The following is a 51,349-nucleotide window of genomic DNA, read 5'->3' on the forward strand; positions in this document are numbered from 1 at the left end:
AAAAAAAAACAAAATGAAAAAGCTTTATTTGCCACTGATATGCATCCTTTACTCAAAGAATAAAATCAAACACGTCTCAACAGAAATTGTTGAAAAAGGAATTATGCTAAATGTTGGAAAAAGGAATTATGCTTTAGTAAACATGAGTGGAATAGTAATGTGAACCCATATTTGAAATCTGCATTCAGAAATACAGATCTTTCCAGATTCATCCCAGAGCACATAAGATTTTCTAACAGCTTATGCAGTGTGGAAACTCGACTACAAAATTTTAATATGATTCTTTCAGACCCAGTTACTTTACAGATTTTTTTTCCGAATAAGGGTTTTCCTGATATTTTTTATCAGGCATCTTCATTAGATACAGTAAAAAATAAGTCCCTGCTACTAATCCTCTGAGGTGTTCATCACAGGGCATTAATGTGGTCTTTCCATCAGCTGTTTCAATTAATAACAGCTCCTGAATCTCTCTGCTATGTCAGAGATGTGTATTGCTGTTTGTCTGGGAACAGTGTACACAGCATTCCTGATGAAAAGTGAAACTCTGGGGAAAAGACTGAATGCACTGAACTGTTGATTTATTCCCAGACCTCTTCTTGGCCATCTCTTGGAAATTTAAGGCAGTTATTTGGATGAAAAGATTCATCCCAGTGGAACCCACAAACGCAACACCCAAAACCTATAGGACAGATTTTAGCTGTAAAGAAACCCAGCTCTGTTAAGAGCTGGAGAAAAGTGTTTTATCTGAAGTCAAGACTTAGCATTAAAAGCTTTATTACAGTCCAAAGCAATGGGGTGTTGGCCAGCCTCCAAGTACTAAAACCTACTGTGAGAAGAGAAGAGCTTTTAACGAAGAACCGGCCATATATCTGACCAAAGTGTTCCTAGGGAGCATGATCCTGACCTGAGCAATAGAAAAGTTGAAAAGCCAGAGAAATCCTTCCTCGATGTAACTGAAAATATGCAGGCTGACATGGCATGTTCCAGTATTTATTCAAAATATTATATGTGAAGAAGTATATTTTCTAGAAGTGTCTTAATCTCTTCTAGCCATAAGTAAAATAAAAAAGATGGAAATCAAAATATTAAATTACCGTTGAGAAAAAGTACAGGAATTGTTTCTTTTTTTGCCTGGAAGACACCTTTTTATTTCTACAGGTGCAGGATTGTAATAGCCCTATGTCTACTGTTTGTCTTTACACTGAGCTGAAATGAGAAAATGTTTTTATGACCATTGAGTCTCGGGGCTGGAAGAAACTCCATGGATATTTATTCTACCTCCTTGGCCTGAGGCAGAGCCAAAGATAGTTGCATCACGGCTAACAAGTGGCTATGCAGAACACCTGGTTATTTCTTCCCCTAGGGACATGGTGACCTGCCTGGTAATCTATCATATCACAATCCTCATTTTTTCTTAAATCCAATCCACATCTTGCTTATTGTAATTTGTCTATTATGCTTTGTTCTACATCCTTCCAACAGAGAAAAATCACTCTTCAAAGCAAGAAGAGTACTGTTAGAGGCCCACAACCTCCCTTCCAAGTCTTTGGTTTTTCAGATAAATGACTTCAGATCACTCATTCCTTCCTTGTAGGACAGGCTTTCTAAATCTCTGATCATTTTTACTGCTTTCCCCTGGAGACCTTCCAGCTGGTCCACATCTTTATTGAAATGGAAATCTCAAAGCCTGGGCTCTCCAGCTCAGTCTTTACCTGTGAAGGATGAAAGGATTTCTCATGTCTTATAAACTATACCTCAATTTATAAAACCCAATATAGAGTTTGAATGTTTCATCGCAGTGTGATGTTTAAAAGACAAGATGCTAACGAAGTCCTGGATCCTTTGCTACAGGATTCATGTCCTGACAGTCTTCTGTAAAGCACTATTTATTGCATTATTTGATTATCTCTACTGAGAATGCTTTGCAGTTGTCCCTGTTGAATTTACTGAATTACAATTCAGCAAAATGTCTTTTTTTTTTTTAGACAACTTTCAGCCTTAACCCCTCCCTGCACACAGTGTCATCTGAGAAAAATATATGAAAAAAAATGCTGCAAAAGAGTATTACATCCTCTGCTAACCATTGCTCTTCAAATGTTTTTCTAGGTACTTATAAAAGGATTCAGTAAGTCTTCTGGTATTCCTTTGGGATTTTGAAAGCAAACTAATGGTTTTATACCCTCTTGGCTTCCCTTGTTGACTTCAATGAAAATGAGCTTTCTGCTTGCACCTGGCAGTTTTTCCCTCTGCCTTTTCGTGCAGTGTATAAAAGAAACCCCAGTTAGCACTCATTTGATCAGCTAAGTCTGAGTGGTCTGGGATCAAAATCATAAGGGCCTGCAATGTCTAATATATTTAAGTGCTGCCTGGTCTGCTTCTTCATTTCAGGCTGAGGTCTCACTCTGCTGTTGCTGGTGTTAATCATGATAGCATTCTTCATATAGATGACCTTGCTGTGAAAACTTATGCCAGCCAAATTGTAGACACATTTTATATCTTCCTTCAAATGCATCTGTCATCTCAGCATTCCCTCTGTTCCTACAAAGCACATCTCTAAAATGGGATGTACATGCTTCTATGAAATTGACAAGTATTTTAAAATAACTTTCAGGAAATTTTGGCTATAGTATTTGACAATCATTACAATTTAAAAACAGCTCAGATGCAACTTACAGACTACAGATAAGATTCACCCCTGGCTTACTATTAAAACTGAGTTCATTTTTTGACTACAGTAGAGGAAACATAAATGTGCCTACACGAAACAACTTTCTACTGCAATTTTGTGCTTCCTTATTTCAGTTTCCTTTGTTTCTCTATTCATTTCAGAAGACATCCTATATCCTGTTTTCCATAACAAACAAACCAAACCAAGCCAGAACACAGATTATGGGGAAAAAGTCAATTAGATCCTTATTTGCAAATATCAATTTCCAAAATTAAATCTTCAAGCATGCCCAGAGGATACTGTTCTTTTAGCTTTTGCAGTGTCTCTTTTGTCCTATCCTAAAGAATTTTTTTTGTCATTGTATACTATTTTATATTGTGTTCAATGCAAAGATCTTGCTTTTCAGCTTTTTCTTTCTATCAAAGGAAATGATTAGACAAGCTTCTTTCTAAAGAATCCAAGAGCAGGCTTCTTATTTGTTCATAGAAATCATTACTGAAATTCCAGAAGCCGACATGCCTTTGGTTTCATGCTCTTGGAATACTTTAAGTATATGAGCTAACGTTTCTTGTTCAACAGATATACTTGCTTTTGAAAACTCTCACTTCTACATTTATCTTAGAAAATACCAATTAGAGGCAGAGCTTTCTCCTTGTCTTTCTCATAGGGAGTTAAATTCAGATAAAAATGTACTCTGGAAGAGGTCACAAGGTGTTTTTTTCTTTTTTGTCTTTCAGACACCAAATGTTTTGCACTGAGAAAAACTTATCACCTTGCCATTGTCCCAAATGGCAGAAAACATCTTAAACAAGCCTCTAAAAGTGAAGAAAAAGAAGCGATATTCTCAGGAATCACACGGCTTTACTGCTCACCTGAAAAACAGGTTAAAAGTAACTATGTGCCAGGGATCACAAGCCTTTGGCATTGTAAGACTAAACTTTGCTTCTGCAATGTCTGATCTGACCTCATCTGCAATATAAGAACCTCTGCAAGATGTCCAGAAGAGCTGACCTTTGTATGTACTGATGTAGCAGATACAATACCAGAATTTTTGTGCGCTGGAGTCTCAGAGCTTAGAGTTTCTTCAACTCATATCTTAAGATAACGCAATTGGAACGTAGGGCCATCTGCACAAATCATTTCATTCTGGCAAAAGGCAAAGGATCTTCGGTCTAAATCAAAAGAAAGATTGCCATCTCTAGGAATACCCATATAATTAAAGAAACAAAGCAAAACAGAAAATCCTTACAGGTGAAGGCAGTGCAGTTTTCCAAAGTTGTTGAACAAATGATCTGAATTAACAAATAGTAAGCTAAAGCTAAAATACTGAAGGGAAGTTTCTTTTAGACAAGTTGAGATCTGATTGCCACTTTTTAGTTATCATCTAAAAAGAAACCTATTGTGTACATTACAGCTAACAACAATCATAGACAAGCTTCAGAATACTGAAAGCAAAATGAGGATGACAAACCCACAGACAGGGCCAGGAAATAGTATGGGGAATTGACAGATGAATTACTATATGCAATTAGTCTCTGGCGTCTGGCTCCTGACTGAGCCAGCTACTTCCTTCAGATGTTCACAGACACTTTTAATATACTGCCTTCCTTTTTTTCAACTAGTGGAAACAAAAGAAAAATATTGAGAATCTTGAATATTTTTTAAATAGGCTGCAGACTTCTACTTCATTTGCTGCATCATTTGAATCTTTCAAGCTTCACCCAGCTTTCTAACTAACTTTACCACCATCTAAATCTCTGAAGCCTGCCTCAGAAGACTGTCTACCTGTATTTAGAATTACCACAAAAAAAAAAAAAAAAGACAAGAATACAAGAAAAGCAAATATCTACAGCTCTCCAACACATAAAAAATTAACTAAATACAATTTATTCTTTTAAAGATGTATTTAGTGGCACTGCAGTATTTTGCTGATGCATATTGTCTTTCAGTGAGTAGATTTCTTGAGAAAGATCTGGACATCTGAAAAACTATCAATGAGACAGAAATTGTTACGTAGATAGTTAACTGAGCAATAAAGGGTGAAATCTCTGCTCTGTAATTCCACCTGGTTAATTTGCACTTTTGGCTTTATACTCAAGAAAGGATGAAGCTGTGCAAAGAAACAGCCCTAAGGATTCTCAGACTATTCAGTTGCAAGTGACAGATGTCATGTCAGTGAACAGATTCCACAAAGGATGCTATAGCCTTAATGTATCCTCTGTTACATCTAGATGTCATATCAGGCTCAGAGCAATTGCTGTCATATAATTGTTTATTTATTAAAGTGATGAAAGATCAAGGATAATCTTTCTCTAAAACTCACCTGAGGAATTCAAACCAAAGAACATATAGGTGGTGAAAAAAGAAGCAAGGAAGCTGCCACTCCTTAGACAATTCTCACTCCTCCACTAAGAACACAGAAAAAAGATACTGGCCTTCTGTCTAGAGGACTTCTTTCCACACCCAGCCTAGAAGTTTAGCAAATGACATCATTCTCCTTCCTCATCTTTTGATTTATTGTGTATCTGGAAACAGTGATGAGATAATTAGCATTTTGTTGCACTGTCTGCTGGACCTCCTCCCTTTCTCATTTTGGCCTGATGAAAACAGTGATGGGAAACATAATGAAAGGGTTCTTCTCTTGCTCCCCTTTTAAATCTTACACAGTGCTGTAGAGTGCGGATGGAAACGATGAAAATATCTTCTGACCAAGAAATTCTTAATATAAAGGGGAAGAAAAACAAACACAGATAAGTTATAGTTACAAGAATGGCTGTAATTACATTACACTTGGTCAGAAGAAAATGTTTTGACTGGGAAAAGAAATTGACCAAGATTAACTGGGAATTTGTGTAATATTTGTCTTAGGTGAAAGAAAAGCCACAAGAAGTGCTTAGAGGTGGAGAAACAACCTTGGAAATACTAAAACTGACACAGAGAAAAAAACAATGGCATCAAGAAAACATCTCAAAGCTCAGATGTTAGTTTTCCATAAAAGCCAGAGACAAAAGATACTGCTAAGAACTTTCCAACAGTGTCCCAGCAGTCAGTAGGTAACTGAAAAATGCATTTAGTAATTTTCTTTGAAGGACTGCCACAAGTACAGAGACAGTCCCTTCCAACTCAGAATGTTCTATTATTCTATGATAAATCAAAGAGTATTTTTAAAATAGTCCATTACTGATATAACAGCTGAGAACAGAAATTAAGCACACCTTCTTTCTCTATGTGTAAAAGAAGTGAACAAAGAAAAGTAAGCACCATTCTTCTCCCTCAGCTTTCCTGTGTGAGATTACAGAGGTAAACCTGCCAGAACTATTCTAGGGGGAACCTCATAAATCATACAAACTCCTCTTAATTCTCACCAAAGGCTACATACAGAAGTAACTTTTAGCACAATAGAAGGATTGACAGTATCAGAGAAAATGAGGACACGCTGCTGCACTATGCCACTTGCTGACTAGAGCCAGAGCTGATAAAATTATCAATGTGAATGGATAGTAATATGAAATACCTAATTCAGAAAGCAGTACTGAAGATTCCGTGAATTGAAATGTCAACACATTAATTAACTCCAAGCATGGCTAAATGTGGTCTAACGTAACAACAATTTGATAACACCATCTTCTGCCATTTAATTGCAATTGTAACAACAGGCTTACTTTTTTCTCTAGTGAAGACAAAAGGAAACTAGCCAAAGCTGCTTCTTCCTCAAAGACGAGCTCTTTGGCATCCAAACCTACCTGCACATCCTTCTCTCTGCTGCTGTTTTTTTGCTCTATTGCAGCCACAGTTCATTAAAATGAATTGTATTCTATTGAAGCTGCCTCATCAGTAAGTATTGCTGAAGCAATTTAGTAATGATCTTAATGCTCAATGCTGGATTTTTATAGTCATCTCAATTGGCTATTAAAATACAGCACTGCACTTTGAAATTGCTACTGCACCACTTCAGAAATTGTTAACGTGATGGAGTTGCAGAAAGTACTGCTCATTTCAGTAGGAACTTCATTTGTTATGAATGACTTCTGGAAACTGATACTTAAAATCTACTATCAGATGAGGAGAGTGTTTTGCATATTAACCTAGAAGTCCCGGAGAAGTTTTAAAAATTGAATGGTTTTAAGGGAAAAACACAAGACAAATAGATATATATAAAATAGTTGCAAACGGAAAAATAGAAATGGAAAATTACTGCAAATGGAAAATGATGGTGAAACATAAAAAAACAGAAGTCAAAATTATCGTATCAGGATTTTCCAACCTGAGTAATTCTATGATTCTCTGATTCTATAAAAACAAAGAATGAGATCTTGAGTCAGAAATACAAACATGCTGGTATAACCTGCCATGATTTCTTTCATCAGGCATTAGCATTCATATATTAAAGTATTTCTGAGAAATAGCAAAACCTCTTATAGCACTCTTACAGAGCTCTTAATTTTATGAGCTTCAAGAGAATACCATATTCATGTGATAAACTACGCAGATACTCACATATTCTTATATTAGACAATCTTAGCCTACAGGGAAACTGTGTCTTTTAGTGATGTTAACTTATAAATGATTATTTTGAATCACTATCTTAAAATTGGATAATTATGTTTTAGTGTTTGACGGGGCACTTTCTGCTTATTGGATTAAATGCCAGGCCCTTCAAGCAAAGACATTTCACTAAGAAAATAGTATTTGAGTTTCAATTGTGGTGCCTTTTCTATTTATTCCTTTGGTAAGTGCATTACAGCAACATGAAATGAAGGACTTAGATTAGAGTCGAGAACTTATGTAGTTTCTTAAATCTAGAATTTGGAAAATTTGCCTGCTTTCTCATATTTCTACAGCTCTTTTTAAAGTTGTCCAATTTTACTCTATTTTAGATCAGGATCCATGAAAAAGCTAACAGCACGGATGGAAAACACTGAAAAATAGAAATGACTTCACAGCTGATGAATCCATAGGGCTAAATTTTTGAAGACCATAAGAAAATGTTTCTGGTTTGTGAAAAAAACAGTTTTTCTGTGAGAATACAAGAAAAACTGTTCAGAGCAGAAGCTGTGGAGCAAGATAAACAGCATGAGGAGCAAGGACACCTCTAGAAGAAGAAAGAACATTTCACAGCTCTGATTGGTTAAACACCTGTGTGAACAGTTGAAGAATGTTTTGTAGAATGCTCTGTTGACATGTAAAGGTGGATGGGAAAGTTGTAGGGCTGGATGGGAAAGCTAGAAAAAGAAAACTTGTGAAGGTATATAAGTGACGTGAGAACTTGTAATAAATGATTGGATCATTCTCATCTGAGTCTGTGCATCAGACTGCATTTTTCTGAAAATACTTTGGAATTATTAAAACATTTCTTAGAATGAAATTAAAAATGGTTTGAAAGTTTCAGGCTTTCACAAATTAATAAAACATCTGCCTAACTTTCCATACAACCCCTTTCTCCTCAAGTTGTAAGTTTTACTATGTAGTATTTAGTGTCCAGTAAATTAAAGAAAATAGGCCGGGATAAAAAATCAGAGAAAATAGGCCAGGATAAAACTGGACAGACAGCTATAATAACAAAAATATACACATCATCGCCTCTCTGAAGGAATCATTTGCAAACAGTTATCAGACAGCACAACTGGAAAGCTCTTGGTGCTCTCTGGAACTGGTAACCGAGGTTCTTCGTTTGCAAAAGCTCTCTGTTCCATTTCAAGAGCTGTAGCTATGACCTGCGATGAAAAGGTAACCTTTGGCTTTGCCTTCGTAGATAAAAATAATAGGATTTCTCCTTACTTATTGGGAAAAGCAATTGTAAACATTTTATAAAAGCTGCTCTTTTGCTGCCTTGAATTGAATACATTTTTTAAGAAGTGACACTTTTAACAAATTTCAAAAGCACACATAATTGTACCCAACTTTTTGGACTACTTCACTTGTCATTGCAAGATGGGATGCTATCAGAGCAACACAGCACAAGCTTTTCCCATTAAGGCCATCAATTCTAGCTAAAACATGTCAATTCCAATGACATAAGTATAAACTTTTGTGAAACTGTGTTAATGAAAAATGTTTCAGTAACAATTCGAGGTAACTTTGCAGTGAAACCACTGATGGTGAAAATGTCTGCATCTTTTCAAGAAAATTCCATGACTAAGCAAGGATTTGAAAAATATGCTATTTAAAGGGTAGTGATTCTTTTCCAAATACAGTAGGAAGCTTCGTTATTACCCAGTCACTTTAACTACTGTCATCAAGAATTAAACAGCTAGCTATGTGAAAAGCAAATCTCCCACGTTCTGCACACTCACTTCAGGCCACCACAGCAAAACAAGGAAATGGAAACTCTGGAATGGGTTATGCTGCATGACTTCATCTAATATTTAGATGAGTTTACATAACTTAAAAAATACATGCATGTTATGTCCTTAGCATTCATCCCATCTTATTTCTGAGTATTTTACTGAGATGCCACAGCTTAATATTTCCTCTTTAAGAAGTAAAATAAGATAGGAAAGATAGTTATCTGCAGAAACATATAGGACTGGGCTAACAGTGCTTAATAGAGGCATTAATTTCTAATGGAGAGTCTCAAAACATAACAACACCCTGAAGAGGTTAAATGAAAAATCCCCAAAAGGCCCTAATTCTGAAAGAAGGAAAGGACTAGAGGAATAAGTGCCCCCAGAGATTTTTTTTAAGGGCACAAAGTTGAGTGGGGTGAACGTGCTCAAAAATGTATCATTGGTTGAATTCGCCAGGAATGAAAAAAAGGCATACTTACAGCCAACAAAACAGAGATGTAGCTGTGGTTCAGTTCAGAGCTTTTTCATCTAAAATACAGTGAATAAAATGGCAGCTGTGGCCACTGCTGCAAGACTGCTGCAGTTAAAACACTGATGGTTACTATTGAATTACCATAGGGGTGAAGGAAATTAATCCTATTTCTGTATAATTCTGTTCTCAAGCCACTAGAAGATCCAGATGGTAGAATCAGCTGCACTTCATATTGTTTCTTTTTTAATGTTTTTAAGTCTGCCATTTTCCCACTCAAGCTTCCCGGTACTCAGCTGTTCTGCTTCATACATCCCGAGCTTCAGCTTCATTTCTGCAGCTGTGTTTTCTTTCATATGTTACATTTCCTATAGAATTGAAATCTGAAATTTATTATGTGATCCAGTACTGCTATAGTTACTGGAAACGGTGTTTTCAGCATTTTTTTTATTTTTTTTATTCCTCTATTATATAGTATCAGAGGTTAAATTATCAGTTAGATATTGGTACAGAAAGTATTACACAAACTGTGTGTATATGTAGTTTCTGACTACTAGTTTAACAATGGTACTTTTTCAAGTTGCGGGCTGATTCTTCAAAAATGAAAAAAAAAACAAACCCAAGTTTAATTTCTATAACTAATGTTATGGGAAGCACATTATTTAATACTTCTGATTTTAGTAAAAAGCAGATTTACAGTGTAATAGAACAGCATGGAATTCCTGAAAATTCCACTGACCACAGAGGCCAGTGGAACTCCTTTGGTTTGAGCTCTGCAGTTTGAGCTCTGCAGTCTCTGAATAGTGGCTGAAGTTCATAATTCACTGTTCAACATAGAACACATATAGGGTCTTATATGAGGGTAATCCACTATTTATGCTAAAAGCCAAATGCCACCAGTAAATTGCTTTGTTTAGAATGTCTGTCTGCTTGCTCCTGAGAAGCAAATCCTGTAGCACATAAAATCCATTATCATTATGTTAGTCTTGTTATGTTTCAGTACAGTGAAAGAAGAAAACAATATTTTAGGACGGTTTTCAACAGTGTGTAAATTCCATTGATTTTCAACAAGAAAGGTCCTTTACATATCCTTCCCCTTTACAAATATCAGCCACTGCAAAGCCATTGCATGCTACAATTTGTAGATGGTCCTGAGAATGACTGAAGTAAAACACCTACCATTTGCTAAATGCTATGCAAAGCTGTAGCAGTGAATCACTAAGACTGTATATCTGAATGAGGAGACACAGAAGAGGCATTCATAACACGATCTCCCAGGCAAATGAAAGACAGAACAATCCTGCAGTGATCAGAGTTAGAAATTACCTTCCAGACACTTAATATAGACACCAGTCAATAATATCAATCAGGTGTGGTGAACTAGTGAATGCACAGCTTTGAATATCTACATAGCTGCAGTTCTGTTTGGAACTTTGGTTTTCCTTTGTGCAACTCATTTGTGTCTTTTATTTAGTTCTTTTTCAAAAAAGGTAAGTGAATGAATTACAGTGCCTTTAATCATGCAAGATGCTAAGAAAGCTTTTTATAAAACATCAGGTGCAATTGCACTGAAACCTGAAATCAGAAGGGTCTAAAACATAGAATAGAATTGCAGAATCATTAAGGTTGGAAGAGGTCACTAAGATCATCTAGTCCAACCATCAACCTATCCATCACTGTGCTCACTAAACTTTTGTCCTTCATATTCTGCTTGCTAGCTAGAAAAGCCAACATGTATTAAATAATCCAACTTTTATGGACTCACATCTTGTAATGCCCTTGCTCTGAATGTCTCAGAGGAAATTAAAAGAATATTTAAATGAAATGCCTTGCAAATTTCCTTCTTTATCATTTTCGAGTGCTGAAATATATGATCTACTGTACATATCTAGGCAAGCTAGTGACCTCCATGTTTACATGGTTATAGAGAACCCAGTACTTCCCCTTTTCTGGTAAAATCTCAAACAGTGAGGAATTAATTCAATAATATATGAAGGAGACAAGCAGGAAAAGAAGCATCTGAAAAGATATTTACTACTCCAGATTCAGTGTGACACAACTGCCTTGTATAGAAGCACATTCATTTTCTTTACTCTTTGAATGAGCTTATGAGTAGGGAGACAGGAGTTGGTATGTATATTACTGCACTGTATAGTAAAGGTTTGAAAGAGCAGTTCTCAGATAAATTGCCTGAACTATGAGTAGATAAGCATCCTGCAGTTGACTAGTACTGAAACCTACAGTCAAAACTGACAGGATTATGCCATGAGTTTGCTTCCTCTCAACATCTTAGTTTTAATGGATAATATTGAAAAATTAAAACAAAACAAAATACAGAACTACTACAGCCATTACAATTAGCATTAATATGATTCTGATTTTTTCATGTGTGGAATATAGAAAGCAAGCAATTTATTACCCATATTAGAATGAGAAAAGAGAACAATTTTGCAAGCAACAATCTCATCAGCTTTTCTTATTTACCAAGTTTCCTGTTATATCACTTTGCTTATACTGAAATGAAAATTTTAAAAATATTCAGCTTAGCAATAAAATTCAATATTTCTAGCACCTACTTGTTGTAAAATTTTTATTCATAAAAATACACCTACAAAATTGAATATCTATAGCACTAAGCTGCAAAGCTTTTTTACCTTTTCATAAGAAATACATTATTGGCATCCACTCCATTTTATGGAAATAAATTTCAAAATATCTTGCCAAAAAAAGTTATTAATAAATGATTCCCTTTCCTGTCCATTTCCACAATGTGTCTATTATTCGGTCTGGTGAATAACTTTTTCTGTTTCATCACAATCTGAAAGGATATGTTTATTTTAAGTTCTTTACCTGTAGGTTACTCAAAATGACTGTCATATCACACACTTGGTTTAATTCCAATATTTTATAACTACTACTGCTCCCTGCACTACTATTCTGATTACACACACACAAAGTCTCAGCAGATACACTTTTCTGAAAGATAGTTTAGCAATCTAATTGGCCACTGGAATCCAGACTTTCAGGGGTTCAACCTCAGATGCATGTTTAAATTTATTGTAACGTTTGCCAAGAGCCCTTCTGCAGATTTAGTGCTCTTTCAGAGAACAGAAGAGACATAGTATAGAGGATATTAGAAACAGTGCACTTTATGAACTGTGGGTGGGTAATCTCAGCAATTCCACATGTATTAGAAACAAGAAGACTCCAATGCTGGTATCAAAAACTACTAGGAATATACTGTAATATTCACAAAATTTGAAAGATAAAAGACACCAATGAAAGAAACCTACAGATTATCCCATGTAAATGAAAAAAGTAGAATAATCTCTCGTGCATGCCATATATGACATGCAAATTTATTCATTTCATGCATATGCTACTAATTACAGTCTTTCTTATGAAACAATTGTTATGGAACAAATAAATATGTTCATTCTGTTCCCGTGTACTGTGTAAATAATCATTTTCTTTGACCAGAAATCAGATATAAAGAAAAATAGCTCATTATCTAACAGCTAGTAGCTAGAGGGAAATTTCAGTTAGGAAAAACAATACATTTAAATTTGTTAAAAAGTAATTTCTACAGTTAAATACTTTTTACAAAGTTAAGGTGATAACACACAGTTTTATATGGTTAAAATTTCACCTTAACAAATAATATTCTGCTTTCTGTTCGACACTAGAATTTGTACTGATGCTGTCAGTCTTTTTATCCACAGGTAGCCATAAAGTTCTCTTTGAAATGATAAAGGTATTTAGACTAGTGCTGGTCTTATCCTAGACATCCATGGAATTTTTTTGAAGGAAAAAATGAAATTATTCTATGTACCTTGGTAAGTTAGTGCTCCTGTCTCCTTGTTCTAAAGAGAATTGTAGGAAAAAGCATCAACATGAAAGTAGAAAGGAAAAGTTGGACATACATGAAACAATCTTTAAAAAAGGAAGAATTCAGAATCTCATTATGTTATAGCATCTTCAATGAACTCCAAGGATCTCAGTAGAGTAAGTTTAGAAGAAATGTATCTTCCGTCATTGAAAAGCATACAATTTCTGTATCTTGCATTTATTCTGGAGGTAAGAAGCCATCTCTACAAGAAACATTACATCACACAAATCACAATGTCTTGCATTTCTTTATATGTAATGAAAACACACGGAATCATGAATCCAGGTTCTGCCAGCCTAAATTCACTGTATTTCTGTAATTGACAGGTTAAGCAGTTAACCAGTCAACAAAGACAGGTCCTGTTTCATCTATGAGAGAGGTTAAACATCAAGCTTAAAATGGACGTGTATTCATTTTCATATTTACCTTTAGGGCCTTTGAACAACTTGATCTCTACCACGGTCTCCAGAATAGGTCTCCTTCGACGAACATACAATCGAACTATGGAGCCAGCCTCTTTTAGGGCCTCCACGGCTTTGCTGTGTGAGACTTCTGACACGTCCACCTCATTCACTCGCAAGATGCAGTCGTTGACCCTTCAAGAAAAAGAAAGAACCATGTTATTTTAGACTGAGCAGTGTTTTGTCAGTAAAACAATAACCACTTAATTGGGAAGTTTGCCAGATGCAATAGTGCAATATGCTATAATCAGCAGTGAGATGGAAACAGAATGCACAAATTCTCCAAAATACATACTGGATTCAAATTAAATCATGCCTACTCACACCTACCATCTTCCATCACAAACTGGGGTTGGAGCCACTAGGGTGATGGAAATAATAAACAACTTGTTTTTACAGACTTAGTTAAAAAAGTTTGTACTAAACAGTATAATCTAGTTACAATGCATGGTATGACTACTACCATTGCTCTTAAGGAAATCTATTGATTTAATTCAATACAGAGAGATTGTAAAATACTTTCTTAAATCTATCTTACTTCTTCAACACAGCCAAAAAATTCTAACTCATCAAAGTACAAAGTTAAGCTCTAAGTGTAGACTCCAAAATAAGCTGTTTGGTAACAACATATGTTTTTCATAGAATACTAGAAGAAATCCCTCATAATCTTATTTTGGATATTCACTATATTTTTATGGGCCTGAACTAATTTATTCACCCTCAAAATGACCTAATTAGATGTAGTATTTTCCCTATTTTGTATATTGCTGCAAAGTTGTGGCATATAAATGGAGAATGAGGTTTTCACAAAAGATTATCTGAACTCCAAGAACTTAGGATGGATTTTTTTTTTTTACTTTCTTGTGCTGCTGTTTTTGCTTAAAAAAACAAAAAACAAAAAACAATAAAATAAAGCCAAAACTTCAAATATTATTTGAAACCAAAGATTTTCTGTGTTATCAGTATTTTCAAAGAAACTTTACTAGGAGAAGAATTGATAATAGCCTTCAACTGACTATTGGTCTGTCTTAGGAAGGGCACAACATTGAAACTCCCATTCTGATAATAAATTCTGTATGGCAAATTTTGCAGTTTTTCCAGTAATTTGACTTCCTGGTTTCCATCAATGCCAGGAGTAATCATTTTTGAAATGCATAATTGTCTGGTTTGGCTGTCAAATTAATAAGTGGTCTAATATAAATTACTTTATTCTATTAAATAAATTATGAATGCATCCTGCTACTTCCTCTTGGATAGTAATTATGCCTATGTTGAGCTGTCCTTCTATTAAATGTTGCTGTATATCTGATTCTTGACACATTTCTGACTCTCATTGTCATACCCGAAATATAGATAATGAAAACCAAGGATTTTAGCTATTGATTGGTTATGAAAATGAAAAGGTGGGAAAAGATTATAAAACTACTAAAAAGAAGGGCTACATTTCTTTTGTTTTCATATATGCTGTGCTCTGCATTGATAAATATCAATACTACTAGGTAGTTCTATATATCTAAAAACCTCTCATTAAGGTTCTGCTGAAGCCTTCTGTCAAGGAAAAAAAGACAAATCTTATGGAGCAAGTCAATGAAGGACATGGAATTGTACTTAACGTGCTAAAATCAGTAAGCCATATATATCTATTTACTGAAAAAGCCTTTGGAAAATGATTTTTACACTCCAACAGGAATCTCACTTTACTATCTGAAATTTGGCCATTTAGAGTTATCTACTTTAAAATAGTAAAGGCATCTTTAATAAAACATACACAGATTAATACTAGCAGTGTGGGACTCGATGATCTTGAACGTCTTTTCCAACCTGACAAATTCTATGGTTGTATGAATGTGAGATAATAAAAAGCTGCTCCATAATGGAAGTACTTTAGTATTTTGTTTCTACACAAAATTTATCAGTGCAGAAACAAGACTGACAGCAATCATCCCATTCAGTCTACTATGATGAAAACACCTAGCGCTAGGACATATATTCTTTGGGAACCCCAGGTTTTTATTTCCCTCACAAACACAGAGATGAATTGTTTAGTTTATGTAACTTTCTAGTTAGAAATAAATAAAATATTGAAGAACATGCACAGATGGGAGCGTGCAGGTGCATGCATGTTTGTACCGATAGAATTCCTATGGCTTTATCATAAATTTGGTAGAAATGCAAATGCTATATCTATATCTATACTACTTAAAAAAAAAAAAAATTCCAAGTGGGAAGAAATGGTTCCAATGAGTCTTGTTTCCATAACAAGAGAATTTTTACTATTAAAGCATTTATTTAATAGCATCAGCACTATTACATTATTGCCACTCTGCTTGTAAAACTTGACACTATATACTTTAGTACAGTGTGTTCACAGTTACTTTTTAAGATACATACTGTAAAAAATTATAAAGCTTTCTAATGAGCAAGAAAGTAGGAAAGGAAGTTTTACTCTAAGCTGCGATGATTTTCATGACACTTAAGAAACTATTTCTCTAGTTCTAGATGAAAAGAATTCTTAAAAAGGAGTCTCAAAATGGAGAACCTGACTTGCTAAGACTTAATATAACCTCAACATCTGTTGATGTTATGAGTTCATAAAGTTCTTGAATAAATTTTCTCATGTATCTTTGAAAAGTAATATGTAATTGAAAGTACTTTGGAAACTGCTTGTACCAGGTTGGAAACAAAAAGAAAGAAAGGAGAAAAGGAAAGAGGAAAGAAAGAAAGAAAAAAAAGAAAGAAGAAAGACAATTAATTCCCAAAATATTTTAAAAGAACATAAGCCCAGAAACAATGTTCATGCTATTGTTTCCTTGAAATAGAGGGACTTCATATCTCAGTTCAGCACAGCGTATAAGTCTATAATTAAATTTTGAGGTAATCCAATTTCCATTTTAGCCAAAATACTCATGTAGATAAATTTATTCAAGTCAGTTGAATCGCCCATGCAGGTTACTGCTGAGTGAAAATTGACTGAGGCAACACTTCCCACGGCATGCTGGCTCACCTAAATACTGTAACAAAATGGATATATTATATTAGAATTTGTGGAATAATTGAGTTATGAAGAAATTTGGTTAAAAAAATACAGAATACAATACACCCTACTATTATGCCAGGATAGTTACCACTGATGAAATAAATATGAGAGAGATTTTGCCTTTTAGGAGGAAGGTCAGGAACGCAGAGATTTACCAGTAGCTATTGCTATCTTCAAAGCAAGTGAGTGGTTGGATTAATTAAGGAAAAATGCTATACTTTAAGGGCTTCTAACAACTTTGTTCTAAACTTGACTATCTTCATCTGAGTTTTCTGATCACTGATTTCAAGAAACAGTGCAGACATCCTTGAAAAGCTGATAATTGCTTCATTCAAGTTGTAAGCAGAACTCTGAGGCATTTGTTAGAAATACAGTAGGTGACAACTCGTAATGATTATTTATTTCTGACTGTTCTGTGCAATATGGTGCCCTGCAGAGAAACCCAAAGCAGCCTAGTACAGCAGCAAAGAGCCCCAGAAGTCCAAATGGTCCTGTCAGGGTGCATTAGCCCACTTGCAACTCCTGAAATAAACTACTTGGAATCAACCATGGTCTCAGCAACAAGGAACTGATCTGTGTTCCATGGGACAATCATGAAACTGAATTTGCAGTAATCTATGGGTCTTAGCTATCATCCAGACACTTCTAGACTCATTAGTAACCTATTAGTGTGGTAGCCCTGGTTACACAAATATAGTTATCATGTTTTCTACTGCAGAAAAGCTAACATTAGCAAATCTAATGTCTTTCTTACTATCTTCTCTACAAAGCTAAAATTGATATGAACTTTAGTCAAAGCTTAGAAATCAAGATACAAAAAATATTATTAAGGGAGAATCAACATAAAATTCCATAGGTATCTGCTAAAGGAAGCACTGAACTTCCACTATATTTCTTTGCTTCTACTTTTGTCCAGCCTTTTCTATAAAAGTCCCTTTCTATAAAAAGGGACTGATGCTTTTTGTTTTGTTTTGTTTTAGTTTCAGAAGTCACAAGAACACAACATTTTAAGCAGGAGCACAAGATTATAGGTGGCAAGTTGAAAGCACTGATTATTCTTCTTTCTTAATGATATCAGTGATTCATAATATAAATATAGTATCTGACCCCAGGAGAATCAGCCTAGTCCATTAGTTAGGGAAGACTTCCACCTACCCTTTTTTTTTCTAATTCTCACTCACACCCTTCCCATGCCATGATAAGTAAAACAGTAGAAAACCTGATTATTGGTACTGGCTCATATAATTTCTTTGCATTATTATAATGATTATTTTATTTAATTTTCAACCAAGAATGAAGAATAAAAGATCTCAAATCTAATAATGTAGTCTTCAAATCCGCCTTTCCAATTAAGAACACAGAGCTAAAACTAAATGCCAGTGATACACATGTTCCATGGGACATACTGTTTCTTTAGGTATAATGATCCTTAGATACGTGATCCAATTTCCTTAGCAAAATCATAAACACCCTCAGGCCTCCTTCTGCCATTGTAAACTACTATAATTATTGTTATGTTCAATTTAAAAATAAAGGAATAAAACAAAAGCAGAAGAAAATCTCAGATCTCATTTTCATATTATGGTTCTTTCTACAAACTGAAGTCATAGAATCATAGAACAGTGTGGGTTGGAAGGCACCCTGAAAACCATCCAGTTTCAACTCTTCACCAAAGGCAAGGACACCCCCCACCAGATCAGGCTGATCAGGACCCATTGAGCCTGGCCTTGAGCACCTTCAGGGATGGGGCACCCACAGCTTCTTTGGGCAGCCTGTGCCAGGGCCTCACTGCCCTCATAGTGAAGAATTTCTTCCTTATACCTAATTAATCTACCTTTTAGTTTAAAGCTGCTACCCCTTATGCTATTTCTACACACCCCGATAGAGTGTGACACCGTCTCCAAGTTTGCCATGGGACCCCTTTATGTGCTGGAAAGCTGCTTTGAGGTCTCCACAGAGCCTTCTTTTCTGCAGACTGATCAATCCTAACTCTTTCAGACTGTCTTCATAGGATAGGTGCTCCAGTCCTCTAATCATCCTCGTGACCTCCTGTGGACCTGCTCCAACAGCTCCATTCTCTTGTGCTGGTGGCCCCAGAGCTGAGCACAGCACTGCAGACGTGGTCTCATGAGAGTGCAGTAGAGGGAGCAGAGCTGTCTGTGGTCTTGAGAGAAGTAAGGACTGAAACCAAAGAGTTGCAGATCCAAGACAGAAGATAAACAGTTTTATTCTCTTAATTCTCTAGCATGTGGGAAATAGCAATTAAATAAATTGTGGAAAAAACACAATGTTTTTCCATTAAATTGCTGGTCCAGTGATATCCCAACCCTTTTTATGCAACTCTGAGCAGGTCGCTTAGCTTCTTTTCCATAACCTTCAGAGGATGACAAGCCCACCTACTTCCCAACTCCTTTGTCTTCTGCTTGAGGAAAGTCTGCACTTTCTTGCTCAGCTAAGGAAAAATGCCCAGTGCAACGCCTAGGTATACTGAGCATAAATAACAAATAATTAACAAAAACAGCTCTCTGCTTCCTTCTGGCTTCATTCAGCCAGCCTTAGAAATGAGAGATGAGGGCCAAGAACTCCCACCACTCACAGAGGCGTGTGTGTGCGTGTGTGTGTGAAGATGGGGAACTAAACTCATGCATACCATTTCTGTGAGTAAATACAGCCAGATGGAAGCTTCCTCCACCTGTACTGGCAAACCAGTTTCTGTATGTTGGTTGCATGGAGCAGGCTGAGCTGACAAGTCCTGTGAGAAGCAGGATGTGCTCAGTTCAATCTGCTCCTGCTGAGCCTGACAACTTACACCAGTAATCAGCCTGACTGTCAGCCAAAGATGGAAATCCAATCCTAGGAACATTTTTTTCATGTAAGTATATGTACAGATTTTTTCAGTATGTAATGAAAACCCAGTGTGTCCTGCAGCAGACCACCAGTCTTCAGCCCACACCTTCTGGCATAAGGTTTTGGAGAGTGACATAAAATTGTGTTAGTTGCCCCCATAGCTCACTGTGTTCTCCTTTGGATCTCTGCAGCAACCTTGACCTAGAAAGAGCAATTCATCTTTCCAAGAGAAAAGTAAAAATCTAGCTTGTTCCCTCCTAAATGATGAAGCAGAGAAGAAGCAGAGGAGCAGTAGAAAAAGCCTACGCACAGCAGACCCTGCTCATTCCCTCTATACAGGTGCAGTGTGTCAGATACTTTTCTGATTTCCTTGTCCAGGAGAAACTACCACTAAGCTCTTGCCTTCCAAAAGGCAACAGCCATGTAGGACTGCACCAGAAAGAATGGAGGAAATTCCTCATCACTATATGGAAGAATATAGAATCCACTGATGGTTTAGGAGGTAGAAATGCCTACTGTAATGCTGTCAAAAGCTTCATCCAAAGCTTCCCATCCATCAAGGCTTCCCATCCAACAAGGCTTAAGGTTACATCAACTTGACTAACAGAATTGTTACCAGAGGATTTTCATTTCACTTTTAACAAAAGCAAGTGTAAAGTCTTGCATCTGGGGAGGAATAATTGCATGCACCAATACAGGCTGGGGGATGAGCTGCTGGAGAGGAGCTCTGCAGAGAGGGACCTGGGCGTCCTGGTGGACGACAGGTTGGCCATGAGCCAGCAGTGTGCCCTCGTGGCCAAAAAGGCCAATGGCATTCTGGGGTGCATTAAAAAGAGTGTGTTCAGCAGGTCGAGGGAGGTGATCCTCGCCCTCTACTCTGCCCTGGTAAGGCCTCATCTGGAGTACTGTGTCCAGTTCTGGGCTCCCCAGTACAAAAAAGACAGGGATCTCTTGGAAAGAGTCCAGCGGAGGGCCACAAAGATGGTGAAGGGCCTGGAGCATCTCCCTATGGAGAAAGGCTGAGTGAACTGGGTCTGTTTAGCCTTGAGAAAAGAAGACTGAGAGAGGACCTGATCCAGGTCTATAAATATCTGAGGTGTGACAGCCATAGCAGTGAGGCCAGTCTCTTTTCAGTGGTACGTGGAGACAGGACGAGGGGAAACGGACATAAGCTGCAGCATAGGAAGTTTCGCACGAATGTGCGTAAGAACTTCTTCACGGTGAGGGTGACGGAGCACTGGAACAGGCTGCCCAGGGAGGTTGTGGAGTCTCCTTCTCCGGAGATATTCAAGACTCGCCTGGAAACCTACTTGTGTGACCTGCTGCAGGGAACCTGCTTTGGCAGGGGGGTTGGACTCAATGATCTCTGGAGGTCCCTTCCAACCCCTACAATTCTGTGATTCTGTGAGTTCATTTCTCGAAGACAAACTAAAAGCGAATTGTTGAACTTCAGAATAGGCACCTGCCTGAAATGATGTTGAATTTCCATAATCTGTTTATAATATGGCTGTACTGAGATTGGAGATGCAGCCAGCACAGCTACAGATCTATCAGAAGACACATGCAATTATTGTCCATTGTTATTGCATTAGTTACTTGTGGCTTTTTTAATGCAGCAGACATACTAAATGTCAATGTATTAAAAAGTCTGCATAGTAGTAACAGATTTGGAACTCAAGCCAATAACTGGTAACAATATCAGTAAAAAATATTAGCACAACAGATCCTTATCATGCACAGCATCTCTTCTCCCCTCTCACTAGGTTTCATCCATGACTGTAAGTTCTATTTTGGAAGTTGTAAGTCAGAAAAAGACAATTTATTGCACACTATATAATTAGGAGTGGAAAAATCCCTGCAGCCTTTAAACTGCTGGAAAAAAATATATTTAGAACATTGAATATGTTCCTATTCACACAATTTCAATGGAGGATACATCAGCATTTGCTTTTTTTCTTTTATCTCTTTTAAAAAATACATTTTAAAGGTCTTAAGCTCAGCTGTAAGACTTCACTCCAGGCAAAACCTTGGCTAAAAAGCAGTTTATCTGTTGTTTAAGATACTTTGGATCATTTCTGCGTTTTATCCTAGTTCTGAGAACTTCCTGAGTGAGGATGGGACTCTCCTCCAGTTAACCCTTTTCCACCACAATGAGCAGATTCTTTTATCCTTTTAGGCAGTGTGGCTTTATTATGAGGTATCTATTTCTTTGGAGGTGCTTATATACACCTCTTCATTAAAAATATCTACCAAGGTAATATGTAGAATCCAAGAGAGTCTGAACCCAAAGATTATTCATGTTATATCAAACTGGTACGGTGAAATCCAAAGTAGGGTGACACACGCCAGCAAATACACTGACAGCAGTAGATCTAGCATGGAAAGCCATCTGAAACAATGTTTACCATATGTCTACAGCCAATTATAATGGGTAAAATGCCACATTATACCACTCTGGAACTCAGAGTTCGTTTGGAGGTACCTTGAGCTCCTGCACAATCCAACTGATTTCAAGAGAGGGCCCATTAATGGCTACTAGGAGAAATAAAATTAGGAAAAAGACAGTTGTAGCTCCAAAGTGCAAAAACCTCTCTTACAGCTCCCTGACCAACCACATCCCCCCAGGGGAAAGGAATCCACCTAGTCCTTTGCCCAATGGGAACACTTCTGCCCCTTGATGATTGTGCTTCAGGGGAGATCAGAGCTAAGGTGTGTGGGTTAAGGTGCTTCCATGGCTGCAAAGATAAAAGCCACATGAAGCCATAAACCAGGCCAAAGGTCCATTGGGCCTGCTGTTTCTTTCCAAAAAAATGGTATAGGAAAAGCCTAACACAGTATTTACCCAGAACACATTTTCAGATGCTGATGACTTGGGGTTTCCTGAATCACTCCTTTAAATTTAACAGCCTGGGATAGGTTCCACGGATTCATTTAATTGTTTTCAAAACCCACCTAAATTTAACATCCAGTTAAATAAATAAATATCTTTATTTGTTGTCCCCAAATCCTGTCATTAGAACAGAGAGCAAACATTCATCCCTAGTCATTCTCAATATTCTGCTTCTCTTCTGTGGTTAGGAAATGGGACATAATCTCTTGTCTTTGATAACTGATTTTTCATTATAGGAAGAAAGGCCCTGGTAGACAAACTCTTCAAACCAAAAGCATGCAGCTGATCTAGTGGTCACAGTACTTACCAGGAGTGATAACATTTTGGAGATGGACCCCCCCTCCCCTCCATCTTTCTATTTAACTGAATTCCTCTCAGCTGTACCTACAGACTTAGATATAGCTGAACTCTGAAAAAAATGCAGTTCACGTCAAACCTGTTTTTACTGTGCTTAGTTTCTTAGAAATGACATTGTTTTACAGTGAAAAAAAAAATTCCAGTCAAGTTAAAACAAGTCTTTTCATTCTAATATACTTGGAATTATAATAATATAAAAAAAGAATAAAATAAATAAAAGGTTAGATGATAGTTAGGGAAACAAAAATCAAAACAACCGTCTGCTGCCTCATTATCCACAATTGCCTCCTAGAAAAATGATTCCATCACTGAAGCTATTCCACTTTGTATAATGTATTGCTCTCCTTAAATGGCAGACAAAATCTCCCCATTATTGAGGAAAGCATCCTCAATACAAGACTAAAAATAATTTTTGCCTCTTTCTTTGACTTTAGACGTATTATAGAAATTGTACCAACACCTGAAAGTAATGTAGGTTCCCCTGATCTTTCCTCATGATATTCAGAGAGTGGACTCTGGCTCACAACTGTACCTGACTCTCTAAACAGCACACTCACTGCAAAACCTTTCTGACTCAGCTTATATTTCTTGTCTTTCAGGAAGCAAAACAATTTTGGAAGGAAAGAATAAAGGACATCTTGTTCACTGTCCTTCCAGTTTATTGATCTGATAACTTCTCTGAAAGCTGTGGGCTCATATTCTACAGAGAGAGAAGGATGGAGAATGCACGTTTCCCTTCAGAGGTGAGCTGAAACTGATGTAACCACTACTTTTGTGAATGAAGGCAGCTTTGAATTATTCTTTTCCCTTTGTCACTGAAAGAAATTTGGATCTCCTTTTGTATCAAGAAGTGTTTGCTCAGCTGTAGTATAATATGCTGAAGTCTTTTCAGAGGACAGCAATATTTTATGAGGTTAGGCAGCCAGCTCCCCATTTAAAAATGCTTGCAAAGATACTAGACTTAAAAAACAGCTTATTTAATCAATTACAAGTCACATAAATAAATGGTTGAATAAATGTATGATTTAAACAATTCCCCACAACTGAAAACTTTAAAAAAATCTTCTACTGCCTAATGCACTAAGGGTTTATGTTTTAAATTGCTCATTTCCAAAATAAATTTGGTAAGCAGTTAACCCGAGTCAATTCTTAGCCATAAGAGTGAATGTGTTCATAAAATTTTAAAATTGAAACTGCAGAACATTAATTTGACCTTATTATATTCAAAGCTGTATAAAAGCTGAAGCTTCGTGAAACTGTATGAATGCTTACTGCATTGTACTGACTTGGGAGTATTTGAAAGTTATTCATGGTGACCTCGTGGAACATAGCTAACAATATCCAGGAGCTAAAAAATGGCAGATTCCACAATAACTTTGAATATCACTGTCTACATCTTCATCTTCACTTTAGGGAAAAAAAATACTGCCACAGTTTCTCATATGTCTGCTCCAAAGTTGAATTAAGCAAACAACAACACTGTAAAAACTGTCATTCTTTTTTTTGTCTGATGAAATCTAGAGGTGTTTGGGATGCTTAAAACTAATGTGGAGTGAGAAGAGAAGAAAAACCTCACTTGGTTACACCTCCCAGAGCCTCCTTTACACACACTTTAAGAATGGGAAGTAGTCATTAGCTAAAAGCAACTCATCTTACAGGGTGTAGCTTTAGAGTTGAGAGGGAGGAGTAGCTAGCATTCATTCGATTTACACACACACAGATTCAAGCATAAATTTTTTTGAAAAGCTAAAACTAAATGCACATATAATAGGAGAACCTCTCTATTTTTCTTCCTTCGTCACAAATATCCTGAAGGCAGAATCAGAGCTTGTTTCTATATGATGTACTCAGAAATGCAGTTGTTCTAATTCATTTATCATGAAACGATTTTCTGCATCAAACTTCCAACTACTGGTTGGTTAGCATAACTCAAAACAAATTAATTCTCATTTGGTAGGTTAACTACACCTGCAGTAATTTTGTACAGTGTTTATGATCTTTTACTTCACATATTGTTCTTTTAAGACATTTCCTGCATATTATAGATTTCCTTTCTCACAGAATATGCAAGATTCAGTTGAAGCAGAGTTAGGGATCGTGATCCACAAACATATGCCTGGGTAAAACTGCTGTGCTGGGTATGAATTCTTCCTTTCCCTAAACACACCAGGATAAAAGATGAAAAACAACGTATTTCCACCCATGAAAGACTATTTTTTACTTATCAGACCTGAAATTCCTGCCTTCAGCTCCTTAAAACCAAGTACAAAGTTACTGAACACAGTAGATCTGAAAGAGTGGAGAGCACACACACGGGTTAGATGATTGAGGTCTGCCAAAGGTAGTTAGCAACCACTGGCCTGGTGAGTAATTGATCAGCCGCTGGGCCTGATGAGCCCATGTCGTTATATAAATGTTTGATTTTGACTGCAATCTCATGACAGGGAGAAGACAGCTTTATGTAGGCAGGGAGGGCAGGATGGGGAGGGGGAGCAGAGGGTGGGCAGGAGGATTCCCCACAATAGGTTCTCAAAGTTCAGCCTGATTTTCTTTATTAACCTCTTCCACAAGACATATATGCAGCAAGTACTCTTCTCTCATTCATTCCTCAAAAATGACAGTACGAATTAAGTTATTCCCCCCACCCTTTCCGTTTCTTATCCTTGGGATCCTTGGGATCCTTAGCTCTTACCACATTTTTCCATTCCTCCGTCCGTTCTCTAACTCCCCAATTATCCTCCGTCTCTCTGCCTCTGGTGTGATGCTTTCCTTCTGAAACCACTGCCAAGAGCAGACAAGCTCTGAAGCTCCAAGAGCGCCCAGGCTCTGTCAGCACTTCGGCTCCGGCAGCTGGCACAGACAGCAGCCTCTGATGGTGGCCAGAAGGAAAACTTCTGCTCACAGACTGAATATTTGTGTCTGCCTCCAAAGCCAGAGGCCAAAGTGGGACAGCGGAGAGGCAGTGAAGTAGAAAAAGGAGGCGTAGGCAGTTGTGGGATGTTGTGAGAGGGAGGTGTTGGGATAAAGAAATGGGAAAGGAAAACAAAGCGCTGTGAAGCCTGAGATGAATGAAGGAGGCACCAGGAAGCTGCAGAGCTCCTCCCAGCTGCAGGCTGCTCTGCAGGTCGTGGAAGGTGCCCCAGGGCAGTCTCCATAGGTGTGGAGGAGGCAGGAACATCTGCCAGGCCTCACTTACCCTCTGAGCCCTCCAGTTTGGCTGGCTCTGGTGCCGTGGGGGGGTTCTGAGGCCCAGAGCTTCTCGGTGAGCACGGAAGGCTGACGTGCTGCCTTGGGCCCTAGGTACGCTTCAGCTGCTGAGTACACCAAATGCTTGCTTGTTCTTCACCCGTGGTTAAAATCCTCCCACCTGACACTAGTGCTGTTTGAAGCATATTCAGGTTTGTGCAGGAAAACCAGTTACAACAGATAACCCACGAGGCAATTCCACGCTCAGTATTTTTACAGGCACTTTTCATCTTTGGCGCTCAAAGTGCTTTGCAAATATGAACTCGTTTCAGCTTCACAACAAGCCCTGTGAGGCAAAGATAATGATCACTGTACCTATTTTACAAATGGGGAAACTTTAGCACAAAAGAAGAAAAGTGTTACCACAGATCAGGCGGAGCAAGTTGAGAGGAAAACTACGCGGTCCTGCACTAACAGGTAGAAAACACTCCCTTCCGCTCTGGTTTGATTAAGAAGAGCTCTTCCAAACAAAGGTGTAGCATTAAAAAAATGAAAGAGGGAAAAACATGTCGTTCAAGTTCTGTAAGAAACTTCAGCAGCTTCAGAACATTTGGTGCCATTAGGCTCCGCGCCTTAGAGTACGTGAAAAAAAATCTTGCCTTTTGCAATGATGTAACTCAGAGTAACATGCAGAAGTGCACAATGCAAATAACACACCCAAACTACTCCTGCATCTTGCGAGGCTTATACTAAAACTTGCATGCAATGGGGACATAAATTTAAAATCCCAGCTCGAATTTCTGTAGTAAGAGTGGAGTGAGGAATGTGTCAACAGAGATCAGGAATGGGCAGGAAACAGAGTTTGGCTGGAGTCTGAAAGTCCAAATGTTTATCCAAACAGCAGCCGAGAGTTTTGACAGCGCATGAAATAACAGACTCTCTGTCTCACCATGCGTTAGGATTTCTTGTTTGGGATGTCAGAAGCAAAAAGCCAACCGAGCTTTTTCTCCGAAGTTTTAGAATCAAACCTTTGCTGTTTATAAGGAACTTTAAAAAAAGAAAAAAAAAGAAAAAAAAAATTCAGTTCTCTTTTCATCCCAGTTCTCTTTTCATCCCAAATCTTATTTTCAGATTCAGTGGGAATTGAGGGAGATAAAAAATTCAGCACAACCCTGGAGGGTTACACCTGCTAACCATAGGAACAGATGTGAAATATTTTTTCCTTGACTAATGCTACACTCCATAGAGAGCTAATGATTTCTAAGGTGCATAACCACAGAAGGCTTCTTACACCAGATGAATTATCACTGAGCTATTTAAATTCGTAACTACAGCAGCAGTGCAAACATGTCAATGAACTAATCACTTGGACTTGGCTGCACAGTGCTGTTCTGCTGTTGCAGCTCTCTGGGGCTACTGACATTTCTGCTGAGATGGCTGCTAAAGAGTCCCATTGACCAGTTCAGTACCACTGCATGAAAACACCTTGTGGAAAGGGCTTTATAAAACTGCAGGATACCTAAAGTCCTAATATTGTGTTACTTTGCTTTTTGTTATTCACAAGCAGTGGTTTCGGTTAGCAGGAAACAGTTCAGAAACTTACTTGGGCAGAAATTAATCCTGTGCATTAAAAATAGAAGTAAAAACAAACAAAACATCAAAAAAAAAAAAACCACAAAACTTCAGGAATGTCCATCATTATAATCTATAGAGAGGCCATTAAAATTCATCAGTTTCAAAGCCGACAAGACAAAGAACAGCCATGGCTTTTCTCCCCATTACATTCTATTTCATTTACCTAGGAATTTATCTGTCAAAACATTATTTCCCATTTCTTCCCTACACAGTACAAGAGATTCTTTTAGCAGCCTATCAAATTATTTTCAAAGTAGAAAAAGCAGAAGTATAATCAAATTCACAGACATACTGGGGGTCTGCAGTACCAAATAAGGAATGCTAACTTCATGTAGAGAAAAAGGAGAAAAAAGATTCAGCGAAAGAAATGTGAAGCGGTGAAAGCAGCTGAAGGGAGAATTTAATGGCAACATATTCCATTGGTGAACAAAAGTGTAGGCTGATAATTTAAAATGTGGGTCATGGTATCCAATGATCAATTAAAAAAAAAACACATAAAAATTTAGTTGTTTTGTGACTTGCCTTTTCTTTGTGCAGGGTCCCTGTAATAATTCTACCTATTTTGTATCACAGTAACCTCAAAAAGCTATATGCACAGGTACACAAACACTGTTAATAAGATCAAACTTCCTAACACAAGCCAGGACAGAACAAGCAGTCAATAATTTGTGATGTAATTTACGACTGGAAAGCAAGCATGTTTTACCTAATGGGGTGAATGTCTCTTTATTAACTTACTACTAAATTACGTACTGAACTAATAGCATTGACAGAGGCCTGTAAACACTACAGATTTGAATCAGTGTTTTGTGGCAGTACAGTAATTATAATAACATCCTGAACAAGCTTTATGCCTTTTCAAGGCACACAGACCTGGTACTGATAAGCTTAATACAAGATCAGAAGTTAACAAACAGGAATTTAAGCAGTGAATCACAGAGCAGACAGACTTCTGTTTTGATACAATGGTGGTGAAATAGAGCCAGTTTCCCTGAGCCAGATTAGAGACATGGCACGTTCCTCCATTTCTTCTTTCCTTTGAGTTTCTCAGGCAAAATGCATATAATAGCTATACCAGTGTGCTTCTTAATTCTAATTTTGAAGCTTTGAATGAACAGTATGAACTTGTAGTGTTTCCTCCCTGGTTCATCTTTAGTGAGACACAGAAATAGTAAAAAGAAAAACAGTCTGATCAGAATGCAAGCTTTGCCTTTAAATTCATTTTTCTCAGTGCTATTTTTATGAACATGATATCCATGAGAAATCTTATCTTCAGAGTTCCTCACTTACTACAAAGATCTAGGTAAATTTATAATCCTTTGACACATCACAGTGGGTTAGTTGATAACTGAAGAGAATACAAATCTAATTTGTTCAAAACCTTTGCTGGTAGGCATTTAACTAAAGCCCATAAGGCACACAAATAGGAGAGAGGGAATCACTATTCTATTCCAAGCTTTCTGCCTGATTTACTAGATAACTGAGGGCAAGTTATTTAGACTCTTGTCTCCTCCAATTAGCCTGTGTGTTATTTTCCTTTTCCAAAAACCGGATCAGTTTGAAAGCAGGGGAAAAACTTCGCTTTGGCTGACTATTATGATGTTGGTAGAACAAGGCAACATGTCTTAAAAATGCTGCAGTTACATAACCTTAAAGTTGCTGACAACCAGTAAAGTAATATCAGGAAGGACACATTTGCAAAGTAAAGACAAACACTGCACTCCTTTAATAGTTTTTAAGCTATAAAATTCTGATGGCTGGGACACACGTGCTGATTCTAATTAGCCTGCCAATGGTAACTGGCAGTAGATGCAGTTTATTCAGTGTGGTTCAGTAAGTTCTCCTTACAAATAATCATACTCCCAAGAAAATAAGGTTGATAGGTTCACAAGTGGGAAGAGACTTAAAACCAGTTTCCTAGAAGAAAGAATGAATGAAAAAGCTACAGGTCCAGGCAGCTTACCAGGGCACTGTGCCTTCAGGCATAACCATTTTCTTCCTTTTGACTCACTTTTCACATCAACTCTCTTTCCTACTGAGTGCAGCTCAAGCTCAAGTACCAAAATAAACCTTGGACATTAACCACTTAAATTCAAAGCTGTCAAAATCTCACATTCCTGTAAATAAACTCTTTGGTATACAGTCACATACACAGTAACAATCAGATTTTTGAATCACAGGTAAGATTCCTAGGACTACAGAATTGTTACAGATACTGATAGAAACATGGCTTATCGCATTTCTTGGTGGATATACTGTACATCACTGAGCTGATGATCCTATTGGGTGGCCTTTGCTGATATGTACACTTAACTATCATGTATATTAGTGAAGACTGCTCCAGGATATCTAGGCTTATTGGCAAAAATCACTGATACATACACTTCCATGTGTTTCTTAAAACATGACAGGATTTTTTCCTTGCTAATATCATAGCAAAGTGAAAAACCCTCCTAGCACATAAAACAAAGAATGGAGGAAAATTCTAGGAGAATCCTGTAAAATAAAATCTCACCATCAAAAACAAGCTTGTTTATATGATAAAATCACAGAATCATTAAGTCTGGAAAGACCTCAAAGATCTTCTATTCTAACCATCAACCATCCCAATCATGGCCACAATGGAAGTACCTGTCTTGCATTTCATATTGAAAATTTTCTTGAAGTCACAATGAGGTTTTTGAACAAATTCTGCCCTTTCATTATGTAAAATTCTGAAAGAGCAATATTATCTAACGGTGTAACTGGGTAGCTTGCATCTGACTGTAATAGTGGGAAAGATAGGTTAATGCAAATTCCCATGTACTATAAAATTTTATAAGAGTTCAAGGAAAACTGAGACAGGAAATAAAATCCTTTGAGTGCTGAGGAGGATACAGTTACCAAGAAGAAATTCAAAATACTCAGTATAATAATTCTTACCGTGTGATATTCAGCTTAAAAATTGAGATTTTTTTACTACTGTGTGTAAAACCCACAGGATTAAGTCAATCCATTTCCCTCATGGCAGGTTTCTGAAACATATTTTGAGATGCTTCACGTTTTCTTTGAACTAAAAAAAATGTTCTACTGATCCAATTATAAATAATTGCATCTGGATATTCTTTACTAACAAAAGAGGAATTTGGTGTAAAGAAACTCTGTTTTCAAAAAAGAAGAGCAAAAAGTACCACACCAAAATATATGTTTAGCAATTATTTTTATTACTGGAGTTAAATTTAAATTATAACATTCTACTTCAAAATGTGAAAAAGAAATACTGTATCCTGAGACTATTATTAAAGTCTCAATAATAAGATAAACTTCTACTGCAAAATACAAAGCTTCCCAGTTCTAATCCTAATATGGATTAATGAATTGCATTAGTACGTCTTTTGTGAATTTAGAAAGTCTTCTTAAGACTTTTACAACACAGTAATTACCAAATAATAATGAGTTAAATTTACAGTAGTTAATTAGCATAGCAATGAATCACAATATACTTGATTTCATATAAGGATAGTAAGAAAAACAAATGCAATGATGCATGTCTTCTTAATAGCTTAAACCAAAAAAGCTTTCAAAAGTAATTAAAAACTCTACTAAAAGATATATTTTTTTCTTTTGCAAAAGATTCTTTCTTGTTTGTAGTAAGGTTTAGTACATCTTATGTACTTCATCATATCAAATTTGATTTCCAAACACTAATGTTTTAGATATTCACTTTAGGAAAAGATGAATCATGATATAGAAATGACTAAGTTTGTCTTCACTGACTGTTAGGGGATTCCAAGATGACCATCTTAGAGGTAAATTGCTGCACTTTAGTCACAAAGTTACATGAAATTATTCCTTTTCCTTTCCTCCACAGTCTTATTTAGATCATAAACTCTTCAGGCTCTGCCAAACACCTTGACTCGTTATATTAGTAAAAATAACATTATTTTAAAAAAGAAATATTCACTGATCAATGCCCCATACTTTTATCTTTGAATTAAAGGACAAGGCTTTTGCAAAAATGTTATTGTTACCATCTGGTCATATTTTGTGAATTTTTGGCCATCTGCTTTTGGCAAAAGCTCCCATAGTTTAGGTTGCAGTGCTGAGATCATAAAAGCTTCGGAATTGTATCTCAAGTCTTTCCAGTTAAATTGCCAACAAGCTTCACAACTGATAGATGAATGTCAGTGTCTAAGATAGTCAGAACCCTTTCTGTATTAAATCCATAAGAAAGGGAAGAATCAGCAATTCTGTGGTACCTCTTGTTTTAAGAGAAGTGCTACAGTGCATTTGAGAACCACAAATTCCAAGTGACCTCCAAGAATCCTCACCTTACGGAGGTAACTCAAAAGAAAGAACATAGTCATAGTCATATCTGTCATATTTGCCCAGATGGAAAAAACAAAAATTAAAATAATAATTTGGAAATGCAGATTAAGCATACCTCACCAGCACAGTCAAGCAATAGGAAGCAAATAACTCTACAGATATCTGTAGCTATTTAGGAATGTCTCTGTAGCTTGGGAACTGTTGGTTGTCTTAATAAATAACAACAGTACATAGTTCTTCAGTCCAGACCATATAATGGTCAAGACTTTCTTGCTGCTAATGTCCTTTTCCTCCTCCTTTGTATCTCTTGTACTAATTGAAACTATTGGTACAAAGCCAGAGGTAGAATCAACATCAAGGTTTTAACTAAACTTATTCAATTGGTTTACACTACTTAAAACAGTTCTCCTATCTTTGCAGAAAGGAAACTTGTCATATCATTTAGTCCCTCTGGCTCCATGAAAGACAGTTCACACTTGACTCCTAGAGGACAATCTATAATAGCGCTGTGTTTTGTTTCTACATATCTGTAGGGAGTTAACTTTTACCTGAGTCTTCCATCCTCTGCTGCGGCTCCTCCTGGTATAATCTTAGTAATGAATATCCCAGGATCATCCCCAATGTGTGGGTTATCTGTTCCTCCAGCAATACTGAACCCCAGGCCAGAATTTCCCTGAAAAAAAGTAAAGAGAATACATCACCAAATGCTAAATTTCTACAGAACTTATTTGCAGTGGATGAACTAAGTATCCTATTTCGTTTAAAGAAAGCATTTTATCTGGCATCATCATACTTTCAGGTGGATGACTCAGCTAGAAAAAATCGTCAGTTAAAGAGCAGAGGCTGCAAAAATAAAGAACTCCCAGAATTAATGGCAGAGATAATGGATGCTCCTACAGAAACGGGATTTGACCTAAAATTGTTTTCAAACAGTCACATAAATTAGCCTCTGAACTCCAATATGAATTTATCTAAATCAATGAGAGCTAGAGGCTAAAAAAACTTTAGAGCTCCAAAAAGACTTTTAAAAGGTCCTTCATTTATAAACAGAAACAGTGAGTAATGTTTAGCTTTGAAGGATTTTAGTACGCTTTTTTTTTTTTGTAGAAAATAGATCATTGTTCAGATTCACATGCGTGTATAAAACAAACAAAAGAAAACAAAACAAACAATCAAAAAAAATACCAAACAAGAACAGCCAACCAAAACAAAACAAAACTGTGTTTCTTCTGCTCTATTGATTTGCTACAAGGAAATGTTTGAAATATTCATTTTGAAGGTCTACTCAATAATTCTATGTACTGCTACCACCACTTACGAAATATGAGACATAAATAGGGATACATGCATATACATACATTTGCACATGCAGTCACTGTTTATCACATGATTTTAACCAGCAATTCTAACCCATTTTTGGTAATATATATTAATTACTACACTTTTTCTATGTAAATTAATATTGATCAGATACTTTCTTTTGTGATATAATAATAAATTCAATGCAGTATTGCACCATTTTAGTCTCCATCATGTGAAGGCATTTTTAGAGTTATGTATATAGGTTATCATAGTGTTACAATATTACTGATATTGCATAATTTTCACTGCTGTGGATGAAATATGTTCAGGGCACTAAAAATTTGCTGCTGCTGTTATTGTTTTTTCCCAGTTATTTCATTCAGCATCTCAGATAGTTGAAGATATTTTTCTTCGCTGCTGTTACTAGGACAGGTATCTGGTTCAGTTCTAATGAGAACAATAGCTAATAAAAGTAGCACCTCTCTTGTAAGAGGCAAACAAAGTAAGGAAAAGTAGCAACAACAGCTCTTATTTCTGTCTTTTGAAACTCTACTTCAATTAGAAGCTCAGGCCTGTGTGCAAAACTTCACGTTGCCTGTATGCAAGTGTATCAAATTCTCAATTCTGTTATCAGTATTCTACATTCACAAGCAATGCAGTTCTCATGACTCAAGAGACGTCCATGCAATCTGCAGCTCTGTTATCAGCATATAATTGTGAATAAGTTTTCAGAACTAATTTACAATGCAAGAAGAAGGATTTAGAACTACACATATCTTAATGTTGTTTAGATAGCTAAATGAAGAACAAAACACTGCATATCTATATAATACCTATATGTGAATAGATAACTTTATGTATATATTCTTTGTAAAGTTAATAAACATCTCCAGGCCAGCATTACAAATCTATAATTTAATATCACTTTTCATCATTAGGATCATCTCAGACTAAGGTTCTTTTCCCAGCACTGCACTCAATACCAGTTTGCACTCTAAAAATGTGATAAGAACATTTTCCTGTAAGTTCTTCTATTATTAATGAGGATAATCTTCCAATACATAAGAATGAAAAATGCATACATATACGCACTTAGGAACCCTGGAATAAAAACCTTAAAAAATGCTAAAAAAAAATAATCAAGGACAACTTTCTATAAGATTTATTAGAATAAGTAATAAAGAAAGAAAACAAACTAAAATTGTTGATTTTATTTTTAAATCCAAGGAGGTTTTTAAAGTATACAAGAACTTATTGTTCTGAAAAGAGGTAGATTTCCAAGTCCCTATATCAGGGGAAATAGGATAGCGAGGAGAAACGTGGAAATAATTTTTAGTTCAATAGGGAACACAAACAGTTATATCATAATAAAAGAGAGTGTCTGAAGAGCTTTAAAAGCTATCAAAGCTTGCCTGTTATGTGGGATGTGCTTAGCTGTACATGTCTTCACTTAAAGTTCATTAGAATTCTTAGCAGGAAATAATTTTTGAAAAAGTTTCACACTTTCTCTGCACTTTCTACCTCCTACTATACTCTGCCATTACTTTTTAGAGGAAAACATGCAGCAGTACTGAGTGTAAGCAGGGATGTGATAAATCTGCTACAGACTTCTCAGGAGAATCAGTGGTAGCCCTTGACATTCATCCACAAATGCTATATTGCAATACTATTCTGATTCTGCCCATTAGGAATAACTTTTTAAAAGAGGAGGGCAGCACTTCTCACTGGCATTATGTATCCAGAAAATTTCAAGCAATTATTCAGGCTGCAGTCCTTGACTTGATCAACAGGATATACAGGCTCTCACACAGTAGTTGGCTCAGCACCTAGGTGTATCCCTGCAAGGCTTTTCTGCACCAGAATCTGAGTTGCTAAAGTTAAGAGCAGTTACACTTTTGGCTTCTTTCATTACAGCTCTTAAAGGGCTATATGTATAATATATATATAAAATATATATAATAGACAAATCTTTCTTTTCTCTTCAGATCATGGTCAACAAGGCTAAGAACATGGTGGCCATCACTCCTAGGAAACTGGCCTTCTAGGTGCCTTAGGTTGAAAAATATAATGTTAACATTATGGTTAAAATCTATCATACTTTACTTCTGAGTAGCAATACTGATATTCAGGTCCTTTTCTTCCCTCATTACCCTGTCTTCTTAGTGAACAGCTTCATCAGCATATGTTTGTTATATTAGAAACTCATTGTAGTTAATGAGCTGTAACTCCAAGTATCAATTAAGTCTACTAGCATGACAGTTCCTGAATCTTTCTGCAAGCTCCTACCCCTTACTTTTCCATCAACTCTGTCCCCATCCCAGATTTTTTTCTTTTTTTTTTTAATTTTCACAACTTCCAAGCCTTTTATTCGTATCTTCATCTCCCAGCCATTTTGTGTTTACCTTTGAAAATATCTGCAGTCATTCAGCCCCAAATAGCTGAACTTAGCCACAGCATTTTCCACAATGATACATTCATGCTTTCTCTCACGGTGACTCTCATGGTTGGGAGTGGTTCCCTATAAATATCTGTCATGTTAATTCAGTGTTCTCCTTCTGTTCCAAGCATTACTTTTCTTGAATGCTTACAAAGCAAGTTAACAGTGAGCTCAAAGGCTCAGTGATGATGCAGATGAATGGTTTAATGGTAACTAACAACATCTGATACAGAAGAAAGAGGTATAAATCAATGGAAGTCTTCCTCGTATGTGATACTCCACTGGTATTCCTTCACTTAGATTCACATTTAACCCTGAATGTGCTTGCCTACTTTTTTCATAATTCTTTGATAGAGGATAACCCCCAAATACCATAACATATGTAGAGGCCAGAAACATCTGACAAAGTTTAAAGCAGATATACTAACTTCAGTGACATTGCTCATACATCATTATTCATAAATACATTTTTCCAGATCCAAATCATTTTATGCTCAATTATCACTTGACATAAATATTCCCATCCTTTTGTTCAAATTCCCAATTACTACTACTATAAACCTCATGTAATTAACTTCTGACTATACTGGGAAGACTTGCAAAAATTACTCAGCAATAGATTTTTTTTTTTTTTTTGTATTTTTTTGTATTTTTTTTTTTAATGTTCAGTTTAGTTTCTCACCAGCTTGCAAATCTCTCTCAATCTCAGCCTTGCAAAAGGTGGAACAAAGTCCAACATGTCCATTTTGGCTCAAATCAATAACACTGCCTTAGTTTCTTGGCTTTTCACTCAGTTTAGCTTTCCTTCTTAAACAGAGAAACATTGATAAAACAACCTAATCAAAATAATCTCTCCCAGCCCAGCCTCAGAGGCCTCTTTCTTATTCTCGTCTGAAGGGAAAATCAATTCTTCTTCTTAAGGTTTCCTACACAAGCCTGCTTTATTTATGCCTTTCTCATTCTGGGCTTTCCACCTTCACAAGGATCACTCAAGCTGTTTATAGCTCAGCCTGAGAAAGAAAAAAGCCTGGCCACTACTCTCCTGATCCTGGAGAGGCAGACCGCCTCCGACATAGGCACAGCATCACTTCAGACTTATGCTGTACCTCCTGCCAACGATGAAAAGCGACACTTAGGGTCAGAATGAGATGATGGATGATTCACACACTAGGGAAAAAAAGAAAACAACCACAAAACTTGCAAGTTCTGGCCAGTTTGAATCTCTTCCCTCAAGACTTGTTAAACTGCCAACATAAAGATCACAAAAATAAAATGAGAATCCCTAGCAGATAATGGTTTTGGATAGCCATTAGCCCCATCTTTCTTCTTACTTAGCCTTCATCTTGAGCTCCTCTCCTTAGATATACCACTGTGAGCAGCCATAGAGCTGGCTGCATCTTTATAGTTTGCAGCATTTCAATTTCATCACACAGTAATCCTTAAATGTGCTTCACACTGACTTAGAGTTCAAATAAACTTAGGTCAACATTAAGAACGTATGAAGTTCTTTTCCCATGGCATTACAGCTCTCCATGGATGACAACTTTCCATATGCTTCTGCTCATGAACTCCTCCTTCTTTTGTCTCATTTTTTTCTTTTTCCTGCCTTTCACCTTACAGCAGTTTAATCACAGAGTATATAAAGCCATTTGATCTTTAACAAAATTGCAGAAGAATATACACCCAAGACACAGACATTAAATCAGAAGTGTACAAAAACAGAGTTGTTTCCCATATAAGGGTCAAATATTCTGTATTGTACAATACTCATCTGGCATACCACAATTGTATAGAAGTTGTTTTCCTTTTTTTTTTTAATTAATCTGTAAGATGACAGCAGGACATGATTTTTGACACTATCTTAAGAGACTCTTTTTGAATGACTTAATTACTTCATTGCTCCTGAAACAATTTCTGGTAATGTTCTGAAGTGACATGATTTTGAAGTACTTTGGCATTTAAGTTAGAAAAATAACAGAGTCGAGGTGCACAGAATTTCCTTAACTATTGCTGCAACCTCACCCTACAGTGACAACATAACAAGAAGCCTGTTTCATTGAGTTCAATATAGAACAAGGTACTGCATTACCCCGAATGGTTTTCAGAGGCTGAAAGCTGTTTCACATTATAAGATATTCCCGCAGACTCTATTCCTGAAATGATTGTTATGTTTGTATGTATGTTTTGCATTATTGTTATTGTTATTATTTTTACTTACAAGTTTAAGGGAGTCATTTTGCTTAGCTATTGATAGAATCGGAGAATTATTAAGGTTGGAAGAGACCACTAATATGGTCCAGTCCAATCATCAACCCATCTTCACCGTGCCCATTAACCCATGTCCCTCAGTGCCTCATCTCCATGGTTTTTGAACGCCTGCAGGGATAGTGACTCCACAATCCCCCCGGGGAGCCTGTTCTGATGCATTACAACACTTTTTGAGAGGAAATTTTTCCAGATATCCAACCTGAACCTCCCCTGAGACAAATTAAACCATTCCCTCTCATCTTACTGGGAGAAGAGGCAAACCCCCCACCTCACCACAACCTCCTTTCAGGTACCGGTGGAGAGGAATAAGGTGTCGCGTGAGCTTCTCCCTCTGCAAACTGAACAATCTCAGTTCCTCAGCCACTCCCAGTAAGACTTGTGCTCCAAACATTTCAGAGCTTTGTTGTCCTTCTCTGGACAAGCTCTTAGAGCCTCGCTGTCTTTCTTGTAGTGAGAGGCCTGAAACTAAACACTACTTGATGTGAGGCCTCACCAGTGCTGAGTACAAAGGGAATTAAGGAATATAAGCCACTGTTAATAAGACTGTAATGCCCTGAAGTATGTAAATAATAGATAAATATAAAATAATAAATAAATAACAATATATAAATTAAAGTCTTGACACAAGTGAAGCCTGTAACGCTTTCCACTGATCTAAATGAGAGTCTTTGCCAAGTAAGGAAGTCCTTATGTTTTTTTCCCTCTTCACAGCAAGCCTAAGTCCAAACATAGCAACAAAGAAATGTGTGATGACTCTTCCATTAGGCTGTGAGAACTATAGCTTATCAGCAAAAAAGAAAATACAGCAGCAGTTGAGTGGTCAAAGCCCACATTATGCATAAAGTATACAATCCATTCATGAGACCATGTAAAAGAGAATCAAAACAGTTGACATTTGCTGCCTTTGTGAGCTTACACTTGTTGCTGTTTCTGTGTGGGAAGTCTTATACCCTGAAGAAGAAAAATGAAGGGAAAGGACACCAGTAACATACAGCTGCAGAGGGCTGAAAACTACTGAATGAAAGTGATAAGGGAAAAAGTTGCTAATTAGATAACAAATAACCAAATCTGTGATTTGTATGCTTCCTATCAACTACTTTGTACAGCTCAAAATGTTATGTTTATTTTTAACAGTCAATAAGAAGAACCTTCAGCATTTTAAAAGCATTAACAATCCACAGGTTCAGTAAATCCTTTCCTTTCTTTAATATAACAGAGCTGTTTTTCTCACTCATGCATAATTTCAAAGCACTTTACAATAAACACAAATTATGTCTTCTGAAGTCAGGGTAGACTTGGTATGCATTTGACAAAATTTCAGAGTTTGACATACATGCATCAAAATCCTAAAGCTTTTCAGCTTTCATTGCTGTATAAATTCATGCAAGGCACCTTCTCACTCCATGTAAGTACTGTAAACTTTTCTGATAGTAATGTTGGCCTAGGAATTATCTTATTTTTATTAAAAGGGTGTATGTTTTTTCTTTTTCAAACAACTGAAATTTCTGTAAGGAAATGGTAATTCTCAAGGTACTGTTGAGCATATTTCTCATGGTGGAAGAATATGGCCCCTACTTGCACTATGAAACATAATCTGAGACTAATAATTTGAAATTTGACTTTCTAATACATTTTAATAGTTTTTGTATCACTGTGTACTCATTTTAATTTTTATGTTTCTGGTTTCTACATAAGTGGAATCATATTTCAGAATCCTTCTTATAAAAACAAGATAGGGACTTAATGCTTGCTTTCTACAGCTACAGAAAACAATCTGGCTGGAATACTCAGCAATTTTTTATTGCGTCCAAAATTCATCCGCCACACAGTACATTTTTAATATCAACAGTTGTAAAAATAGTAGTACATGAATCCTGGCTAGGACTGCTGCCAGATTGGGCTCTGCCTAGGGTTCTTCTTTTGGTGTACTTCCCTCTTCTTTTATGAGATCATGTTTCTTTCAGTACTACTAAACAGCATGAGTAGGTGAAAGCTGAGAATGAGCCAACCTTAGAAAACTCTGGGGAAAAGAATCTCATGGCAAGAGATAGGGAAAAAAAAACACCAAACAACACCTGAGGACCATGAGGCAAGTAGTGCTCATCGTGTATTAATCAATTTAACTGATCTCTCCAAAGGAGACAAATGATTGAAAACTTACGATGGTCATGGTATGAATAGATATGGGGCAAGAGTAGATGTTGCCATGAAACAGCCCTTGATACACTTTTGCTTTATCTCTAAAGGACAGAGGACAAGTTTATTTAGTGTAGCATTTAAAATGGTCATATGGAGTGACTTCCACTAGATACATTAAGAAAATAATCCTCTGAGGTTGCTTAAAAGATCAGTGAGTGCTAACTATCTTTGTAGGCATTGTTCAATAATAGTTTTCTTCACAAAGCACTTCTCAACTGAAAAACAGAACTTTCCTTCATCCATCCATCACAGTGCAGTGATGCAGGATTTTTTCTATCACTCAGCCGTAAGTGAAACAGCACATGTGTCGTGGGAGTGTTCCACCCATCAGTCAGCAATGCCCAGTACAACAACAGAAAGCCACAATCAAATAACAGCTTAAGAAGTTAATGTTTCATCCCACTGGAAAGAAAGGTGATTTTCTAATATGCAAAACACTTCTATCTAATAATGAATTTTGAGAGAAAAAGCTCATGAAACACTCCTACGCAAGGCTCTAGGATTTTTGAGACAAGATAGGACTCTGCTTTGCACTTCTCTCACAATCTGTCATTTATACTAGCATCATTTTAGTATTCTGCTATATTCCACGTTGTTTTTATATACTGTGGTACATGCTAAATTACCAAACTATTTCCTGACATACAGTGTATGATTGTATGGTCATTTCCCACACTAAAACTCAATCCTTCTAATCCTGAAATATTCTGTAATGGGAAAATGAGGCCTTAAATGATTCCACCAATGTTTTCAGTATTTGCACATGCCACCTTATAATGTACTTTTATTCTACTGTTTTCTCCAGAGCTCAGGTTTCAAAAGCCCAAACATCAAAGCCACGTTTCTGTCTCATTCAGAGAACAGGAACATTTGCATATTTATCAGAATGCTGTTGAACTTTTTTTCTACTTTCAAATCTACTCAAGAGTAACATAATTCATGAAATTCTCACTTCTCCCACGTATGCTCGCATGCTCCCCAGAGTGAGAGTTTTGAGACTCCACAGTTATATTACGCTCCATATGGTACAGATTTTCATCCCTCACAGTGCCATTTGTTGTTTTCAAGCTCCTTATCAGGGTCAGCACATTCATTACAAAACCGCAACACACACGACTACAACTGTGCCCTGTGCTTACTCTCACTTGTTCTCTGCAGAGGGATATTGTTCTCTCTGCAATGCCTGGATGAAGTACAGCTTTCAGGAGGACAAGTTTTTAAAAAAGAATGAAAGGATTTCTTTTTTTTTTTCGTAACAGATGTGAAATCTACAGCACTGTAGAACAGCAAATCTAGACAGAGAATGAAACTGCTACCGAAATACAACAATCTGTTGAAAGAAAGAATAAAAAGCTAGTGCATCCTCTGTCAGCCTTCAGTGCATACAGACTGATGCAAAAGGATAGACGTGAACTCTCTTCAGATTGGTTTTTCAAGACCTGACAATTTCTTTTAAAGTGACATAATTTATCTATTTTCTTTTACTAAATGCAAAGCATACAAAAACCCAAAAAGCCCAGAAACCAACAAATAAATAAGTTCATTACCATGAGAGTGGTGAGGTGCTGGAACAGGCTGCCCAGAGAAGCTGTGAATGCCCTGTCCCTGGAGGTGTTCAAGGCCAGGTTGGATGGGGTCTTGGGCAGCCTGATCTAGTATTAAATGGGGAGGTTGGTGGCCCTGCATGTAGCAGGGGGATTGGAGCCTGAAGATCCTTTAGGTCCAACTCAAATTCTATGATTCTATGATTCCATGAAATAAATGAATAAAGGAATCAGAAACTCCTCATTTTGAGCTGGAAAATCTTTCAACAGCAGACACTGTTATATAAGGTCATCACTATGACAAAGAATGTCACCACCTCTCTTCTGTATCACTGCTAAGAGTACATTTATAGCTTCTGAGCTGCGACAAATATGCATGCCTACTTTTTTTCTTCAATACGCTTCTTGTTCTACTTCAGAATTAGCTGTAGGGATAGTTTTTCCCACCATTGTGACCTTGCCTATTCTGTCTCACACAGAAAAGTAAGGCAACATATGTCCTCTTTTATTTTGATGCATACAATGAAAACAAATGTCACAGAAATTACAGTCTGATGACTAGCTGAAGTGCATGTGTGTGGGGGAAATAAATACCCAAAAACTTTCCTCAAAATGCAGTTCTATTTTCTTTGGGGGAGCAGAACTCTGCTCCTGGGGAGCGAAAAGCTTCACTTCTCTTAAAACAATCTTCCTCTGTTTTATTGTGTCACTGTAGACTAGCACAAGACTTCTCATCAGCCAGACCCTGAGAGCTTTCTGAACTCCCAGGACTCCACAGTCAAAAGTGAAAAATACCAGATCAAGGAAAGGAAAGCACTCGCTGAGTGACAACAGTAACTAGACACAGGGAAGGAGTAAGAATAGAACACTAACTGGAATAGAAAGAATAGCAAAACTCATACAAGAGCCACACTGCTTTGAAAACTTTGAAATGATTATCACTCAAGTTTTCACAATGCAATTATCTGCAAAAACTGAGGAAAATTAAGAGATGTTTAAACACTTGCAGGTGTATGACAGAGATAAACAGTCATGTTTGTATGAGAACAAAGGGAACAACAAAAAAGTATTTCACTGAAGCTATGGAAACCAACCAAATGTCATCACATAATGGTAGCACTTAAAAGAAAATGAAGAAAACTCTACAGAAAACTTTAGTCTCTCTCTAAAGGAACTCTAATCCTGCTCTTCTTATAACTCACTGCTATATAGAAAATTTGATAACCCCAGCCTGTGTGGAAATCCAACACTTTTCTTGCTTAAACAGTTTGTAGCTTGAAGTCCTTGTGTTGAAAAACTGTCCTGTGCTTAAATGGATTCACCTGCACAGATTGCTCCATTACTAAGGCACTGTTTTGTAAAGCATTTAGGATAATTTGAGACACCTTCAGTACTAGAGTTGCTGGAATGAGCCCAAGTTCTAAGCTACTGTCTAAGCTATCACCCTTTTCCATTTGATTGTCATATTCACCAATATGAAATGAGTATATGCAGTTCTCATCTTCTGATTTAATTACTTTAGCATATTTTAACATATAATAGCCCAAAGATTTCTTCAAGTGAAATACATACATGGTTAATCATCTAGATTAAAATTCTGGAATGTTTACAACTGTTACAAGAGTCTGATAGTATTTTCTCTCCAACTTTTATGCAGTCCAGCATCAAAGGAAAAATAAATGAATGAGTAAATCTCTTAATTTGCTTCTTTATTCAAAATCTTGAACTTCCGGGCATATAATCTGCAAGAAAAAGCAAATCTATTAATGAACTAAAATGCCCTTAGGGCTTTTAAGTTCAAGCACAAATCCTAAAGGCAAATGACTAAGTAATCTTGCTATTGCATCATTTACATTACCATTGCTGCACTACTCTAGCAGCTGAGCACACAGAGCTTAGCATCACCTTCTCTTTTAATATAAATTAAAGTAAGCTTCTGGGAAAAAAAAATATCTTATTTTGAGTAACATTTAAGGCTTTTCTCTCTGGTCGCCTGATGCTCAACTATAAATTTAACAGAGAAGAAATACAAGGAAGAAAAAGTAACTGAGAATGCAAGTCATTGTTTTTCATAGTTACACATCTAAATCACATCTAAATCTCACAGTTTTCCCCACTTTGTCCTGACCATCTTTATAACTTTTAATTTTAGTGTCCATTCTCATTCTTAGTAAACTTGACCTCATATGACCCTTAGCTATCCAATGTAGCTTCAAAAGTGGCTGCTTTTGAGCAGAAACTTTGAATAGATGGTCTTCTTAATCCCTTCCAACCTGAAATATTTTCAGGCTTTATAGCATTCCAGTATCACAAATATAAAGCAATTTTTCAGAATCTGCTACCAGACTAAGAATATTTCAGACACTAAGAATGTCTTCCTGAATTTTGTCTTTAAAATCACATGACATTTAAACATTTTTTATGGATATATACCTACAAAAGTTCCTGCCTGTACCCTGAATTATTTTTGTACAGTTCTGTGAAAGTAAGCAAAGGTGTTTTATTGTAAAACATGGCTAAACATGTTGCAGCCCTGTTGGAAATCAGTTGAGATACGATTTACTGTTCCGTTATTTATGTACATCAATACTTGAAGAGAGTTTGGTAGGCTTCTGAATATATATTGCACATGTATAAAGAAATGTACAGAATACAGTGCAAAAAGAATGAGACTACTGTTCCATGCAATATTCATATAACAACATATAATACCAAATATTATTTTTTTGTTGAAAATTCAAAGAAATTCTAAATTCCCAAATACAATTTCAGATTTCTATCATGGTAATAAACTATAATAAATAATCAATAAAAATTATCTAGGATAAGGTAATAGCAATATCCAAAACAAGTATAATTATTTTAAAGGAGGCTGTGAATGGCTCATTGGCAGAGAATACTGGACTTGTGATTCATGGAAAAAGAAAGTCCTCTCCTCCCCAGCTTTACATATGCCACTTTTCTCTTTTTGAAGATTGATAGTAAGACAGGCTGAAGAACAGAAAAGATCTAGACCATATTGTCATGGTTTTATGATTTTTTGTTATTAGTATTCCACATCATAACATCATGTAGCACACTGGGAGTTAAACTGTTAATGCTCCAGTTCTGGGCACCTGTCTGGAAGAGAAGAACTACATACTCCAAAGGGCTTTGCAGTCAGAGAGGACGTATAACCCCTGGCAGGGTCACCTGATATGCTCTTCGTTGTCAGGTTCTCCTTCCTGCTGCTCGACCGGACTGCGCATCTCACCTCCATGTTGTAGTGAGGCCTATCCACCTTTTGGACACTCTCTCTCATTATATTGATTAGCTTCAATTCTAATTATATTGTATTATAGTGTGTTATCTTGCATTCCGATACCATATTTAGTAAATTCGTTTCTCCTCAGATTGTTGCTGCTGTTTTTAATTATTTTGGGGTCCCCTGTTTCCCTTTTCCAGAGGCACAGATTCGTGAAATCCCTCCGCCCCGCCAGTCACAGAACTGGGCTGGACCAGCTTGTAAACCATTGACACATACATGTCCAATCCTCAACTTTTATGTTTTCTTGTTCTTTTTTTTAATGCTTTGATAAAAATAATAAATAAAAAAAGAAGTTTTGTTATTTATATTGACATTAGACTAACATTAACATTTCTCATAGATGCTGTGAAAGTAATGTCTCATTTTTTCCATGGAACCTACAACATGGGCAAAGAACACAAAAACACAAAAAATATTTATAGAGAAAATTCTCTGCTACAAAACTCTTTTTTAACATAGTCACCACCATTAGCTAGGCACTTTCATCATCAATGTATAAGAGCCTGCATTTCGTGCTTGTAAAAATCTGCACCAGTGAAGATGACCCACTGTTGCTCTTACCACTGCTGAAAGACACCACTTGCCACCTCACAGTGTTCACACCCACTGTTCAGTTTCCATAAAAGTTCAGCAAGCATTGATGGGTAAAGAACTAGAGTAAAGTACTGGCTAGAGTGTCAGGCCCAGAGAGTGGCAGTGAGTGGAGTAAATCCAGCTGGTGACTGGTCACAAGTGGTGTTCCCAGGGATCAGCGTTGGCGCTTGTCCTGTTTAATATCCTTGTTGATGATCTGGATGAGGGCATTGAGTGCACCCTCAGTAAGTTTGCAGATGACACCAAGTTGGGAGGAAGTGTCAACTTTATTTACAGCCCAACACAATTTCTCTTCACTTTGTGTGACACAGTAAAGCTTAAAGGTTGGACACCCATTGTCTAGACTGAGATTCCTATCAGATGAAGGAAGTTAAATGAAGCAGAAGTTGGCCAATGTATGCTTCTTAAGAAGAAAACAAAAGGAGGCCAAGTTTCAAAACCCAAAGACATTGCCATGTGGTGTCAGACTCTCTACTGAAAGATCACATCCTTAGATGCCTCTGGGCCAAGGATATATGACTCACAGAGACAAGACTATTCATGGATAGTCATAAGATTCATGAGTGGAATTTTCAGAATAATCAGCTTATTCCAATCAATATCTGACAGAAATACCACTTAATTTAAAATAAAACAACAGGCTAAAAGTAAATGCTTTTGAAAATCCATTATTTTATCTGAATTCCTTACACATTACACCTAGATTTGTGAGCAGCAATTTTCCTGTCACTACAGAACTATTTTTGTTGGTTAATTTTAGAAATAGTACTCTTACAAGTTAACCTGAAATTCCCGTTATTGATAGCAGGAAAACAATGCATTTATTTCTGCCATGTTCCTCCAACATACTCCTTATGAATTTCCCAGATAGTAACTAACAGTGCAAAATAAAAGTTGGAAGAAATAGCTCTCTGGAAAGGGATAGAGTCCTTATGCTTTAGAAATGAAAATGGATTTGAAATTTTACTCATAAAACTGTCACAAAGAAAATAAGCAGTATGCTCCTGATACCACAGCCTCCTAAATTAACTCTACATTTTAGCAGTATTGAATAAATTCAGAGAATTAAGCAATTTCAGTAGAAGAGAAGATGATTACTCAGGATTTGTAAGCATCCCTAGAAGTGAAACTTCTCTGTCTTTTCTTTTTATTGTAAGCATTCACAGTAATTATTGGAATTTCAAGGCTTTTAAATTTACATATACCCTCCAAAAGGAGAAACATTTCTCATGCCCCCTTCAGAGGTAAGGAATTGTAGCAAATTTTGAAGCAGAGCACTGTACATCACTCTTTTGATTGATGAATCCTCATCAATAACATCAGCAGAGTGTTTTGAATCTGTAAGAAAGATATAAGATAAATATCTTCCTTTGCATAATTGCATATTTTTCAAGGGAAAAAAAAAAAAGTGACATCCACTTTACTTGGCTTCTAAAACATGTTCCATACAATACCTCCAATTATACTAGGCAAGCTGCATGCCCTCTATCTACACTATTTAGAAAGAGACACTTCTGTAGTACAATTCATCAACATGCCAATTGGTGTGAGTTTTCACATGCATTTATCAGTTGCAATCAACCTTCGTTTAATAGTTTCTTAGTCCTGGCATGCAATTTGTGATCTAAATTGAGAAACGAAATTGAGGTAAGAAATGATGTTAAAAAGGAAGAAAGAGAGAGAATGAGACCAGAATAACCAGCAGGTCAGTGAAGAACTCATCTAAGCTGCAAAACCTGAACCAAACTGCTGTTCTGGAACAGACACCACTGGGGTTTACATTTCAAAAGACTGCTTTAATCAACAGGCATACCTTCCCTGATCTAATGAGTATATAATTGTATATTCAAAGTGGAACAGGTCCAACAGGAGAAGACACGCCTCAGCAAACCTAGGCATTAATCATAGAAAAATTCCTACTGTACATCTGGCAGAGGAGGCATGCCAACCTCATTTTCCCACACCTTGTATAAGTATTTTTATCATGATTTTGAAATTCTTTTCTCAGTAAAAACTTATGAAAGATATCATTTATTTATTTATTTATTTATTATCAGCGTGGAGTTAGAAAAAAGGTATCTCAAAAAACTTTGTGATATAACATATCACATCAAACTCTCACCCTGCTGCCAGTGTTACACAGCCAGTGATATACAGTGAGAAGAAACCATGGCTGGTACCTTGGCTGGTTTTTCCCAAGATTTCTTTTGAAAATTGCCTACAGAGATAGTAGACTTAAGTTGTAGTTCGGGTTGCATATTATATAAGAACTATTATCAGCAAGAGTGGTAATGTATAGGCACAGGCTGCCAAGGGAGGCGGTGGAGTCACCATCTCTGCAGGTATTCAAGGGCTGTGGAAATGTGGCACTGAGGGACATGGTTAATGGTCACAGTGAGGACTGGTTGACGGTTGGACTGGATGATCTTGGTGGTCTCTTCCAACCTTAACAATTCTATAATTCTATAAAAACATATTCAAAAAATATCTCCTCTGAACAGCACTTTGGACACATGAAATCTGTGGGATATACTATCATAAATTTTAATAACAGACCTAGCCAAAATAATTTTGGCATGCATAATGTTGTTTGATGCCAAAACTGACAGTCTAGAAAGGATTAAGATTCTGAATGGAACAATCAATGAATTAATATGCACCTTTAAAACAGACAGTTGAAATTAAAAGCCATTTTTTTTAAGGGGAAAAAAAATAATCTTCAAAAAGGTATTTGTTTCTAAAGTAATCTGTGAGGCATACATGAATAAAAGAGAAAGAAAGTTCTACAGAGCAAGATTGTTCTACATTCCAGTGCTTGCCTCATCTCTCTCCATAGAGCAAAGTTACACAGTGCTAACAATATCCAAAATGCTGCATATTTCTGCAGTAGAACAAGACAGGAACAATTTTAATAAAGTAAAATAATGCATTTAATTTTTGGCAAAGATCTTTCCAGCTGTGAGAAAAAAAAAAAAGGGAACATATCTTTTTTCCAGAAAAGGTTTAAATTTAAATTTAGGTGGGAAGTTTGGCAATTCTGCTAGTGCTATTTATAGAACCCTCATGCACAGGAATCTCCCTCCTTCGGTCACTTTTACAAGTAAGGGTTCATAAGATTTACAAACATTCCCTCCCACGACATTGAGATAGCAAAGAACAGCAGCACCCAACACTGGGCAAGTATCGACCTGTCAACTTCACCTTTTCAAGACTCAGAAACATCACAGGCTATGCTTATTTTGAATCAGAATAATTTTAGACATCAGTAGAAAGGGGATGATGGAGATCAGTGAATGTAGTGGTTTAGTTATTTTATACTGCAAAAATATAAAAATGAATGGTTTGATATGGTAGTTATAAGGAAAGTGCATTTTAATTGGATTAAGATAATTTTTACAGCTCTCTGACACAGAAACATTATAGTTACTCAATGCAGAATTCATTTACAAAAGTACTGATATTATGCAACTTACATTATAATTGATTTATGTGGCTACAAGGAAGCTCGCTATGTAATAGAAAATATTCTATCGAAACAACAAATGTAAAAATAGTATGAGGATTGGAATATATAAGACAAATTTCTGAAGCTTTTGAAAGTGAACTAAAGTCACACATAAAACCCTTCACTAGATAAGATTTCGACTCGAGCCTCAAGCATCATGTTACATCTGTGCTGAAAGCTGCAGTATGATAATGAGATTTGAGAAATACAATTTTATATGTAGATCAGTATTGCACAAGAAAAATTGAAAGTTTGAGCATTTAGGTAAAAAATTTGACCTGACCCTTTCTAATGAGACTGTTTTTTCAAATGCCCCATCTTTAAGCCTACCACCATCACATGGGCCAAGACCAAAGACAAAATTTGACATTTGCCTCCACCACCAACAGTCTGTTCTTCCAAAGTGCTTGATATTCATTTTGAAACTGATGCCTACAGAAATTTCTTTCATTTAGGCCAACTGTTTCTGCAATAGTCACTTCTAAAGTTGCTTGTCAGTGAAATATAACAATGATTAACATAGAGCACTTTGGTAAAATTGAGTAAACACATATACATAACACATCTATTCACTTCACTAAGAAATAGTTTGTAAGGCTTATTGTATTGGTAGAAGCCGTTAATCTGTTTTCACTCTCACCCTGGATACTCACAGTAATTCCTAATTATTAAGATTCCCATTGCATTTCCAGTAGGAAGTTAAAAATTATTATTACATTAAAATATATATATCCTTCTTTCAACCAAGTAATATGTCATACATGCAGTATCAAGTAAGATTGCTTCATTATAAGCTGTTAGAACACATAGCCAGGAAATGAAGAAAATTTCAATTCTAAATTAAGTTTGTTCTGCTTTATCTGCTTATGTATGTTTGTGTGTGAATCATCCACAGATAGTGAATCCACAGCAAAGAGAGAACAAGTGCTACAAATACCAAATTTCAAAGTACAGTGTTAATCCACCATCTGTTGTTCAAAATCCCCATAAATATATTTAAACAACAACAACAACAACAAAAAAAAACCTTTTCAAATTTAAAGTTATTTCTAAAACTAAGAGATAATATAAAAAGAGATAAGTTTTCATTTGATTTAATTGCAGACTTCTCCAAACAAGGCATTTGATTGAAAGGGGGATTAGTTTTTGTTGGCTGAATGAAATTAAAGGTAAAGAATACGAGCACGTGGAAATAATCATAGAATGGATTGGGTTGGAAGGGAACCCAAGATCAGCCTTTCAGCAGGTTAACCTCTAATTATTTCATAGAATCACACCTCACTGACTATATAAGATTTCCACCAGATTTCAAATAAGTCTCAGTCACCACACACAAAGAATGGTTTTCTTTCTCAGCTTTGCCTTGACTAAAAAACAAAATACAGTTTGATTTAAAGTGGTCAGAAAATACGTTCCCCACTGAAAAAAAGAAGTTAATTTAAACTAACGAACTGTATTCACTCAGCATTAATTGTGCATTCCAGAAAGCCTCTTCTTTGCCCACCTGCCTGTAGTCACCCACTCCAACAAATCAAATTGTCCAATGGCCAATCCAAACTTCATAAACTCATGAGAACTGTACAGCAAAAAGCTAAGGGCAACATTTTCAAAGATATAGCACCTTCCATATCTGTGGTTGAATCATCAGTGAAACTGCTTAAGCATGTTCTAAGTTCAGAAATGAATCCTTGCACATATTTATGCCATATCACTTCTTGTCAGGAATAATTATATTGATTTTCCACTTACAAAAAATTTCTGAATCATGTTCCTACAGTGAATATCATCTTTCAAATACACAGCATCCCACTCGACTCTCTCGGTAAGACAGATTGAAGATTAGTTAGCACTGTTCAGTAGTGTGTAGTTGGTCTGAAGTTTTGTTTTGCTTTCCTTAGTAAGAGCTTTACCAAATTTCTGCCTACTCCCCAGTCATTACAAATACTACTCCATGGAGTTAATCAATTCACTTTTCCTTGTCATGCTTGCAACAATTTTAATGTTTTATTTTAGCAGAGTAATTGACTCCTGCATATCAGTTCTAAAACTAAAAATCAGGGGATTATTTCGTCTGAAACTTGCTCCTCTCATCTGTATTCACAGAACACACTCAAAGATTATTTTCTAGTCTTTTTATTATTTTCCTACAGAGGATGTCT

The 51,349-nt window shown here is 36.5% G+C and overlaps 1 protein-coding gene across 2 annotated transcripts; it reads right to left on the reverse strand.

The window, feature by feature from the left end:
- Nucleotides 1-13,291: 13,291 nt before the first annotated feature.
- On the reverse strand, nucleotides 13,292-32,708 carry LOC109365506 (disks large homolog 2-like). Of its 2 annotated transcripts, none has more exons than XR_002111170.2 (2): nucleotides 32,583-32,708; nucleotides 13,292-13,909 (listed from the first exon to the last, which is right to left on the reverse strand). XR_002111170.2 is itself a non-coding variant. In XM_019612341.1 (2 exons), the coding sequence occupies exons 1-2, from the start codon at nucleotides 25,600-25,602 to the stop codon at nucleotides 13,678-13,680; spliced, it is 237 nt and encodes a 78-aa protein (XP_019467886.1). In that variant the 5' UTR covers nucleotides 25,603-25,985; the 3' UTR covers nucleotides 13,663-13,677. The 2 variants fall into 2 exon arrangements, 1 of the variants encoding a protein (XP_019467886.1); XM_019612341.1 differs by lacking the exon at nucleotides 32,583-32,708 and adding an exon at nucleotides 25,598-25,985 and having other exon boundaries at nucleotides 13,663-13,909.
- Nucleotides 32,709-51,349: the final 18,641 nt, after the last annotated feature.

This window comes from Meleagris gallopavo, chromosome 1 (genome assembly GCF_000146605.3).
Source record: "Meleagris gallopavo isolate NT-WF06-2002-E0010 breed Aviagen turkey brand Nicholas breeding stock chromosome 1, Turkey_5.1, whole genome shotgun sequence".
NCBI lineage: Eukaryota > Metazoa > Chordata > Aves > Galliformes > Phasianidae > Meleagris > Meleagris gallopavo.